Genomic DNA, 72,089 nt, shown 5'->3' with positions numbered 1-72,089 from the left:
GGCATAAAATGACTACGGCAATTACACTCCGCGGCCAGCCGGTTCAATGCTACTGCTGCCGGAGGAGTCTGTGCGCTTCTGTCAGCGCAGGCGGGGTTTCCGAAGGCGGCTCCAGTTCACGAGTCTTGGGACCGTCGAACGGGCTGCCGGAGGGGCCAAAACACCTGCGCGCACAGTTCAAAATGAGACCGCATCACAGTTCCACAACAACGCGGCAACTTCAGGGGTAGAGACGGCCCACCTCACTTCGGCGGCACCGGTAAGCGCTCCAGTCAGTATGGCACTTCTCCCAAGGGCGAAGGGGGGTTCCAGGGGCTCCGCGATCCTCCCTCCGAGCTCACTCACGGGGGGTTCCCGCCCACACACCAGCTCCCAAGTCACTCGGGCAGGGCAGAGACAGTAATCTCGCCCAAATGAAGGCCAGCCTTTCCCCGCCCCAGCGCAGCACCTCACCTTCTATCCACAAACAGCGCGTCGACGGCGGTGGGTTCGGAGACGTCCAAACGCCCGCCAGGAGGCACTTAAGTTGAAGGTGGCACTTTTAAGAGTTGCAGTTGCGATCTAACCACTGGGGGGCGGGGAGGCTCTAACTATGGCCAAAGTCTCTGAGGGGCAATTGGGCACTCGCTGACCAGGTGCTGAAGGCTAGAGGTAACTGCTCACGCTTCTGACTGGAACGCCAGTCAGGGTCCACGCCAGCAACCTCTGCTGCTCTTCTGCCTGCGCTATCAGCTGCCTCAGGGGGTTAACAGGGCAGGTGTCAATCTGGGGTCAAGTCCTCTTCTTCTGGTGTTCTTTGATCATTCTCTCTTATGGCCGCCAGGGACTGGGCCTTTTATAGCCCGTGCCCTAGGATGCCAGCACGAGCCAGAAGGTTCTAGAACCTTCCTTGGCTATATCAATGACATGGCCCTTTCAAGGTATCTTTTTGGTCATTAGGAGCCACCGTACTGGGCTTCCTAAGGCAGCCATTTTGTGTACTTGTAACTCCTGAGGGGATTCCTGTCAGGTTTGCAGGTTACACAAAGTGCGCCAAAACCTTCAAAGGGTCAGAGGTCAGAGGGGCTCCAATGGGAGTCACTCTCATAGGGGACAATGGTGTCCACCATTTTAGGGTTGACAACCCCAGTTGGTTATGCCACTGGTTCCGTCAGGCGCCTTGTACATAGGTGCCAGGAACTTGGTGAGCAACTGGGCATCAAAGAGCATCTAGCCCCATGGGACAACACACAAAAAGGTCCTGGTAGACAAAGAAAAAGCGACACATTTTAGGAGGCACGGGGGAACAAAATAAATCATAGTGTGAGGGGACTCTCAGAAGCAGACAGGTCTAACAGTTAGTCACCCTTGTTTTCTTAAAAACAAGATTTTTATTTCAGCCTGTGTAGCAGATATCATGCGGAAGTGTTTTTAAGGTAGAATTAATTGCAAATTATAATGTCACTTATGTGAATTAGTCGGGTAGTTCCTACAAATCTATAAGGATCTCCACGTTTTAGACAACATAAACTAAGGGATTGGTGTCCAGACTGATTCCAGACACCCCCAAAGGATATGTTAGTATGTAGACCAGCTAGCTCACAGTGCCACTATAAGCCCCACAACCTTACCAAGGAGAGAATAGTTTCTGGCAACTATCGAACAGAGAACCCTGACCCCTCAGGGATCATGGAAACAGTACAATACTTTTTGCTTGGTCACTTGTGCTAACTTTATCTCAGAGAGATACACAGACTAAATGGTGGGGGTGTTTTCAATAAGTATTTATTGAACCAGAGTCATTCTAGCATAAAATACATGTGCTGCAACAACCACGAGACAGAAACAGATATAGACGATTACAAGCACCAATAGAGTAAATAAAAAGTAGAATTCTACCATGGTGATAAAATAGTGAATATATGCAGACATATAACTACATAAAGTTAATAGTGCGTACTCCTACGATGCAAACCCTAACTAGATGTACCTAAGTGTACCTAGCATGTATGTTGGAATATAGCCAAGAACCTCCTAGGAAAGAGCAAACCCCAATACCTGATGTGAGAAGTCAAAGGACCCCATCTTGGTCTCGAGTGGACAACCCACAAGTAATGTCAGACGACTGCTAACTGGAGTGTCTGCATGCAGGGACTTCAGCGTCTCGTGTCAGCATGTCAGCATAGAATCTTTTTCTCCTCTGGCTTGCCCAGCAAAGATGTGGTACTTATATACATGAAAGGTACCATCAGGGGTTCTACCTAGATGTGCCATGGTATTGTGGGCATGTAAGCCAAGGATGACGATAGTGGTCACCCTTATACAGAGTTATTATGCACAAGATTGTAATCCTGCTGTGATACTAAGAATCCTCATGCATAATAAATTAGGCTAGTTTTTTGAGAAAACTACACAACATTTATGCAGCACCTAACTAGGTAAAAGGTCAGGGCCAGAACTGTTATGTAGAGCAAGGTAGGACAAATGTCGGTAAAAGCTTGTGCGACTACCTAGGACTATATTGGAGTACGTTGGGTATTATAGCAAATTAAGAAGTGTTACAAAATATTTTGGTCTTTGATATAATAAAGGAGTATTTTTCTATGTGTATGTAATTTTAGAGCACATATGCACTTTTGTACTCTGAACCACAACGGCGATCCCCTATGTGATCAAGGCTTAATCTGACAGCTGAAATGCTTATTGGCAGTAGCTCTGTAATAAACTGATTTTCTGCAAACAAGTGGTGTGGTGACCTTTCTGTTATATAATAAAGGAAACCAGAATATATAAACCTAAAATTACAACCAGATATAAGGAGCTAAGAGTGACAGCAAGGGCACATGAACAACTAATGACCTTGAACTCAATTCCCAGGACAGGCTGAGTCAACAAACACATTTTGCACACTTTGAATTGTGTGAATCTACTTCTGCTAGTGCTTAGTATGTAAGCACATTGCCTTTGAAATGTTACTTGCTATTCACTTTTACTTACATATATTTCTTTTTTACCAACTACTATTTCAGCTTCCACGGAAAGAAACTTTGACTTGGCAAAGTGGAAATGCACGCTTGTTTCAGTAAGGATGAATTGCTAATGAATATCACACATGACGCTTGTCTCTTTGTTTTCCAAAGCCACTCATTCAGCGTGAATATATGCAGATATTAAATTCACCCCATCATAGTGCTGTTCTGCCATGAGGTTGCAATATTCTCACCATATCCCTATTATTTCTATGGATTATGATCGTTACTATGATGTTGATTATGATTGGGCACAGAGGGGCAGCTGTACTCGGTACATAACATTTCCCTAATATGCAATATTTACCAGAAGCATTAAAAACCTTATTGGCCCAAGTTGACATTCATAAAACTGGAAATTGCATGCTTACGACACCTAGTCCTACATGTATCAGAGTTTATCTGCATGTTTTACCCAGGTAAATTACAGGCTCCACAGTGATCATTGCATTACTCATAAATCTGACTGTTGTTGCACAGGGCTAAAAATGTAGCCCCTTACTGGTAATTGTTTCCTCCGACTCTTTTTTATCCCTCAGGATAGTCACACTAGCACAACGTTCTTCTTTCCCTGGATTGTCACACTATCACTCTTCCCACTGCATTCCACATTATCAGTAAATTCATATTCTGCAATCAGATAGGCACATGATCAATGCTCCCTATCTTCATTTGAATTGTCACTCTGTCACTGTATGTTTTGCCAGGCCATCACACTCCACTGAGCTTCTATTGTGCTCCTGCGATGAAATTTTATGTTCCTTGTGTTCAGTCTTCACCCTTGTTAACACTAAATTTACATTCTGCTCCCTTGCTGGATACCCAAAATGTTTTTGCATTCTGCTTCTAAGTATGTGATATTGTTGCATAGTCCCAATGTGTTTTCTGTCTGCATGGCTGCACTGTTGCTCTTTTCACAATAATTTGTGGGCAGCATTGTTTTGTTGCATGTGTTTCTGTGTAAATAACGGCCACTGTCAAGGCCTCCTGTTTCTTCTGAGCACTGATATCACACCACACTATTTAAGCATTGCTGTATGTGTTCTCTGGTTCTTATGTCCAAATATAATTTCATTACAGAGGTTGTTAGCTGAAGTTTGTTTACCCTTATCTTCTCAAAATCACTGCAGACGTCAGCCGTGGATACTGCATTTACGTTTCTATTACTTCATTAAAGTCTCTCACTGTTTTTCTTGCAGTTCCTGGGGACTATCCTAAAACAAGCCCCATACAGAGAATGGCATGTCTCTTTTATGGAAGAACTCACCGAACAGATTGACAGTTTTGCCCATCATGTGAATGAGGAGGTTAGTGCTCTCAAGGGTCAGTATTGAACCATTGGAGAAGTCAATTTAACACAAAGTCGGAGAAGGGTAGAACTGTGTATTCCATTAGTAAAGGTAATTTTTATAATATGGGTACACAGCATTGGGCTTAGCTTGTTGGGAAAATCAAGTATGGTTCTCCCACTCCCTGGAAGGACTGACCTACTAAGAAGCAGATGGAGATGAACTCCTTGAGGTAATCCTCTCCACTTGAATCAATAAAAGCCACAACATTTCAGGGCTATACTCATTTCCCTAATGGATCTCCTTTAGCCAATAGGTAGTCTTCATGTTAGAGCCAATCCCCATTCAGGGGATGTGAGGCCATATTCATGCAAAAAGCCGTGGAGGTATTGTTCCTATCAAAAAGCAAAGAAGAAAGGAAGGTGGGCAAAGAAGGGGGAATCTTAAGGATTATTTCTTGGTGCCCTCACACATCACTGTGGATGTAATGCTTCATAGTGGGCTTGCTTCTCATAGGTCCAGCGCTATAATGCCCTACGGGCCCCAAGAAGAGTCACTTTAGGGGAGATCTTTTTATTTTTGATGTCTGATGAGAAGAACTTGTGTAAGGACATTTTGTATGTGAGGGGTGATGTACATGTGGGTACACAGTCAAAATATCGAGTTGAAAATTTCGACCTACCAAAATATCGTGTTTAAAATTTCGAAGGTACAGAATATCGATGTCAAGAATATCGTAGGACAGAATATCGACCCTGAGGTAAGTAATATCGAATTCATTTATATCGATGTAAGTAATATCGAAGTTAGTAATATCGATAGCATATATATCGATGTAACTAATTTCGATGTTATTAACCACTTGGCTGCTAAGGGGTGTGTGCGAGGTCCATTGACTTTCCATTGAAATCAATGGAAAGTCCATGACGAGTTACCCTTGTCATTAGCGCTGAAGGGGTTAATATCGATATTTGTATTTTTTTTTTATTTTTATTATGTATGTGTTATATGTTTTTGTAAAGTATTTAAATACATTTTTATTATATGTGTATTATTTTTATATATTAATACATTTATTTTTAAGTAAATTATATGTTTTAGTACCAGAGCGGGTTGTGGGTTTATAGGGGAATAGGTTGGGAAGTAATTTAATTGTAATTATTAATTGGCTAATAATTATTTTAATTGATACATTCATTATTTAATTGGTAATTAATGTTAATTTTTATTAAATGTTATGTTTTAGTACCAGAGCGGGTTGTGGGTTTATAGGGGAATAGGGTGGGAAGTAATTTAATTGTAATTAATTAATTTTTTATTTAATTATTAATTGGCAATTAATTATTTTAATTGATACATTAATTATTTAATTGGTAATTAATGTTAATTATTATTAAATGTTATGTTTTAGTACCAGAGTGGGTTGTGGGTTTATAGGGGAATAGGGTGGGAAGTAATTTAATTGTAATTATTAATTGGCAATTAATTATTGTATTTGATAAATTAATTATTTAATTGGTAATTAATGTTAAATTTTCTTAAATGTTATGTTTTAGTACCAGAGCGGGTTGTGGGTTTATAGGGGAATAGGGTGGGAAGTAATTTAATTGTAAACAATTAATTTTTTATGTAATTATTAATTGGCAATTAATTATTTTAATTGATAAAATATTTATTTAATTGGTAATTAATGTTAATTATTATTAAATGTTATGTTTTAGTACCAGAGTGGGTTGTGGGTTTATAGGGGAATAGGGTGGGAAGTAATTTAATTGTAATTAATTACATTTTTTAAGGTGTAATATATTATGTAAATATTTATTAATTGGCATTCCCTACTGTTGCACCCTTTGGAGTTGGAATAGTAATTTTTCTCCCTACGCTATCCAACGCTTTCCCTACTGTTGCACTCTCTGGAGTGGGAATAGTAATTTTTCCCCCAACGCTATCCAAAGTTGTCCGTACTGTTGCAACCTCTGGAGTTGGAATAGTAATTTTCCCTACTGTTCCACTCCCTGGAGTTGGAATAGTAATGTTTACCTTTACGCTATCCAACACTTTCCCTAATGTTGCACTCATTGGAGTGGGAATAGTAATTTTTCTCCCTACGCTATCCAACACTTTCCCTACTGTTGCACTCTCTGGAGTGGGAATAGTAATTTTTACCCATACGCTATCCAACGCTTTCCCTACTGTTCCACTCACTGGAGTGGGAATAGTAATTTTTACCCACCTGTTATCCAACGTTTTCCCTACTGTTGCACTCTCTGGAGTTGGAATAGTAATTTTTACCCACCCGCTATCCAACATTTTCCCTACTGTTGCACTCTCTGGAGTGGGAATAGTAATTTCTACTCTTACGCTATCCAACACTTTCCCTAATGTTGCACTCATTGGAGTGGGAATTAACCCTGGGCGAAGAACTACGCTCCGTTCGCGGAACTTGCGGAGTTTCGGCAACTCCGCGTTCCGCGGAGAACGCGTAGCTGTCGATTACTCCGCGATCCGGTGCGTAGCGTAGTTCTCGCACGCTGAATAACATTATCGCGTGCGCGGCAATGGCTTACCTTGGTTCTGCGTTCGCTTTTTCCCGGTCGCGTGTGCCACCATGTATGTAAACCCTCCCGCACAATCCCGTGCGACTGTGCGAACGCGATAACATCATTTGGATGCGCGATAGCGTCATAAGGACGCGCGAGGATGCTTGTTGGTAAGATCGAGTTGCCGAACACGCAGAAACTGAGTGTGAAATCCAAGATGGCTGCGCCCGTCGCGACCGCGTGGGTAGGTTCGCGCGATATTTAGCACGATCACGCACTTTTGTAGTGCGAACGAGAAGATGAGTTCCCGAACAGGTCTTGCACAACCCGAACACGTTACTTGTGACCCGGAACAGGAAATAAGGGAACGCAAGCGGGCGGGACAAACCTCTTGGGTAACTTAGCGCGCTAGCCATCCCGAGCATGCAGGCAGCGCCCCGAACACGCGCACCGCGCTCCCGAAGACGAAAAACGGCACGCGAACGGGTCTAGCAAGCAACTACGCATGTCCGCGGAGCTACGCGTAGGTCGCGGAGTGCAAGTGCGTCTTCGCGTAGCTCCGCGGAGTGCGGCTCCGCGAACTACGCCCAGGGTTAGTGGGAATATTCATTTTTACATACCCGCTATCCAATGCTTTCCCTATTGTTCCACTTACTGGAGTTGGAATAGTAATTTTTACCCACCCGCTATCCAATTCTTTCCCTACTGTTGCACTCTCTGGAGTGGGAATAGTAATTTTTACTCTTACGCTATCCAACGCTTTCCCTACTGTTCCACTCACTGGAGTGGGAATAGTAATTTTTAACCACCCGTTATCCAACGTTTTCCCTACTGTTGCACTCTCTGGAGTGGGAATAGTAATTTTTACTCTTACGCTATCCAACGTTTTCCCTAATGTTGCACTCATTGGAGTGGGAATAGTCATTTTTACATACCCGCTATCCAACGCTTTCCCTACTGTTCCACTCACTGGAGTTGGAATAGTAATTTTTACCCACCCGCTATCCAAAGTTTTCCCTACTGTTGCACTCTCTGGAGTGGGAATAGTAATTTTTACTTTTACGCTATCCAACGCTTTCCCTAATGTTGCACTCTCTGGAGTGGGAATAGTAATTTTTCCCCCTACCCTATCCAACGTTTTCCCAACTGTTGCACCCTCTGGAGTTGGAATAGTAATTTGCCAATCTACGCTATCCAACGCTTTCCATACTGTTGCACTCTTTGGAGTTGGAATATTAAATATTATTTTTACGCTATCCAACGCTTTTCTTACTGTTGCACCCTTTGGAGTTGGCATAGTAATTTTTACCCATACGCTATCCAACGCTTTCCCTACTGTTCTACTCACTGGAATGGGAATAGTAATTTTTACCCACCCGTTATCCAACATTTTCCCTACTGTTGCACTTTCTGGAGTGGGAATAGTAATTTTTACTCTTACGCTATCCAACGCTTTCCCTAATGTTGCACTCATTGGAGTGGGAATAGTCATTTTTACATACCCGCTATCCAACACTTTCCCTATTGTTCCACTCACTGGAGTTGGAATAGTAATTTTTACCCACCCGCTATCCAACGTTTTCCCTACTGTTGCACTCTCTGGAGTGGGAATAGTAATTTTTACTCTTACGCTATCCAACGCTTTCCCTAATGTTGCACTCATTGGAGTGGGAATAGTCATTTTTACATATCCGCTATCCAATGCTTTCCCTACTGTTCCACTCACTGGAGTTGGAATAGTAATTTTTACCCACTTGCTATCCAATGCTTTCCCTACTGTTGCACTCTCTGGAGTGGGAATAGTAATTTTTACTCTTACGCGATCCAACGCTTTCCCTACTGTTGCACTCACTGGAGTTGGAATAGTAATTTTTACCCTTACGCTATCCAACGCTTTATCTACTGTTGCACCCTCTGGAGTTTGAATAGTAATTTTTACCCTTATGCTATTCAATATTATTTATATTTATTGATGTATTTAAGATGTTACATAATGTTGTATTTAATTAATTTTAAAAATATTGAAAGTATATTTAATTGTTGTTATTTATTAAATATAATTATTTATTATTATTTATGTTATTATTTTATGAGTGTTGATGTATTTTTAAATTGTAGTATTTGTTAATATTTTATAATTATTTGAAAAATTACGTATATATTATAATTAATTAAGTATATATTATATATTTTATTATTAATTGTAATTAAATGTTTAATAGTAAATATGTATTATTTATTCATTTTAAACATAATAACACATTTTAACATAAGTTTAAAATATATATAAGTACTATTTACTTAATTTTATCTTTTTTTAAAAAAATGATATTTTTAATTACGATATTTTTGCCATCGATATTTTTGTTTCGATATTTTTGTACTTACCATGTTGTAGATAGGGTGTCGATATACTTGCCTTCGATATTCCAGCGTCGATATTTTGTCTGTCGATATTTTCAGCCTCGATATTCTGTCAGAGATTCGTAAATGTGTACAGTGAAGTAAAGGGAGACTAAAACTATCTAAGAGATACCGAACTGAACTGTAAAGTGATGGTTCCCTTGGTAGGATTAAAAAAATATAATTTGATTGGGGCTAAGACAGGGGTGTGATGTACCCAAGTAGACTAAATCTGTGAGTGTGGTGTTTCGATGGCCTAAAAAGGTTCCACAAAGATTCGTCAAGACCAAAAATACGGGGGATAGTCTGACCCCACACCTAAGACATGATATGCTGCTATGGTATTCCTTTAGAAGAAAATACCTGGTTCAAAATCTTTAGAATTGATCATCTAACCTAGAAAATAAATGAAAAAATGAAGAAAACACTCAGTAAACAAATGTTTTGTATGTTTGGTTCAATGTGTCACCAGAATCAATTTTCCAACTCACTGTATCATAGTGTCTCTAAAGGTAGACATGTGCATGCTATTTTTGGCGCTGACCAATCACCACAACGTGAAAGAAGTCAAAAACACACAAGTACATATAATATAACAGAATAAGCAAGTGAACATACACGGAACAGACAAAATAAACCAATCTGTGTTCGTGTTACTCAGCGTATCATAAGTGATTGGTTGTCCTCCATTGTGAGTGACGGGTCTTACCCTTTGGATCAATTAATTATGCCCTATAGGTCAAAAGCAGAGGGTAGTGCTCAGCTGCTGACAGTGGAAAGAGCTATGATGGTCAGTAAAAAGAAACAGTAAATCAAGTGGACCCAAATGACTTAGTGTTAAAAGAAAAAGAAAACGTTTTCAAGAGAAGCAACCATACTCACATGGTTTCTGCACGGAGAGCACAAGAGACCTACCCTCCTCTGCTTGCCTGGCTCGAGACTGAGCAGAGGAGAAGACCTGTCATTGAAGGTACGGGCAATTGGAGCGATTGTCCTCAGGTGTGGTGTGGGCAGCAGCTGGAAGGAGTGATGACCTAGTGGACAATGAGGAGAGGAGAGGAGGGGAGGGGCGAGTTTGAGCCAAAAGGAGTGAGCTTCTCACGTGCTGATGTAACAGAGGTATCATGCCTCAGTGGCGCCTATCTCAGAGTGTGCAGTGGTTAAAAGCTGGGCATCCCAAAGTCAACCATGGTTTTTGTAAGGTGGCCTCTAAGTAGTAAACTAAGACAGTTGAATGTTTTGTTAATCAAGGGTAATGGTCAGAGAAAAGTATAGTAAACCTAAGTACTCTTGCATATACAGTGATGGAGAGCAAATCAGGTGCACATAACTCCTAGCGATCCCTCATGGTGGAATCTAGGCATATTGCGATCTGTGTTCATGTTGGAAATCTAGGCCACCTCATGTAATAAGTAACACGAGGCGGCCAAGTGGTCTATTCCCAATGGATTAGGATGCTTGGAGAGCACTATTGGGAATTGTCAAATAAGGAGAAGAGGAAAGAGAAGAGGTAGGCTGGAGCCAATAGGAGCAAGCCCCTCATGTGCTTGTGTAGCAAAAGTATCATCCCTCTGTGGTGGACATCTTGGAGTATGTAGCGGTCAAATGCAGGCCGACCAAAGTTGTCAATGGTATTAGTAAGGCGGCTTCTGATGGATACAACTGCCAGTGGATTCCTCACCTTGTGAATATCCCCCTGCGTCAGCAACGTTCGGAAAATTCTTTGTAGCTCGCCGGCGTGGACGACGTTACAGGAACGCACGACATCGCGCGCAGCTCCGCTGACGTCACAGACTCCATAATATGCCTATGCCGGCGTGATGACATCAGTTCCCTTTTTGCCACGTCGTCGACGCTAACGGTTTCGGAGAACCTCTGTAGCTGTTAGTAACTTTGTTACTGTTTTTCTCTGTTTGGTGTCTTCTTGCTTCTTTGTTTCTCGCTGAAGATGTCGTCTAAGAAGACCGGGTTCAAGCCATGTGGGGAGTGCGGCAAGATAATGTCGATTACGGACCCGCGCGAGGATTGTATCTGGTGCCTGAGTTCGGACCACGATGTCAAAGGCTGTTCTTTGTGTAAGAAGTTGAACCCGAAGGCTCTTTGAGAGAGGGAAGCAAAACTTCTGGTGGTGAAGTTGAAAGGTAGAAAGGAGAAGAAGACTTCGAGATCGCGTTCGAGTAGGGCGAGGTCGAAGTTGAGGTCGAGGTCGAGGTCCCGCACGGCGTCGCCTTCGAGGTCGTCATCTGGTCATGCTTCGAGGTCAACGAAGAAGACGCATAAGAAGCGAAGGCATGGATCTCGACATCACTCCGGTAAGGACTCGGAGTCGAGACCGAAGTCGCCTAAGAGGAGGCATAGAAAAGATGAGGTGTCTCCTTCACCTGGTGTTCCAGAAGGTGAGGCTTCGCCCTTGAAGTTGCCAGTGCGTTCTCCGGCTCCGGTATCGGATCCCTCTCCACGCCGTCCCCGGCTCGAGAGGAAGAAGAGGCTCCATTACCTGAGGGCTCGATGACTCCAGTCCATCCGCCTGTGGAAGAGGAGGCGAATCTGGAACCTCCGAGAGAGCATCCTGTGGGTCCTTACCCGCCCTTCCCAGCTCCAGGTCAAGACCCTACATCGTTTTTAAACGTAATGTATGGAGTCTACTCGAGAGCTTTGTACCCCTCTGGTGCACCTTCGGGTCCCATGGGTCCATTGGCATATAATTTAGTAGTTCCCCACTCCTATGCTCCAGCTCCTTTTATGCCATTTATGCCGGCGCCGGCTCCGCCTTGGCATTTCTCGGCGCCTCTGAGGTCATCGACTCCGATTCCATCATCGCCGGCTCCGACTCGACCTCGTGAGCAGCGACCTGGGCTTCCAGATCCGATCTCGACGCCGGCACCGGATCCATCGGAGTCAGTCACGGATCCGATGGCGCGACTCTTGAAGGAGAGATCGAGGCGAGAAGCTCAGCGCCTTATAGAGGAGCAAAGATTTAGAGAGGCTGAGGCTGAGGTGGAAGAAGGTGAGCTTCAGGAGGACTATTTTGATGATTTGAGGGATGCTAGTGGTTTGGAGCTTTCCCCTGAATGGGAGCTGTCCTCTGTATCTGATGCCCCTTCAAAGGACGTTGCACCATACCATGTGGTCATCAAAAAAGCTGCGGATCTTTTAAATTTGACTTTGCCTATAGCTGAATACAAGTCTAATCTTTTGACTTAGGTCCTCCATTCCCCATCTTCAGTTGTGGAACCATTGCTTCCTTTTAATGAGGCTTTGACGGAGCCTATATTGGAGGTTTGGAACAGGCCTCTTACAGCTCCTGCAGTGGCTAAGGGTGTTGCAAGGAGGTATAGGGTAGCACCTGGTGATCCTGAGTTTCTATCCTCACATCCGTTGCCTGGAAGTCTGGTTATACAGGCAGCCTGTTTGAAGAAAACTGTTGGTGCTTTCCCTCAAGTGCCTGGCATAAGGAGTCCAAGAAACAGGATCAGACTGCGAAGAAGATTTTCTCTTTGGCAAGTATGGCTCTAAAATCGACCAATGCCACATGTCTCTTGGGGAGATATATACATGCCCTGATGGACTCTGTACGGCAGTTGGCTCCTAAAATTCCTGAGGACAGCAGGAAGGATTTTAATGAGGTGTCGGCCGATACACAGGCGGCTGCACGTCAAGTGATTCAAAGTGGTCTTGACACTGCTGATTCAGTTGCTCGCATTATGGGAACTTCTGTTGCCTCTAGAAGGGCTGCCTGGCTGAAGTCATCTGACTTTTCTGCGGACGTTCAGGCAGCCTTGTTGGATTTCCCATTTGATGGTGCTGGACTATTTGGCAAAAAATCTGATGCAGCTTTGGAAAGATTTAAGGACAGTAGGGCTACTGCCAGATCTTTGGGGCTGCAGTCCAGAGGCTCTGCGACTAAGAGGTATAGAGGTTTTGGACGTTCGTCCTTTCGTCCCTACCGTCAAACTCAACAGCAGCAGCAAAAGCAAAATCCACTATATAAATCCTACAGGGGCAAACAAAGAGCTTGTCCTCGAGGACGTCAAGCCTCCTCCTCCTCTTCCCAACCCCCTTCACCATCAGCAAAGCAGCCCTAGATCCACCATTCCGGATCATGCGGGTCCTGTAGGGGGTCGGCTTACCCATTTTCTACGGGATTGGGAATCGGTTACATCAGATCTTTGGGGTCTCAATCTTGAAGAGAATGGGTATGCTCTTCCCTTTCTGGAATTTCCTCCAGATTACCCTCCTTGCCAAGGATTTTGCTCAGAAGACCGCCTACTTCTCCTGCAGGAGGAAGTCCTGTCACTGTTACGAAAGGGTGCGATAGAGGTGGTTCCGGAGCAGGAAAGGGGTCAGGGATGCTACTCCCAGTATTTCCTGATTCCCAAGAAGGGTGGCAGACTTCGTCCAATCTTGGATCTTAGGATCTTGAACCTTTACCTGAAACAGGAGAAGTTCAAGATGCTCACCCTTGCTCAGGTTCTTCAGGCGCTGCTGGAAGAGGACTGAATGGTGTCGATCGACTTGCAGGATGCTTATTTCCATATTCCTATCCTGAAGTCGCACAGAAAGTATCTCCGTTTCACGGTGGGATCGCAACATTACCAGTTTGCGCTCCTTCCGTTTGGTCTTACTACTGCACCTCGAGTTTTCACCAAGGTGATGGCTGTGGTGGCAGCACATCTCAGAAGGTCGGGGATACCTGTATTCCCGTATCTGGGCGATTGGTTGATCAAAGCAGAATCTTCAGAGACAGTGCTCCATCATCTGCAAGTCACAACTCAGTTGTTGTACAGGTTGGGTTTTTCAATAAATGTACCCAAATCTCACCTGGTGCCCTCCCAGCGCAACCTGTTCATAGGTGCGGTACTGGACACAACTGTATGTCGAGCATTCCCTCCACCTCAAAGGATTCTCGACATACAGGGAATGATTCCTTTATTTCACAATGGAGCGGTCGTTCCAGTCCTGAAGGTCCTTCGCCTGCTCGGTCTGATGCCTTCCTGCATTCTGTTGGTCAACAATGCACGCTGGCACATGAGGGCACTCCAGTGGTGTCTCCGCAGGCAGTGGTATCAACACAACAGGGATCTCAGGGAGTCTGTGAGGATTTCCAGAGAAGCAGCAGCGGATGTATCTTGGTGGAGCGTGGAAGGCAATCTGTCTCAAGCAAAGCCTTTCCATCTACCTCCATCGGTTGCCACGGTGATAACGGATGCATCCACTCTAGGGTGGGGTGCTCATCTGAGGGATCTGGAAATCAAGAGGAAAGGTTGCTTCACATCAACCTTCTAGAGTTGCGGGCGATACGTCTAGCACTCAAGGCCTTTCCCCCTTCCCTTCGCGGGTGGTCGGTTCAAGTCCTGATGGACAACACCACCGCGATGTGGTATGTCAACAAACAGGGAGGAGTGGGGTCGCAGTGTCTCTGCAGGGAGGCTCTGCGTCTCTGGTCCTGGGTTCTGGACCATCAGATTTGTCTGATGGCAAATCATCTGGCCGGAGTTCTGAACGTGCATGCAGACAGTCTCAGTCGGCAGTTCTTGGCCGACCACGAGTGGAGGCTTCATCCAGAGGTAGTTTGTCACGTCTTTCGGACGTGGGGAACTCCTCGGGTGGACCTGTTCGCCCCTCACGAGAATGCTCACTGCCCGTCATTCTGCAGTCTTCAGTATCCGATGCTGGGAGCTTTGGGGGACGCATTTCAGTTGAGTTGGGGCTCACAACTCCTTTACGCGTTTCCTCCCATACCATTGATTCCTCGGGTTCTGAGAAAGATTCGCCAACACCGGGCCCAAGTCATATTGATCGCCCCGGATTGGCCAAGAAGGGTGTGGTATACAGATCTTCTCCACCTCTCCTCGTGCCCGCCGCTCTGTCTCCCTCTCAGGGCAGATCTCCTCTCTCAGATGGAGGGGCAGGTTCTACACCCCCACCTCCAGACCTTACACCTTCATGCCTGGAGATTGAAAGGGGCAACCTGAATTCCTTTTCTCTCCCACATGATGTGGTGGATGTCATTCGATAGGCCAGACGTGACTCCACGAAGTCTATCTATTCTTATAGGTGGTCTCGGTTTGTTTCCTGGTGTGGGGAGAAACCCATCGATCCTTTGAGGGCTCGTTTATCAGCTATACTTCAATTTGCTCTTTCTTTAGCGCAGCAAGGGCTTGCTGTTCCTACAGTCAAAGGTTATCTTTCGGCTTTGTCGGCATTTCTCTGCCTGCCGGATCAGCCGTCCTTATTTGAGTCTCCTGTTGTTTTAAGATTTCTAAAGGGCCTTAGAATACATTTCCTCCTACTCCCTTTATTGTACCTCAATGGGACTTGAATCTGGTGCTTACTGGGTTCTCCTTTCGAACCTTTGCACAAGTGTCCCTTGAGACTCTTGTCTTTTAAGACGGTCTTCCTGGTTGCTATTACCTCGGCAAGGAGGGTAAGTGAGCTTCAAGCTCTTAGTTCGAAGCCCCCATTCTTGACCATTCATGCTGAACGAATGGTTCTTAGGACCAGGGCTGCTTTTCTGCCTAAGGTGGTAACTCCCTTCCATCTAGGACAGTCTATTACCCTTCCTACCTTCCATCCTCCCCCTCACTGGAGTTCTGGACTTTTTGGTTCCGTCCAGAGGTGTCAGGGACAACACCCGAAGACCCCGGAGTTCAACCTGTCTTGGTGCACAAACAAACAGAAACACGGGCTTCTCGATGGTGGCGTCAAAGACCAAAGGTTTATTACTGCAGGGACACAGAAGTCACAGAAACTACACATGGGCAGTATCTAGGAGCCTGTTCAATTTGTACAAAGAGGGTTGTTCCTTATATACTAAATATTCTGCTCGGGGCAAATTCTTTACATGTTACCACAGTTCTAAACATTCGTGTCTTAAACAATAAATATTTGGCGTTGCACAGGAATCGTCAACAGTATCTGATGTCAAAACATTACGAATGAGGGGTTCCCACTAGTCCATCATAATCCCATGTCAATTCTTCATTCAAGACCCGGACCGCCTCATCGTAAATTTCGTTACCTCCCCCTAATAAAGGCCCAGAAGGAAAAGAGCAGAGCCAGGTGTGGAAGATAGAAAGACAGGATAAGAAATGTTTGTGGGTCGTAAATGGGCACGGTTACCAGCTTCGGCCGCCTAATCATGATCAGGCCAACGAACACAAGAACCAGTATAGCAGGACTGGCCTCAGGCTGGGGAGGCAGTTCTTGCCGAGTCATGCTGCTACAGCGTTGCTGGCCTAAGGTGCACGTGTCACTCGCAAGGTGAATCGCCGGTTAAGGCCTACGTGTCCTTAAATAAAAAGAGGTCATTGCGTGTCCATTGACTATGTGAGGGCAAGGAATACAAAATGGCTTCCGTGTTCTAAGATGGATGCCATGGGTAAATCACAAATGTGTTGGTAACAGGAGTGCTCTTGCTCGTAGCATAGCGAAAACACCAGGATATACTAAATGGATCATTTGCGGTTCACTGATACCGAAATTATGTATTTACGACAATGTTTACAAACACGAGTAAAATCGTCACGGAACCTCAGACCCTCCTTTTGCCCTTACATAGGCAATTACTCAGTCTATATCAAAGTCAGAGTCTAATTCTATGCTCATTAGGTCAGTGACATGTTGTTGTATCATCATCCTGTCTCGTGCCTTTTCTCCTAATGCAGGTGGTTTTCTGAAACAGGTTGCAGCACAGAGACTACACAGAGCGGGACCACATTGGATAATAAGACAGCACGAGAACAGAAATACTAGGATGACACCAATGACCATCAGAACCTTCCATCCCCACGCTGATATCAGAGTCCAAAACCACTCCATGAAGGACCAGTTTCCCTTATCTACGTGTATAGAGTCGGAAATCTTGTGTAGCTTAGAGATTGCTTCATAGACTGTTGGAGCATTATTTGGAATAAAGACACAGCAGCTCGATTGGATCATTCTGCATACCCCACCTCGATCTGCAAGTATTACGTCTAGAACCATACGGTTCTGCAACGTCATGAGACGATCCGCCTGAAGCTCAGCTGTTAAGTTACTAAGGGCACCAGCAGTTTCTGTAATAGTAGATTCAACTACCCGTGTTAGTTGACGTAGATTTCTACTATTGGCCATAGGCCCCCAAAACGGAAGGAAACCTTTGAAAAAGTCTCCAGCTTCTTGACCAGCGGTATCTTCCTTGCTGAAGACACCTCTTGCTACTCTGGTCTTGTGATAATCTGAAGAAGCAGTGTATGTCGGGGGTAACAATCGAGCAATATAACATGAACCTGAAAAGTCAGCAGGCAGCCATGTATATGCTCTGTCCTGACAGATGAAGTAGGTACCCCTAGCAGTCAGAAAGGCAGGGGAGGAGTTAGACGGAAATACGTAAGTCTCAACGCACTCACTCCTCCCTAGCTGAGCTCTCAGATTTCTCCCATTTCCTTGCAAACAGACCTGACCTCGGTGAGGCACGACCCAAACTGAAGTGGAGCTTTTACGCTTGCTTTCTCCCAAACTAAGGCGATACTCTGTAGAGTTCCAACTCAAATACACCCGTAATTCATCTCTAGGATAAGATGGAGTATTATTGACGTCTTTAATCATGTCAATAATTCCCTGGACTAAAGCTTTGTTGGCTGAGTTGTATTTAGTGGACCGTGGTGGACGCGGAGGATAGGTCTCAAGGGCATATGAAAAAATGGTCTGAAAGGCCTGAAATGATCCATTGTAACTAAAAGGCAAGACTAAATAGGGAATGCCTTTATCCATAGTGTGAGGTATCAAGCCACACACCCAGCAGTCTGTAGTATTAACTACCAGTTGGTGTTGATGCAAGAGCTGTACAAATGTATTGTTAATAAATTCTGAGCGTCGAGCTTGTTCGTGTTCAGGAAATGAGTGAAAAGAATGCATAGAAGAAACCGTAGAAGTAGTAGGATCAAGGGGAGGTACTGTAGTTACTGGCATAAAAATCAAATGTACACCAAAGATGATTCCACCCACCAACGTTATCAAAACAATTAAAAATGTAACTGCACATTGCATTAGAAAGCATTTGCTGTGAATTATTCGGTACAGTCTATTTCTGCGAACATAAATTACATTTTCTCGTTGCAGCTCAGGAAGCTCCATCTTCTACGACCGTTCGCGACCACTGATGATGTGTACGTAGATGAAAATGCCTCTATCAGCCCTGGGAGTTCCCAGAACTAACAGAAAGATCGACCTTGTGTCTGACCCCCGCAGATTCAACTAGGCACACAGCCACGACCCTACGGCTACCCAGACGGCAAGGCAATTTTAAAATAAAAAGAAACAATACAAAGTATTAGCAAACTTCCTGGCTGGAGGCAATGTATAGCAAATTCAAATCTGAAAATAGGCAGTTTCCTGCTTTATTTGTCCATATTGCGAGAACGTAAGTTGTATCTCAGTTTTGCAGGAGCTGTCTGATCTGGAAACAATGTATTTTCAGCTGACGTTGCAATGTTCACGTTCGCAGATGGCAAATGTTCTTTTGGTGCAGATGGCAAATGTTCATTGGGTGTGGATGACAAATGTTCAGGGTTCAAAAGAGCAGTTTCAGGAGGAGAGTCAGAATTTGGTAAATCCGTGATCAGTTCTGCATCGCTGAAAGGTATGAACCTGGGGATTTGTTCCGTTTCAGAGGTACCGATTCCTTTCTTTACCCAGTTGTCGTAAGGAAGTGGCAGAGGCACACGTTTAGCATGTGTCGTATGGATCCAGTTTTTCCTTCCGGCCACACGAATAGCAGTTCTCGTTGCTAGCAGGACTTGGAAAGGGCCAATGAATCTGGGCTGAAGATTTTTTGTTCTTGCAAAATTTTTGATGACCACCTGATCACCCGGTTTCAGCTGATGGCCTGGACTCTCCGGTGGCTTTGGCAATGCATCGAAAACCTGTTGGTGAATAAGACTCAATTTAGCAGTCAAGTCGAAAAGGTAATCAATTAACATTGGGTATTCCAGCTGCTTAAATTCTTTCGGTCTAGGTACCCCCCAAACATTTGCAGGACGGCCAAAAACTATTTCATAAGGACTAAGCCCTACTCTAGAATGTACGGTTGCTCTTGTTGATAGCAAAGCCAAAGGCAATGCGTCTGGCCAGGACAAACCCGTGGATGCTTGTATCTTAGCAAGTTTCAGTTTGAGGGTGCCATTGTAACCCTCGACTAAACCCGCGGACTGGGGATGATTCGCACTATGAAACTTCTGTCTAATCCCTAGGCCGGCACACACACTCTGCATAACTTTCCCTACGAACTCACTTCCGTTATCTGACCATACAATCCGTGGCATTCCGTATCTGGGGAAGTATTCTTTAAGAAGAATTTTGGCAGTGGATAAGGCAGTATTGTCCTTTAGCGGGTATGCTTCGATCCATCTGGAGAAAGCACAAACTACCACTAGGACGTATTTCAGGTTATTACAACGATCCATGTGAATGAAGTCTAGCTGGATCACTTCGAAGGGGCAGGAAGGAGGAGCGAAGTGACCTGCAGGTGTGGGGATTCCCTTGCCAGGATTATGCATCAAGCATACCATACAATTTCTCACCACTCTCTCTGCACACTTACTAATCCCATCATTCTTCCAGACCGGAGCCAACATCTTACAAATCCCTTTTGAACTGATGTGCGCTGTTCCATGTGCCATCGTCACTACTGCAAGCACATACGCATCAGGCAACATCCAACACTGTTGTTCTGACAAGTCAATCCAACACCCACTCGAGTCCAATTTACCCGTGCTCTCTCTCCATGCAAGTTTTTCCTCCTCAGTCGCCTCTTTCTGAATTTCCTTCACGCTTTCCACTGTGTCCTCACACATTCCAGACTCAGAAATCCATCTTGCAGACGTTGCAACATACATTCTACTCATCATATTTCTAGCTGTCTGTTTTGCAGTCTCATCAGCAAAAGCATTCCCACGACCAACATCATCCGTGATTGCTTTATGAGCACTGCATTTCACAATCGCAACTTCAGTCGGTAAGGTTAGAGATTCCAACAAGTCATTAACTAGCTGACCATGTTGAATCTTAGTCCCATGGGACGTAATGAAACCTCTCTCTTTCCACAAACGGCCAAAACTATGGGCCACGCCGAACGCGTACTGACTATCTGTGAACACATTCACTCTCTTTCCCTTAGCTAAAACGCACGCTCTTGTTAGCGCGATCAATTCTGCAGCCTGGGCAGAATTCTGACTCACTCTTGCAGTCTCCACAATCGTACTCAAGGTCGTTACTGCATAAGCAGCAGTCACATCACCATTCTCCAATTTGAAGCAAGACCCATCAACATACAACGTGCCATCTGGATCTGACAATGGAGTGTTTTTTAGATCAATACGTCCTTTTGTTTCTTCCTCAGTTTTGAAATAACAGTCGTGTGGTTCGGAATCACTCGACTCTTGGCTAGTCGGCAACAATGTTGCTGGATTCAATACATTGCATCTTTTGATCTGAATATGACTAGCTAACAGTGTCAGTTCATAACCTGATAATCTAGCACTGGTAAGGTGTTGCGTCTTGGTTCGGTTCATGAGTGTATCCACAGCATGAGGAACCATAACCACTAGCATATTGTTCATTACTAAACCAGCAGATTGTCGAATGGAAGCTGCAGCTGCGGCTGTAGCTCTCAAGCAACTAGGCAACGCTCTAGCTACTGGATCTAATGTTGATGAAAAATACGCACAAGGGCGTTGTTTATCACCAAATTTTTGCGTCAAAACACTCAATGCACAACCTTCTCTCTCGTGGACATAGAGCGTGAATGGCTTACTGTAGTCGGGTGTACCCAATACAGGTGCTGAACACAGTGCATTTCGTAATTCAGAAAAACTCTGCTGACATTCTGCAGACCATGGTACCGGACTCGGAACACCTTTCCCAGTCAAAGCTACCAATGGTTTTGCTAAAAGAGAAAAATTTGGGATCCATTGCCTACAATATGAGGTAATACCTAAAAAGGCACGTACTTCTCTCTGCGTGCTAGGAACATTCATCTGTGTAATTGCTTTTATTCTCTCTGGGGTCAACTTCCTTCCCTCCTTTGACAAGAGATGACCTAGGTAGGTCACTTCTTGGCAGCAGTATTGCATTTTTGAAGGTGACACCTTGTGATTCAAATCTGACAAGTGATGCAATAAGGAAATCGTAGCTGTTTTGCAAGTTTCCTTGTCATCAGCAGCCACCAGAAGATCATCGACATATTGTACTAAAGCAGAACCAAGAGGAAGTACGAAGGAATCTAACTGGCTTTTTAATGCTTGACTGTAAATGGATGGGCTTTCACAATAGCCTTGTGGAGCGCGTTTAAACCTAAAGCTTCGTCCTCCTAGAGAGAAACCGAAGATATCTCTGCTTTCCTCGGCTATCGGAATGCTGAAAAAGGCATTTTTCAAGTCGACAACCGAAAACCATGCTGCTGTAGCAGGAATCAACGTTAACAATGCAGTAATGTCTGGAACCACAGGAAACTGTGGAATCACAATTTTATTAACCTCTCTAAGATCAATTACGAACCTATATACTGGAGGCTTTGTAGGGTCAGTTCGTTTCAAAATAGGCAGTACAGGACTATTACAGACATTACCTCTAGTTTCTTCTATAACGTCTTTCTTGATCAGGTCTTGTACTATCAGTAGGAGCGCACGCTCACCTTCACTAGAGATTCTGTATTGTGGAATTCGTGGAAGTTTGACATTTGCTTTCAAAGTTACTACATAGGGTGGAATTTCCAATAGACCTACATCATTAGGACCAGTCGCCCAAAGAGTATCAGGGAGTGAACGCAGCTCTGGTGGGAGCGCATCCATCGACAAGTACATCGGAGAGATTATTCTTTTACCCAACGTAAGCTGTACTCCTGCTGGAGAACAGTACAATGTCGCGTACAGGCGTTTTAACAAGTCTAAACCAAGCAGATTTTCGTTACAACCTGTCGTCAAAATCAGGGGTGCTTTCAATTGACAGGGTCCAACAGAAATAGACAAAGGACCAGAAACAGGGTTGTGAACAGGGGCGCCCGAAAAACCTACTGAAACGTTTGTTGAGCCAGACAAAGGTGCGCCAGGGAGTTTCGCATGTATGATAGAACTTTTTGCTGCACCAGTATCCAACAGAAACGGTTCGACTATACCTGATGTTGCTACTGCGACATAAGGCCCACTCTGATCTACTGGAACTGATACTACTCCCTCTCTTTGTCTATGGCTGTCCTAGTATTCACTTTGCTGAACTTCCTCACTAGTTTCATAATAGTCTTCAACATGATACTGTGGAGACCTATTCTGTTGGGCAGATTGTCCATTTCGCTGGTCGAAATAATTAGAAGGGCGATCACTCGTCTGCGGAGGCATAGCACCTCGTCCTCGACCTCTAGAGTTTTGCATAGAACTACCACGACCTCTCTGAGCTGCCGCAGTATTATTTTGCGTTCGAACTGGACACTCACTTTTGTAATGACCTTCCATTTTGCAATAAGCACATTGATTCCATTGGTATTGTGGTCTTTGAAAATTATATTCCGTTCTTTGATATGACCCTTGCTGCATATTAGTCTGATTCGTGCGAGGCGGATAAGCTTGCTGTAAAAGTACTTTAGTTTTTAAATCTTTCGTCTTTTTATCTGATTTTTCCTTCTCTTCTTTATCCCTATTTTCATAGTACTGGGCAGTCGCAAGTATTTGCGCAGTCGTAGAGACAGCCCACGCACTTTCAGAATTCTTTAATTTACCACTGAGTTCTGGCAACAGATTGTGCACAAATTTATCAACAAATAATCCCTGACCTCCTTCTGTGCTCATATCCTGACCACTATGATCCACGAAAGTCTCTTTGAATCTTGTGAAAAAGTCTGAGACGCTTTCGTCTTTCTTTTGTTTGCACGCGGACAATTTGTCCCAGTTAACGCGCAATGCTGGCATCAAGGTTTTCATTAAATCGATTATTCTACCAGGCAAATTAGCAATTAGGGGTTCTGGTTTGGAACCACCTATTTGTTGACCATCCGCTGCAATTATAGCTGCCCAGTCACCACCTAGGGCAACTGGATGATTCTCTTTACGAATTTTAGCCCAAATTGGTTGCGGTACTACATTACCAAATAGCAGATCTATGTCAGCAAGATTCAATACACAAGCGTCAACTGTTTGAGCCAACTCTTTGTAGTACCCTGCAGGATTTTTACGTGGATCTGGCAAGGCCTGTTTTACTGCTAACACTTCAGCTCGCTTCCATGGAATATGTATCCAGACTCTCTGGAATTGGGCCGGAGCGGCTGCAATACCAAGGTTTGCATTAGCTTGCACAGCTTCACGCCAAATTGGCGGAACCTCTCTCATTGGGTATTGACGATTTTGTTTCCTACTGCGTTTCTCTAACTCTCTTGGTGAACGAAGGGATGAGTCGGTCCTATAACTTAGAACCAGTTCCATCGCTTCTTTTATATTTTGTCCAACTATCATACCTGCAGCAAACTCTTTCTGAACATTAATTAATTCTTCTAGATTTGATTCAGGGTCATCTTCTTCCAATTCCTCACGTAGAAGGAAACATATTTCATCGAACACATATCGTTGTGTCGGTTCATTCCATTGCATAAATGTATCTAATACATTTTGTACATTATATCTTCCAACTTTCGAAACCCATCTAAGAGCAGTGGAATCTAGTATTCCTCTTTCTTCAGTACTGGGAAGCTGGCTACGTCTCTGCACAGAGTCAGAGGTAGGAGTCTTAATCAGAGTTTTATAGAAGGGAGATAGAATATTAGAGACAGAATCGGTGATTCTCCGACGAACAGAAAGTGGAGTCATAATATTAGCAGAAGCAGTAAATAGAGTAGTAGTTGGAACAGATAGATCAGGAATAGTAGGAGTAGCAGGCAAAATAGCTTGTGAATTAGCAGGTGTGAGCGACACAGGCATAGGTAAAGAAGCCGGCAACCCTAGAAGAGGGGTTGTCGAAGGAACATTAATATTGACCACAGGAGGTACAGGAACTGGATTCGGGGGAGCGGGAACAGGGACACCAGGTTGTCCAGCAACCGGTAATTGAACATTCGGTATAGGTGGAGCCGTAGCACCCTGTGCATACGGTGGGGGTGATCGTAACAAGTAAGACAACAGGGGATCCTTTTCAGGGTCCTCTACTATCTTAGCCGTACTCGATGGCAAAGCAGGATAGCACTTGTCTATCGCTAAATTACGCTCTCTATCGGCCACCTCCATCGCTTTCTCAGACTCGTTGAGTTGCAGCTGCCTAGCAGACTGTTCTAAAGTCAACTCTTGCTCTTTCTGTTCTTTCTTCAACTTTTTAATTTCTCTCTGTTTAGATTCTTTTCGCCAATAACGAAAAGAATCAAACATTGCCGGCCGGGCTTTCTTCTTAAACAACCTTCTTTCTAGATTATCGAGAACTTCAGGTTCAAAACTACCATGTAGTGGCCAACTAAGGACACCATCTTTCTCTGTGTAGTGGATCCATACCTCGTTATAAGAGATAGGGCCCACACCAAATTTGCAATATAGATCATAAAGGGGAGTTCCAATCGGAGGAACCAAACACGAGTCCTCCAACTGGGAATCACTGTTGCAACTAAAACAAGACAACATACAATTTTTCCGACTTACCATTTTATAATCCGGAACAAAACAAACAAGACACAAACAGAAAAGATGCGCACTCGAACCAAGAACTTAGGCCTACCAGAACTGACAAATGTATCGATACCTGAACTGAACAGAATGATTATCGTAACCAGAATAACCAGTGATAATCTTACAGAACTGAACTGAACTGAGAACTAAAAGGATTATCCAAACAGGAGCAACCCTCACAAAATACTTAACTGAGGCACTGAAGACGTCACCAAGGAGAAACCCGTCACGTTTCGCCGTACTGAGGACTGCACCTCGGGTCCAAGACAGGGCGACGGTCAAGGCAACGGACCACTGCAGCCGTCTGAACGGGAAACCTCGCGGAAGAGAACGTCGGGGCCACTTTTGCGATATGCCGGGATCGATGAAGTGGGGCGCCTCCCTCTGAAATCTTCACACGAAGCTCCTCGAACTCTTCAGGCTTCTGGACCGGTACCGAATGACGTCGCCCCACGTTGGGCGCCAATTGGAGTTCTGGACTTTTTGGTTCCGTCCAGAGGTGTCAGGGACAACACTCGAAGACCCCGGAGTTCAACCTGTCTTGGTGCACAAACAAACAGAAACACGGGCTTCTCGATGGTGGCGTCAAAGACCAAAGGTTTATTACTGCAGGGACACAGAAGTCACAGAAACTACACATGGGCAGTATCTAGGAGCCTGTTCAATTTGTACAAAGAGGGTTGTTCCTTATATACTAAATATTCTGCTCGGGGCAAATTCTTTACATGTTACCACAGTTCTAAACATTCGTGTCTTAAACAATAAATATTTGGCGTTGCACAGGAATCGTCAACAGTATCTGATGTCAAAACATTACGAATGAGGGGTTCCCACTAGTCCATCATAATCCCATGTCAATTCTTCATTCAAGACCCGGACCGCCTCATCGTAAATTTCGTTACCTCCCCCTAATAAAGGCCCAGAAGGAAAAGAGCAGAGCCAGGTGTGGAAGATAGAAAGACAGGATAAGAAATGTTTGTGGGTCGTAAATGGGCACGGTTACCAGCTTCGGCCGCCTAATCATGATCAGGCCAACGAACACAAGAACCAGTATAGCAGGACTGGCCTCAGGCTGGGGAGGCAGTTCTTGCCGAGTCATGCTGCTACAGCGTTGCTGGCCTATCGTGCACGTGTCACTCGCAAGGTGAATCGCCGGTTAAGGCCTACGTGTCCTTAAATAAAAAGAGGTCATTGCGTGTCCATTGACTATGTGAGGGCAAGGAATACAAAATGGCTTCCGTGTTCTAAGATGGATGCCATGGGTAAATCACAAATGTGTTGGTAACAGGAGTGCTCTTGCTCGTAGCATAGCGAAAACACCAGGATATACTAAATGGATCATTTGCGGTTCACTGATACCGAAATTATGTATTTACGACAATGTTTACAAACACGAGTAAAATCGTCACGGAACCTCATCACCCTTCCAAGGAGGAGGAACAGCTTCACCGTCTGGACCCTAAGAGGGCGGTGAGCTTTTATCTTGATAAGACAAAGGACTATCGAGTGGATGACCAGTTGTTTGTTGGATTTGCTGGCAGTAGAAAAGGAAGAGCTGTGCACAAGCGCACACTTTCGAGATGGATTATTCTATGCATCAAGATCTGCTACGCCCTGGCTGGTAAGGAACCTCCAGAGGGTATAAGAGCTCATTCTACTAGAGCAAAGTCATCAACATCTGCTTTGTCTAGGGATGTTCCTATAGAGGACATTTGTAGAGAGGCAACTTGGGCCTCCCTCCACACTTTCGCAAAGCATTACTGCTTGGATACCGAAGTGAGGAGGGATGGCCACTTTGCGCCTTCTGTCCTTCAGGACTTTCTGGTATAGAGGAGTAGACACCCTCCTCCAGGAGTGGGGACTGCTGTGGGAATCTATTCACAAGGTGAGGAATCCACTGGCAGATGTATCCATCAGAAGAACAAATTACTTACCTTTGGTAACGCTTTTTCTAGTGGATACAGTATCTGCCTGTGGATTCCTCACATGCCCACCCGCCTCCCCGTTGTCCACTCTTCTATACCTGAATTTCTGGTAATGTTTTTTTAATGTATACATGTTATCCTCAAAGGAAGTGTGTTCTTGTACATGATTTACTATGTTATATTCACACTACGTGTGTTAACTTGACTAGATTGTACTGTGTATACTGTGTATATATCTATTGTTGTTGGTCCGTCCGTGTGCCTCGAAGGCACGGAAAAAAGGGCGGAACTGATGTCATCACGCCGGCGTAGGCCTATTATGGAGCCGGTGACGTCAGCGCAGCCGCGCGCGATGTCGTGCGTTCCTGTGACGTCGTCCATGCCGGCGAGCTACAAAGAACTTTCCGAACGTTGCTGACTCAGGGGGATATTCACAAGGTGAGGAATCCACAGGCAGATACTGTATCCACCAGAAAAAGCGTTACCGAAGACTTTACATGCTCATGGATTTGTGAAGGCACCAAGAAAAAATCCTTAGGATTCCCCTTTCTTTGTCCGCCTTTCTTTCTACTTTGCTTTCTGAAAGGAGCAGTATTTCCACTGGTTTCTGCATTAGCACTTTCAGAGCCTTGGTACTGGACCTTCATTGGCTCACATTACCCCTCACTTCCTTGTTTTGAGTCATATTAAGGCCATATACAAATCTCTACAATGTCCAGAAAATATAACTATACTATACATAAGATAACAAACATTTCACTCAACTTATTAAGTGCTATTTGAAAGTGGGAGACAAATATGTGTGTAGAGTGAATCAAAGATGAATACTCCAATATAAGTAAGACTTTCATAGAGTGAGCAGGAGATGCTGTTTATTCTTAACTCAGACTGTCTTTAATTCACTCCCATATTAGGGTTTTATTTTCCAGTGCCTTGGTAAGTGCATGGCCAGCTGTGATGATACTGCACTGATTTTACCCTTCCTTCGAAGCATGTTCGAATCTACTAGGTTCATCGCAACGCCTTACCATGCAGTAAGTATCAAGTGCATTTCTTACAATTTATCATAGATTTATTTCCCTGTACGACCACAACAAAAACAAGTTGAGAAGGTAGTCATATGGGCTGTGGAGCATCTGGATGTACATTGTGTAGGTTTGTAACTTCATTCATAGAGCTTGATGGTAAATTATTGATGACCGGTGAAACATTCCTCACTCAGTACTTCCTCTCACCCAAAAGTGTGATTTTGTACTCCGTGCATAGCCAAATTATAGTAGAGTGAAACCCCTCTACAGAGTAGATGAGGACTAAGTTAGCAGAAACTAAATGTAGAGCTCCTTTTTTCAGGTGACTAATAATGCATTTCATCAAGGATAGTTAGGAGCCTCTTTAGATGATCTCTCTTGATAGAAGCCAGTGTTTGAACAAGATAAATCAAGTTTAATCAATGTTGCAGATAAAGTGGTGAAAGACATAAAGCTATGTGAAGGCTTTGAAATGACTCTCTCAGAAAGGCCTTCAAAATAGACAACAGTAGACATGAGGAAAAAAGGATAAGCACCGCTTCTAAAGAAATCGCACTCCTTTGTTGTAAAGAAGGCTTGTGTATTGAACTGTCCTTGCAGTTCCTTTATGTGAAACACCAGAGAGAACAATGTGACAGAAAACAAATAGTGACGAAACTCTCATCTTATTGTCCAAAGATGCTTTTTAAGTAGCATGGTAAAGGCCCTCCAGCATAGCTGTATAAAGGTATCCTTAAATCATGCTTTCAGGCCACTGAATATATTTGCTCTTCGGTTGTATGTTCTTACAACGCATTCCGTTGCAACGCATGCCTTTACCACGCATGCGTTACAACGGAATGGTTTTTCAACGCATAACCCTTTCCTCTAATTCTTGCGTGGTGACGTTGTACGTCGTTAAGAGGAAGCGAAAGTTTCTTTCCGTTTCCTCTTAAATGACGCCGATTTCCTGCACTTTCTTACGTGGTTTCAGGTGAGGTTTTTGTTTGGGGGGAGACCCCCCCAAGCCCCCCTTTTTTATTTTGAAACTTTACCACATATGCCTTTACTACTTACCTCTTAGTAAAGGTATGCGTGGTAAAGGCTTTCGTGTTAACCACCATGCGTTGTAATGCATGCGTGGTTAATGCATTTGTGGAAACGGCCGCGTTTTAGTGGCCGTTTCCCTTGCTTTACTAGTTGACAATCATTCACCAATACCAGCTGTAAACACTGAATGTGAAATCAAGAACCAGCTTTATCCTTTCTTTCAAATATGAAATCTCTTGTACTAAATGCCTGTGTTTGGTTAATGTCTATTGTCTCCCTGAGGCTGTGAGTTGTCTTTCCTTATTTGCAGGGCATAGTAATTGGTTTCCAAACATGTGCCAAGGTTCATCCTTTCGCATGCCGGCAGGTACTTGAAGCGTACAAGGGTTATCTTTCTGATATTGAGCTGGTAAGAACCATGCATCTCTTTCTGTCTCATATTTCAAACTTTCCTCAGCAGCGGCGGTTCACATTTATTAAATGTATTTTACAATTAGATAAAGGTTTACGAGAAAGAAAAGCTAAAATATGTCTAAAGACGTAGGCAGTCTACAATTCCGAAAACAAAACTGTATCAAATAAATGGCCAGTGCAGCTTCCATTCCTCATGTGTATATAACATTTGTTGAAGAAATTTAGAAATTTGTTTAGAAAATTTATTTTGAAGGGGCTTATGATACCAAATGCAACACTTTCTTAAATTTACCATAAAAACAAGTCATTCAACCTTTACTTTCTTCTTTGATTTACTCATGACTTCAGAAGTAATAGAGCACCAACGGAAATGCCACCCTCCAAGACAACTTACATTTAGGAATGTGGGTGTTCAATACAAGACCAGGTCTAAGACCAGGCCCTGGACTCAAGGGGGGAGTGGTACTCGATATCAAACAACAGGCCTGGGTAAAGGCTGGGCTCTGTATCTACAGAATACAGTTACATTGAGGAAAGGTATGCGGCTGAGTCCATATTCTATAGCACACAGCTTACTGTGCTCTAAACTCCTACTGAAATGGTGACTGGCCCAGGCCAGGAGGCAACCGGCACCAGCACTGGTGTGTTGTGTTAAAGGACTACCTCTCCTGTCTGAGGATGGGCCTTCATGAGGGCAACGTGAACAACCCACCCTGACACATGGGTAAGGCAGTGTGATTGCGTTGTAGGGGCAGAGAACCACACATATCCCCTATGCCTAGGACAAGGCCAGGGAGGATCATTGTATTTGGGGGCTGGGTGACACTGAGGCCAGGGTTGATTTAGGCAGCCAGGTAAGGCAATATTCACTGGATCATTGGTTTTGCAGGGCATTTTCTTCGTGGCGTTCCTGCCGCCTTTGAGGTTGTGTGTGTGTGTGTGTGTGTGTGTGTGTGTGTGTGTGTGAATAAGAGTTAGGGTAAGGGTAATGGTACACATTAAAGTTAGGTGTAGAGTTAATGTAAGCATAAAGGATAGATATTGACTTCAGGTTGCGTATATTGTGCCTGTTACGGAACAGTTCTTGATTAATGTTAGTCTTAGGGATAACTTTATGGCTAGAGATGAAGTATGGGCATGATACAGGGTTAGGGTAAAGAATTTTGTTCAGCATACTTTGCTGGAACAAACTAGGTTCAGGTCTGTGAAAAGTGGTGGGTATATTATCCTCCTAGTGTTAGGGGGTTTGGGTTTCGGTTATAGTACATAATAGTAATGGGCAAGTGATAGAGATAGCATTATGGTTAGACATAGGATTTTGGATTTGTGTACCTTACAACAAGAATAAAATCCTACAAAATCATTTTCAGATACTTATACAGCATTAAAATTTCAAATATCAGTTTCCCACTTTTCTTTTTGTATTTTTTTCCTCTATATTTAATTTCTAAATTTTAACCTAAATACCACTGGCAGGGGACAAGTTTCTTTTGAGCAGACAGGTGCACGAGGTAGTGCTGCCCAAAAGTTCTTTGACACCATAATTCAACTTTGAGTGAATAATTTATGTTGCCTGTGCCACCACAGTTGTATAGCACAGAAAAAGAATTGTGTTTAAACTTTATCATAACCAACAGCCATTACACATCCCTCACTTATTTCACAGTACATTGCGTACCAGGGCAAGTGGAAGCTGCACTCCAATAAATGCGCCAATAGCTATGACAAAATATGTGTTTGTTAATGCATGAAACCTATGAGCTGCACCCTTTAAATATAATAAAAATAAGCTGTATAAGTTTATAAATGATATTAAGTGTGATGGATCGATATCTGAAATTTAGGTTTTCGTTTGAAGTTTGGCAGTGCCCAGAAGCTGCATGAAGTCGTCACTAGATGGATGAAATTACTTTTTCCGACTGGTTAAAGATCCGCTTTCTGGCAAAGCTCTTAACCTACAAAAGTGGTTACTTCATAGGTCTTTGCTCTAGACAGCGCGCGTGCGCTGCTCTAACCAGCCTGCCCATAGGCTTCCCTTTAGCTGCCCCAATCGTCACTCCATTCGTCCGTGGCATGAATACATTATGCCTCTTCCTGTACTGAACCCCCCTGAAAGCACCAGCCAATTACTTATCTGTTAACACAGTGGCCATTTTAGGTACTCATTTTGGGAATACTTTTTCCATTGGTTAGAACTACTGTGCACGGTGGTTACAGGCGCACTCTCTCGTTGATCTTGGAAATACTTGTTTTTTTATTGTTATCTTGTGCCTTTATCTCAACACATTATTGGCTCAGGTTGGTTTTCCGTTTTTCGTGTTTCCGTTGTTCAGCAGGTGCCCCTTTATGGCAGCTGCTTCATTGATCTAAGGGGTATCGCAAATAAATTGGAATTTCAACAGCACAATGCCTGTCGTCTAAAAAGCTGTTTTTCTGTAGTGAGAGCATAATTCTGACAATGCCCAATGCTGTGTTGGCTAAAACACCGCTTCTAAGTTGTGAAAATCAAATAGGAGCGCTCAGTCAGATCACATTGGAAGCAAGCCTGCCTATAGGACCTGGCAGTAAGATCATAGATGGGACCAAGCAAGATGTGAAAACATGGGGTACACGCTGCATAGGGCTGCAGTCTTCTCTGCAGGTTTCGTTCTCACCCAGCAGAAACATTCAGTTTACTCGTATACTTTCTTTCTGCTCTCCTCCTTCTGACTCTGCGCACATGTTCATGTTTAACAGCCTGAACACCGGAATAATAATAATGTATGTTTTCATTTATAGCTCATGTAACTGCATTTTTGTAGTTTCATAGCATTGCCGCACGTCTTGCAGATAATGTTTTTAACAACCCAGGCACAAATAGATATCACATAGGCCGAGGGCTTTAAGTGGGCTGGGTCTTGCTGGTGCACCAGCTGTTCTAAAAAGCAAGTGCCGGGACGTGTCCTTATTGGGGTCTCCATTTTTGCCCGCACCCTCCAGGCAGAAACCTCTGTTTTGTCTGATTCCTCTTTTTTTGCTGGAATGTCTGCTCTGATCCCGCTGCTTAGGGGAAGTTCCTTGCTACAGGGAAGCATGGGTCTTTTACCATTGCAACAGAAGAGCAAACCGCTGCACTCCAATAGGTAAATCAATTGTCAAATGGTGAAACCCGGTGAAAATAATTTTTAGGTGCTCAGGATAACACCTTCCGGTTCCATGAGGTGTGGCACAAACAATGAAGAAGAAGTCTTACCAAAGAGTAAGAAGCTGTCCTGAGCACTCTTTAAAGCACGGTCGTGCGTAGTATAAAGTTAATTGTTAGGAAACTGATGAGTTTTTAGAAAAAGGTTTATTCCTTATTGTAAATCCAAATGCAGGTTCATGGTAACAAAAAGCTTATTTTCATATTTCATAAATCCATTTTAAAGCAGATCCATTGTAAATTCATGGGATGAAATTAACACATGGTAAGATGGAAAAACCCCAATGCATTTCGTTCTACATTAGAACTTCTTCAGGGGGATATAGTTTCTAAAAAGAAAAGAAGAAAAAAGACTTTGTCGATCGCTGTAATGTACAGGAACTTGAAAAACACGCAAAAGTGCGCCCAGTGAAAAACGAAGAGTTAGGAGGGCCACCACCCGTCACGTGATCAACACACCATGTGAAGACGCCAGGTTAAACCCGTGGAATAGGTAAATAAACTGGATAAATACGAGAGTAGACATCAAAAGTGACAAATGAGGGTTGTAGACCACAGTGTATGAAATGTTTACAAGTGAAACGACAATCATTAATAATGTGCAGAAAATAGTCAAAAAGAACCAGGCGAACGCGAAGTTGACAAGAAGAAAAGCCCAAGAATAACACCCGGTGATATTGGTAACTCGCCACCATGAAATAACAAAACGCGTGAAGAAACTTACCCATTACCAAAGACGAACGCGCGTGTATAGAAGAACACGTCGGTAGTGCGGGACACAACCCGGAAGACGCCAGTGAAGGACTAGCATCCGTAATCAAGAACCCCAGGTGAGTAATAAAAATAGAAGTAGGACCAGAAACAGCTCAAGCGAGAAAACTGTGACACGAGATAACTTAAAGTAATAATAGAAAACGGACCAGAGATACAGGAACAAACCCCCATGGGTGAAAAAATAGACAGAAAAGAAATACCCTAAACAAAAGGAACGTAGGCACTCACTCAAAACGCCAAAGGAAAATATGTGTGAAAAGAATAAAGAATACAAAGAAATGCATAATCAGTATCTAAATAACCACTATGGGTCATATACACAGTAAAAACGAAATCATCAATAAACAAAATACTGGGCACAGTAAAAACAATATAAACAACACACAGGTCAAAGAGAGATCTCATAACAAGCGAAAAGATTAAAGATGGCAACTAAGTTCAATTTTATCATTTAGCCCCTTCGGTTGAAGGGCTTGTAAAAAGTAAATCCAGTGTAGCTCACGTTGCAGCATGTGCTTGGTGTTGTCTCTGTGTGGAATTTTTTCGACCATTTCCAAAATTAAATAGCGGATTTGGCTGGGATTATGCGAGTGTGACACAAAGTGAGCAGCCAGACTTGATTTCAAATTCTTAGTCCTGATGTTGCTGCGATGCTCATTCAGTCTGATTTTGATTTTTCTTTCAGTTTTTCCCACATATGGGAGGCCACACGGGCATTTAAGCATATAGATGACATTAGCCGAGTCACAGGTGGCAGAGACTTTAAGATGAATTGGTGTTCCTTTAGAAGGGTGACATAGTATATTGCCTGGTATAATGCTATTGCAATGGCCACAGTTGTGGCAAGGAATAGTGCCTTTGTATGTCACTACGTTTTGCAACGGAGGATGTTTCAGTAGTGATTGTACATTTTTTGACCGTTGATAAGCAAAAATAGGAGGTTTCTCAAAAATGTTATTGAAATCTTTCTCTAAATTAAGCATGGGCCAGTGTTTGCGAATCACTTCTTTGATCTTTTTGGATTGCGTAGAAAATTTAGATACAAAAACTGTACGATTCTCATCATCAAGGGTAGTTTGTTTTGGTTTCAACAAGTCATCCCTGTTAACTTTATACTACGCACGACCGTGCTTTAAAGAGTGCTCAGGACAGCTTCTTACTCTTTGGTAAGACTTCTTCTTCATCTTTTACCATTGCAACATACTCTGCAGAACAGCAATATAATGCAGAGTACATTATTACAGTGTTCACTACAAATGACATTAACTGTCATTGTCCTCTACTAGGGAAGGTTTCTGCCCTTCATGTGCTTGTATACTTCTGCAATTAAGGCAACGATTATGCTTACATGCTGTTGTTGCACAAAAGGACATATGACTTGCCAGGCCAGACCAAGGTCACGTTATGCTTTTTTCTTTCTTTTTTTTCTGGCAGTTTATATAGTGTAAGCTTGGCCCTAGGGCACTAAAGGGCTTTACATGTAAACCATATATTTTTACGTGACAACTGTTCTGCAGGAAGAAATGCTTTGAGTGTGTAATCGAGGTATTGAAGCATATATTTTGTTAAACACCAAGGTTGTTCAAAATAAGTTGTGCAGGAAAAAAAGTTATGAGAGAAAGGCAAGGACTTTACTTGAATATCCTGCGTTAAACTCAGCAAAAACAGAAGATGGCCTATTTAAACTAACCTTTTCAAATCCTCCCTTTGATAACCAGCCCCCATTGAGAGAGAAAAGACTTAAAAGGAAGCAAATTATTTGAAAAGGGCATGGAAATGTTCACCCTCAGATATAGCGAATGGAAATACACACCATTGACAAAGCTGACAACCTGGGCTTGTTGTATCAGCCATGTAACTTGCTGTATTATATATCTGGGTGCAATGACAGCAGCTCCAAAATACTAGTGGGGAGGCACACTATACAGAAGCACATATTTTTTGCTTACATGTTTTAAGCCACATCCGTAATCTTCTTGCCACGCCCCTTTGAGGGACTCACCAGTTTTTTCATACCACTTGAAGCCCTGCATAGGCCTTTCATCGTAGGCCAGGGTTTATTTAATGAAGCATGCTACAAACAGTAACTTGCTACATTTTTTTTTTCTTTCTGAGCATGATGAGCTGCCAACTGTGGTCGACTTTTATGTTTATGGTAATTCAGCATTAGTCGTATCATGTTGGAAATTTGTAAAACACGCCCTGGCAGCCGGGGCTGCCGCAAATTGCTGGACTCTTTGTTTCAAATTTTTTTAGGCTAGTCTTGTTCATTATTCTATGATTCTTACTCCTTTGGCCTTGCACCCCTCACACTGCAGTGGAATTGAAAATGTGAGCATTTAATTGTCCCTTTCCACCGCCCACCTGGGCTCTGCAGGTAGGGCCTTTTCCTGCAAAGTGTGGCCCGCACTGAAGTGGCCTCCCACTCCGTGCACTGCCTGGTCAATAAAACATGAGCATTGCGTATTTTTCTCAGAAAGTAAATGTAGGTCAAACGGTTAGTATGTGTATGGAAATGAGTGGCAAACTGTAAGGTACTACACAATAAACATTTTGGTAACTGTCAAAGTCATTTTACACTCATTATCTGATCCAATGAATCCTGTTACATATGTTTCTGGTATTATATTGATTATACCATAATTGCATGTACATGTGATTTTTCTAGGATTACCTTCGTGGGCATTCTTCCAAGGGCAGGATGACATATTGAACATTTAGTGACACCCATATTTTCTGCATCTACAAATCAGTCAACTGCCCCCACACCGTGGTCAAAACACACACAGCCATTTTGTTTGTCGGGAATGCTGCTACCACCAATTCATAAACTACAATGTCTGCTTGCTCATTCAATCTTGCTCTCTGTCTCACTCTGAGAACACGGAAGAGAACACATATGCCCTTGTACAGGCAAAGCATTGCCACGCTATTTGGTATCTCTCTGATGGTAAACCACGCAGCTGGATAAAGTCATGTTTTTTAGGCCTCAGCTCTAGACGGAGCATATGGGCTGTCTCAAACCGAGACATGCTGCATCTACTGGATGGGCTTTAGCCTGCCCATGGGCTTCCCATTTGCTGCTACCATCATCACTCTTCAGTTATATCCACATATTCCAGAGCACACGATGCCACATATTTCCTCTACACAGCTTCACACCATGCCATACAATTCCACAACAAACAATTCCAATCTAACACATCACTCACTCCCTTGCACTATCATCAACCCTGTCATCACTTCCCTACACACCCACTGCCTCTCTCATCTCTCCTTCAGACTCCCAGTACCCCCTCTCATCTTACAATACCGCTGATCTCTCCCTCCCTCACGCTCCCTGTCTTCTCTCTATACTGCCTGCTCACATCCGCTACCTTCCTGTACCTCCTCACGCTCTTCACTGGTCCACCTCTCGCCTCCCCCCCTATTATTGGTGCCCCTTCCACTTGTACCTCTATCTCTCTCTCTCTTACTCTCTCTCACTGCTCTCTCTCACTCTCTCATGCACTCTTCCTGCCTCTCTCATACGGTTCACTTGAGTTCTCAAGCACAGTTTCCATACCATGCCTTTTCACAAATTTCTGTCCCTCAAACCCACACTCTCCTCTTATTCTTTAACTGTTTTGCTTTCCTGCATAAATATGTGCCCCCACTTTATGCATCTATGGCCTCCTCTCCCCTTCTTTCTCACATACACTTTCTGCTCCTCTATCTCAAATTTCTGTCCCTCAAACCCACACTCTCCTCTTATTCTTCAGGTGTTTTCCGCATACACATGTGCTCCCGTTTATGCATCTGTGGCCTGCTCTCCCCTTCTTTCTCACATACTCTTTCTGCTCTTCTATCTAAAATTCAATCACCATTTCCTGCACAAACTACCTATCCCTCTCTATCATCCATTTCTATCTATTTTGTGCAGCTCTCACCCCTATCTATTCACAATGCACCGCAATTCCACTACACAAATACACCACACACTTCCACTCCACACAATTTCAAAACTAACAACTTGAATACAACCAACATAATTCCACTGGACACCACATACATCCACTACACTCCAAACCAAAAAACATAAGTAAAAGACATTGTCATTTACGTCTATAGCTCTAACCCGTGCAAATTCGAGACCTATTGTAAAATCATGCAAGCTAATATATGTGAAGGTCTCTGCTCATTGGCTGGGGGTATGACAATGGTGATTAAGATGATCAGTGGCTAACAAAAGCAAGACAATGAAAGGCTCAGATTAGATGAATAGTTTAGAGAAATGCAACAGCACCAAAAAGCGGGAAGAAAGGTGTCTGAGAATATGTCAGTCACAACAGCAGTCCCAGCTCTAGCTAGTTACTCTAACACTTTACACTGGTATTGCATGTATGTATGCATAGATATTTCTATAATCTGAACTTCAGAAATATTGGAGTGTTGATAGATGGGCCAGCCCATCAAATAATGAACTCCATTTGGGCAGGGCAGTGGAAGCATGTACTCCACTGACCTGGTAGCCATACAGCTCACCGTATTGAGGGATTTCTGACAGCCTGAAAATCCCATGATAGGTTGTAGGACTTCAGTCAATAATATTAAAAGTTGGGGAAAAGTCCAGCTGGCACAACTGCAGGGTCAGCTTTGACATCGAAGTGAACAGATTGGTTGAGTTTCATTGCTGCAATTTCACACTGGTTCAAGAGCAGTTATTGCGCAAGAGGAAATTCTTGTTGAGTTTTCCTGTAGCTGGATAGTAATTTCTTTATTTTTTGAAAATTCTTTTTATTGAGTTTTCAACACATTTAAGATCACACTACTGTATCACTGCATAGCACTCCATCCCATGCCCCCCTTGCACAACATCCCATTTAGTTCTGGAATACCATGAAGGAAATGTCAGTTAAGTCTGCTGTTACCAATCCGGTTCACTATAGATGGATATGTGCCATGGACAACTGTGCACTTTCCACCAAGAACCTCCTATGGGTGGCCAGCTCCGGGTGTTTTGGGCTGTACTTTCCACTGTCCCCAGATTCTATCATACTTTTGTGGTTACCCTCTGGATCTGTACACTGCTTCCGCAGCTAAAGAGCAGTTATACCATCCCTTTTGGCTACTTTGAGATTGTGGGGGGCCTGCATCTCCAATGGCCCGCTTTGTGACGTTTAGCAAAAACACAACTGGTCCCAATCATCAGTTTTTGTCCCCTTACCCATCCCATCCCAGAAATACTTCCATGATAGCCAACGTGGGATTGTGTTCTATCAGAAATCGGCATACCCTTTGTAGGTTAGGGTATTGCAGGATCTAATACACCTGAATCATCCATACCACATGCATGAAGGAGCTTCTGGTCTGTCCATAAAGGAAAATATTCAGGGCAGCTGTCCCTCCCCATACTTCATAGCCTCTCAGGGGTTTAATATATTCTTTAACCTGGTCTATTCTCAGGTGAGGCAATATTACCCATTTTCGGCTGCCATTGTTTACCTTAATCCATTTGTCATCATCCAAGGGCTTCAGGTCTGACTCATATCTTTCCTGCAATTTGTTTAGCCGGTCTGGGACATTTAGCACCAGAATTCTGTATAAGCAAGATCTGCCTTTCCTACCAATAGTTAACATCATGAGTCAGATTTCTAATGGACTGTACTCTTGTGAGCGCTGTTATGTGGCCTGTGTGCCTAACCAGTGCATGTCCGCACAGTAGGTAAATAAACAACTGGGATCTCTGTAAATCCTCTTTAGCTTCAAGTTGGTCATAGAACATCATATGGTATGTCTGCCAGATGTCTCCCTATTTACAGATCCCAAATTTATCTCAGGGCCCAGCAGCCCTACCGTTTCCGTTGGGCATGTACCCATGCACAACAGCTTCTTCCTAGTAGGCAACCTCCAGTTAATCAATGGAATGGCTGGAACGGCTAAAATGGCTGGAATAGTGGGCAGGAGAAACTCCCCATACAGCCAAAACTCTGGTGCTTACCCGGTAAAGGGAGTCTGCTTAAGTTTCGTGGCTGGGTCCCCCGGTCCCCAAAGATCCAGTCATTAACCGCCAGCAGCTGAGCTGAGCTGCCCAGTATTATAGTCTGATGTCTACTGCCCCTAGTCCGCCATCACAAAGGATTGAATGCACTCCTTATGAGAGATTCATGGCACCGGTCCTCCCTACTTGTAGCTATTGATGTTGAACTGTAGGGTTGTAAACCAAAGGGTAAGGATTTTCTGGAGGTATTGTGGCAAAACATACAACAGCTGTGGCAATGCCACCATTTTGAAGAGGGCTATACAACCTCATCATGGAAGGAAGCAACAGTGGTCTCAATCTTTAAAGAAAGGTGCAAAACGTGACCTGGCATGCCAAAGGCCCATTTAGTTGATAGATGCCCCAGATAAGGTTTTGGGCAGAGTCCTCCTTGCACGCTTGAAAGATTGGGCAACAGAAAATTGGATTCTGTCCAATACTCAATATGGTTTTAGGAGAGGGCGGGGTACAACTGAACAATATCTTAATTCATCTTTAATCATTAATAAGCACAGAAGGTCCTTGAAGAGTTCTGTCCATCTGGCCTTCATGGACCTATCTGGTGCTTTTGACACTGTCAACCGAGATAAATTATGGGCTATGTTGGAAGGTATGGGTGTGGAAAAAGCGTTAGTAACCCTACTCCCCAGTCGTCACTCCGGTACAACAGTCATAGTAAGATATGGCAGTAAAGCGGAAAAAACACATACTTAGATGCCTGTCAGGTTTTAGCACATTACACAGAAAAGGTAAGTAACTTCTCATACTTGGGCAATCTTTTTAGCAAACTGTTGAGATGGGAACCTCTTTTAACCATAAGGGCACAGCAGACAAGTAGGGTGATGGATGCACTATTCCGTTTTGCTTCTAAATTGGGGACAACTTTTTGTCTTTATTGCATTGTCCCTAGGGAGCTGGGGATCTTGTCCTTTTTCCTGTTTGAAAATTAATAAAAGATTTAAACCATACATTGGGGCACAAGCCTGTGAAGGAACTAATTACCCTTTATAGCCAAATGTCTCTCTATTGCCAGGTATGGAGCTGGGGTTTGGGGCTACGCTAAAAACCAACAGTTTGTAGGAATCGAAAATAAATTCATGAAAAGATTACTGATGCTCCCAAAAAGTGTTCCTACCTCTTTTGCCATACAGAACTTAACTAGAATTTATGGAAGACCGTATAGGCAGTGCCCCTTTTCTTCTATAGGCCTTGATAGGGACCTCTGAGGATTTAATAGTTTCATGTGATGTTATTAAAGATTTCCAAAAATCAGACAATGTTTTAAAGGTTCCATGGTTTTAATATTTAGAGAGGATTTACCATGAGATTGGTCTGGAATACTTTATTGAAAACCCTGAAGGAATTCCTCTAAATGTCAAAGGAGTTTTCAAGGAGGCATACTGCTCCAGGGGCAATAGGCTTATTAGTTACCAACATGACAATATTGGAGTCCCCTGTTTGCTTCCTGCCCCTGCACAATGTTATCTATTTATTTCTAATAAGTTCCAGTTCTGATTTTATCTAACCAGGTTCTGTTTATGCACTGTGCACTTTGTTGCCGGCATTTCCTCGCCAAGGAGGGTGATCAAACAAGGTTATGCTCTGCCCATGTGATAACGTCTCAGTTTAAAGAACTATGGACTTTGTATTATTTTGCACATTGTATAAATCAGAGAGAACTAGATTTCTGCTCCCATTACTAAGAAATACTCACTCTTGCTCGTATTGATGGTTTTAACTTCTTACCGTCTTTGGCTACGGCTGAAATCTGTATTGCAGTAGCTAATTACATAAGAGACTCCATTACGATCAGATAGCCTTAGGAGTACAATCTGTACAGAGATTTTACCTTTTTATGATGAATTGTGTATGTATTGTATTTTAATCATATTAATTTGTAAATCTTTTCATGGTTCTCTGAGTTGAAATAAAGTTATTCTTGACTTGACTGGCTCTATACTCCATTATGATCGGGGGGAGATCTATCTCACCATATTTCCCTTAATTTTGCGTGTCAACGGGGTCATATTCCTGTCCCAGGTTTCCTATGGGTCTCATGTGTTAGAAATTGGGTTTCTGGTTGACAAAAGAATGCAGCCTGTCCAAGCAGAAGCGGTAATCCTAGTCAGGGTAAGCTAGATCCACACTAAAAGATAACCTGTGTTCACCCTGTGGTAGCTTGGCACAGAGCAATGAGGCTTATATAAAGAGGCAATGTGTAAAGTGTTTGTGCAACACACAAACACACAGCAACAGAAAAAATACCCCACAAAAAGACTCCATACACGTTTAGAAATACTAACAAAACAAGACCAAAATGACAAAAATCCAATGTATAGAAGTTGAGATATTAAATGTTAAAGGAATACATGCAGTGAAACGCTTAGAAGCAAGTAGCATTAAAAAAGTTACTTTACATCGTGCTGGACCGGGTCAAAGTCAACGTTCAGGCTGACCGCGTGGAAGGGCAGGCCAGCTACAGGTCCCATGCAGGACCTAGTGATCAAATTACCTTTCCTGGTCACAAACAGTGAGATGAGTCGATCTGTTCCACGTAGTGATGGCGATGTGTCAGTTCGGAAGATGGGTGCTTTAGTCGAGAGGTGTTGAGTGATGTGCCTCACCAGACTCTGCCACACAGTCGAGGGGATGCCTCGATCTCACCAAGCTGCAGTGGCGGAGATGCGCTGTCCGATGCATTAATCTCTAGAGGCAAAGTGCTGGTTCAAATGTGATGTGGCAATGAAACTCCAGCAACAGTGTTGATCGCTGGTTCTATTACACACAGACAGGAGATGCGCCAAATTCCATGTTGCAAGTATCTGGGCCACTTCCAGTAAGCTTCAAACAACGAAAGAGTGTAAATCAATAAATGTATAGAAGCACAAAAGGAGAGAAGATGAGTATGCAAGTCTTATTAGATTTGTATAGGAAGCCCTCACTCACCACCCTGGTTGGTGACATGCTTCATTATCGGGCCCACCGGGAGAAGCTGAATGCCTCCCCGGTGTGCTACAACGCCAGGATTACTGCGGAGCTGGTTAGTTGTGAAGATTATGTAAATGTGAAAAGGGTTTAAAAATGTCCAGATTGTGTCTCACATAAAAACTTTATTCTGTGGCCAATCTGACATATTAAAAGCAATGTGTTTAGGAAACTACCAAGTTAATTGTTTGGCTGTTTCCACTTAAAGTGGGGTCAACATGTTTCTGCCCTTGATGTGTGATTTACTGGGCATTCGTCAGGACCATGGGGAGTGTACCTCGGCGGTATGGGCACGCTAAGGCCCACCCTGACCAGAGGACGTGAAAGTTAAAAATCAGTGTAAAAAAAGGTGCAAAATGAACAAACCAACAAGTTGTGGGAAAATTACCTCATAATCAGAGGAACCTGTATAGTTTGAAAAATAAAAGATCCACGCCCCCATAGGTCTCGGGAGGGGGGTGGAGGCGAAAATGGCACACCGCCTGCAACGCCTGGCACCCGTTCAATACCTGCGTGTAGCCTCTAACCGGACCACTTCCAGTAAGTTCAGGCACAGGAGCAGGGGTAAGGACTTTGATATCCCTGATTCTCAAGCAACAGGAGGCAAGCCACAAGCACCTGGAGATCACTTGGCGGTAAGGCAGAGTCAAGCTCTCCTTCAGCAGAGTCCGAGAACAGCAGACAGCAGGGCAACGCAAGATAGAAGCAGGCCTTTCAAGCTTGCAGTCTAAAAATGAGTCATTTGAGCACCACAACAGTCCTTCTGATAGATTCAGTTCAAGATCTAGAAGTGTCTGATTTTCGGGGTGGGGGTCAAAGACCCAGTACTTATACCCAAAAGTGCCTTTGATGTGAGGGTGTGACTTCAAAGCAGCCCTCTGAAGTGCATAGATTCTCCTTTCAACTCAGTCCTGTCCATCAGGGATAATCTGTCCTTTTAGTGAGGACAGGAGACTGCCTATTCAAGTGACGTGTTGGACCCTCCCTTCCACCCCGCCCAAGCAAGGCCATCAGAATGCAGACATATTTAGATGGGTACTCAGATCCATCTATCCTTTATGTGTTGTGGCGGTCTTGCTTGAATGCACAAAGTGTAGCTGTCACCCACCCCAGACCTATATTAGAGACGGGCTGTCACGCACAAAAAGCAGTAAGTGCAATGTCTACTTTCTAATAGTGCTGTAAATAAATAGAGCCTAAAAAGAGCCCGTTTGACTAGGGCCTGTGCAATGTGTCTTGCATGAGACGTAGTATTGTGACCTAACTCAACCCTAAAGTACCCAACTTTTCCCCCAACAACCCTCTAATCAACACTTCTAAAGAGAAAGCATCTGTCGCCCCAAAAACAAGCAACCTGAATAGGAACAACATACAATACAACATAGTACTCTATCAAAATAAAGAAATCACCATAGTCTTGTGTAGCAGGGAGTGATTTGCCCCAAGACAGCCCCTCTTTACAGATGCAATGTGTCTCTTCTTTGTCAGCGAATGAGAATAAACTTGTAGCTCTACATGGAAGAAAGGAAGGAAAGGGACCAAACTCTATACCACTGAATAACATCTCATCATCCACTGGTAGTGTCCCCTCCCCCATGATCACCAGAGCTCTCTGAGGAGGATGCTCTATGTCTGTCCTCCAGTTGTGACCACAGTTGGCCTTCTATCAGTCTGCTGAGTTTCCTCCTAGAGTGGGATGGTTGACCCCCTTCGGCCTCCCAAATTGTCATTGGCTCCTTAGTTGATATGGGCAGTTATTTCCTCTCCGCCGCTCAGTCCCAGAGCTCTTCCGGACTCTTAAACAAAATGGTTCTCCACTGATACATTACTTTCAGTTTGGCAGGGTACATCAGCATATATTAAATGTCCTTAGCCCTAACTTTTCACTTAACCTCTAAGAAAGATGTAAGAAGGGGCTGCACTTTACCTGCATAATCGGGGGAGAGCGTAACCATAGAGTTGGTGCAATGGACGTTGTTGTGCCTGCCGCAGGATATAGTCTGTCCATAAGGTACAGTATACTGATGGTAATGCCTCTAGGCGGTCTCCCTGGCTGTGGCCTTAGGGCCAGTGCCCTGTGCGCCCTTTCCAGAATGAAGTATGAGGATAGCTCACAATCCATGATGCAGGTTCTGAAGTATTCTGTGGGGAATTTCTCTCATGTTGCCCACCCCCTCTTTTCTACTCTGGGCCACCAAATCAGCTGGGCTGTTACAAGCCCATGGGGGTGCTTAAAATGAAAGGTGGTCCCTACCACTCCCCTCCCATGTGGCTGTATCCTCTCCCTTGCGAGTCAAGAGTCAATGCAGAGGTAGAGGTAAGTCGCTGCAGTGAGATTGCAGCTCCAGGTTGTGTCTGTTGGCGGCATGTCCATCTCCCGGCAGGTCGTTGTTTGCATAATAAGTTTCTCTCATCCCCGACTCCCTGCATGGGCTTAGGTTGGCCAAAGGGGACAAGTGTAGCGGGCACCACATGGATGTTTGCATCCAAGAAAAGGTTGCCCCATAGTTGGCTCAACCAGGCTTCAGTTTCAGTCCTAGCCACGTGTGGTGACCAGTCCATCTCCTCCACTCTAAGGTGCCTGTTACATTGTTACAGGCCACCACCTGGAAGTGAAAGCAGCAATGTGCCACACCTCAGCCACGCGCCTGTCTTCTCTCCCTCTCACGCTCCAGGAGTCGATGCAGAGAGGGTTTGCCACTGTGGGTTTACAGCTCCAGGTGGTGTTTGCCTCTGGCAGGCCCATCTACAGGTAGGCCGTATGAACACCCAGGCCGTCGATTTCAGAAATTGGCTCTCTCATCCAGGGCTCCCTGGATAGGTTTGGGTGGGCCAAAGGGGGTGATTATAGGGCCACTGCACTGGTGCCTGCAACTGAAAATAGGTCATCTAAGGTTCGGATTCAGCAAGGTTCTAGGAGCTGGCATGTAGCTCGCTCAAAATGCGGCTACCATCTTCGGCTGCTTGGCCACGTCCTCCAATAATTTCTTTCTTGATTTCTTTACAATGTAGTGGAGGTGAGTGATCTGTCAATGGTAGGCGAGCCCTTTGGGAGCCAGGATAGTTTTTATCAGATAAGGTAGAAACTGTATTGTTTAGAAACAGCCATACAAGATTTCTTAGGTAAAGAGCAGAGTGAGCACTTATGGTAGCAGCACACGTATACACTGCCAAATCACTATTATTCACTGTTACTGCATCTTTGATCCATTACTCACATAAGCAATATTTCACTCACACATATGTTCTGCTTTTAGGTGATGAGTACAAGGTGCTAAGGATGTGAAATGCCAAAATAGGAGTGAACATAGTATGCTGTTTCTTGTACATATGTTTTTTATTTGCTTGAGGTGTGCAGCCTTTCATGACTTTCATCTTCAAGACTCATGACAGTCTACATTTGTTTACAATGGTCTTGGTAATGCTGATCTTTTTTATTATATTTTCAGGATCCAGATAATCTGCTTGAAGAACTACCACCACCAGAATACAGGGATGACTTCCACATCCCCAACTTTTTACCGGAGAAACATGTGAGTTTTCTTTAAAATACACTACCATCATGTTCATGTGCCTTCTCTCTCAAATTCTGTTTCTTCCATACCATCTTCACAAACAAAGTACATCCACGTGATATCACATGAATAACTTCCCAAGGAAACTATCCTCCATTCTCAGAAACACAAGGAATTCTTTACGTTATTAACAAGGAGTGAATGGTGAAGCAACTCAATCCGTCTCTCATCACTGGTACCCTTAGAGAGCTAGAGCTGATTTCTTAACTTCAAAGCTGGTTTTAGTGCACAGTGTAAATGTACAGAGGTGGAATTTATCTCCTGAAGGAAAAAGAGATTATTTAAAACAATTACCCTTCTGACTACTATACTAACCTCTTCTGTGAAACAAAATACACTGGGGTTGATCCAATTTGTGGGCGAGCAAGGATCCATGGGCTAAAAATTCCCTTTCACAATAGGAGCAAATGTAGCTTTTTCTATCCTCACTTCTAGACTAGACAAAGAATTTGGCTGGCCTTGGCTTTACTCAATGGAGAAAAAAGCTCCTATTCCTTGGGGTCAACCATTTACTGGCAATGCCCACAATTTGAGTTTTTTGAGAAAAATAAGTCAACTGTTATACATGTTGTCATGTCTAAATAGCCTTCTTGTTTCCATTCTCTCTATCTACCAGCTTGAGGACATGATCAAAATGATGAAAAGCACTCTCAGGTTGTGCGAGTTCATACTTTCTAAGTAGGGTGAGGTAAGATTTTGATGCTTTTTTCCTGTCAATGTGAGTGAGAGTGTGAGTACTGTCAGACTAAAAGGATCACACAACAAACCATCACTTATCGATGGGGGTCACTGGAATGTAATGTAAATGTAGGGTGGAGTTGTAGAGAGCTGCTTGTCACCCGTGAGGGTCTCCAGGCACTTCTTCCATACAATAATGGGTTTACTATACTTGCCAAACAATACACCCTATGCTACATAGTTTACAGTTTTTTTACAAATAAATGTTTTGCTAGTTTAGAAGAATCAACTATTACACATGGTGTTGCTCTGTGGCAAATGTTAACTACTCACCTGAATTTATCACCCATGTGTTATACTGGTACTAGAGAGGCAAAACATTTTGCGAGAACAGCATTAATATTTGATAAAACAGCAAAATAGTATTGTCACAGAATGTACTACATTATGCTGCATAATTTGCACTGTGTTCCATAATTTGGCCTTCCTATGTGTCTCATGAATAACAATATTGTGGGACACTAATATCATTGATAAAAAAATCAAGAGACAAAATATCAAAAGGTAAGTATGTAAAGATTTTCTGTACCTAATTCAACATATGTGTACCAAAATACATATACATATATCTTTATTTATTTGGAGAAAAGAATGGCAAATGTATATGTCCCTTTGTGCGTTTACCCTTTAATATTTTGTCCCTCGATATTTTGTCCACAGTATTACTGTGTCACGATATTCTTGTACTAGACGTTCAAGAGTACAATCGGCCCTTCTTAGTCTCATAATTCCAGAGCCACTTATAATAAAAGGACTTTGATTACTGTTTTAAATTACATTACAGTTATGAGGGTTGAAAAGGAACGAAATACATAGGTTTTCAAGAGCCTAGGGAAATATGTAACCAACAATGGAACTAGCGAGACTGAGCGATCACATCCCATTGGTGCTGGAGGAGGAGAGATTTCGGGGAAGGGTTGTCCAAAGAACTCATCATCATAAAAGAAACACCTCTATTTTGGGGAAAATTGGGTGTAAAACCTTTTAGAAGAGAACTACTTTACCAATTCAGAGATTCATCATGTGAGAATAGAGCCACCAAGAGCTTAGCTGTAATTCCTCTATGGATGCTTTGTGATTGCACAGAAGAGCAAAATAATTCTGCAAATGTGGTACAGATGCAAAGGGGGGCCCATGAGTAAGCATCGTTATCTGCCCCCTTGAGCCCGCCCAACACTGTCATGGAAACATGGACCGACTGACCTCTAGTTGGCAGTCACGACCGCCTAATTATGATGCAACCACACATGGTGCGGTCACATACTTACATTTCCCTATGGGAGCATGTGTTGTGGCTATAAATCAGCTGTAGCACAAGCTCCCATAGAGAAATGGGAGGCTGTGTTCCTCCCTGCACCACGTGGCAGGCACCTCAAGGTGCCCCCTTGGACCCCAACCTGAGGCCGCAACAGAAGGAGCCCTGCTAGAGGCCCCCAAACACGCTTTCCAAAAGGGTTTCCATGTCGGAAGCCGACATGGAAAGTCTGCCCCGGAAACCGTGCATCATAATTAGGTCTCACGGTTTTATGGTATTTATTATTTGAACATTTCCGTCTGTATTTGTCCATATTTCTTTTGTGGCCAGCTTATTGGTATTTATCCATATTTAATTTGTGTTGTTTAAATAGATGAGGTGATAACTCGTGTATTTCTGCATTTATTTAACAGATAAATGTGGACTCATACTTAAATGCCTGTCAGGTTTTAGCACATTACACAGTAAAAAAATATAAAGATAATAAACTCACATTAAAGAAATAGTGTAACAACACACATACATGTTGAGATATGCAGTAATTTAAGGACATATCATTGAGTTTTGTAGCTCCCCTTGCTGTCATTATGTACAGCTACTGGCCTGAAAGTGATTAATCTCAGCATGATGAATCACTCAAAAGAAGCGAAATTATCTGTATTTTTCCACTTTCAAAAATAAATACAGACAGGGGAGACAGTGTTTTCTGTCTGTGTTTATCTGTAAAAATCAGACAAAGCGGAAATCAGGGAACCCTAATCATAATATGGACGGTATAAAAATGCATCCATATGAATTAAGGGCCAGACTCCGCCGGCCGACGGGCTCCTTGAGCCTGTTGGAAGCCAGCTGGAATGACTGGCCAGTTTCATTTCCGACAACTGAAATTGTATTTATGGGGTCAATAGTGAAACCAACCATCTCGGTCGGAAAGCTTCCGTTTCGACCGAGATCGTAATCGACCCCTAGGACTGACATTTATCAGGCCTGTTTCACATTGGTAAAAATAATCTGTATGATTCCAAAACAACAGGGTGTGACACTGGAGAAGACAAGAGGCACCTGCTGGAGTACAATATTGTATGGCAGCACATTTTTATAAACTGCCTTACCTCTTGTCATGTTTGAAGAGTCACAATCTCTTCAGTGCTGACTCCCCCGTCACCTTGGTGAACGTTATTCAAATTCTTTGCAAGCCAAAGTTGAACACAGAGCAAAATATATTTTATGAGCTCCTGGTGCCTCCATTGCTTGCTGGACTGTGAGGATGGGCAATTGCCTACTTGACCTATCTGACCTTGTACTTTTTCAACTTTCAGGTTTCAACCTACTTACCATTTCTTTGGCCTTTGATTCGACCACTGCGACTGATACCACTGACAAAATGTATTGAAGATCCCTAACCATCTGCCTTTCTCATAAACATTCATTGCTGAAACACAATATCCCACCAGAGGACATCCAGAGAACCATTAGAAATCATTGAACAGTAAAGCTACACCAGCCATAGAGAAACATGAAGATTTGACTTTTGTGATTTGGCGAAGGACGACAACCCGCATCTCAGGAGTATGGCTGAGGATCACTTTGAATGATACCGAAGCACTACTTCCCCCTGGTCTGGTGCTCCTACATGAAATCATTCACCAATATCATCCATGATATGTTAGTTCATAATAACGAGCAATACTAAGCAGTTGTTCAATAGTCACTGTACAGCCATGGTGAATTTTAAATTGCTTACTATTTGTAATGTAAATCTTACTGTTTAACATGTTTGTATTGCAAATGGTCTTGTGCAAACTCTCGGAATGTGAACATTGTACATTATTTTATGTAATTTAATTTAATTTAAATGTTTTAAAAATTAAATCACTCTTGTCTTTAATGATGACTCTCATATATTCTTGGTTACATGACTGGCATAATCCTTCAAGACAGAGTTTCAAAACTAAGTAGGTGTGGGACATGTTGCATCACAATGCGTCACTCTTGAAAAATCACTCTCAGCAATGTTTTTCTATGCAGAATTTAGGATTTGGATGGAACATGCTTCTTCAATCACATTCAAAAGTTTGAAACACAGAGACCCACTGGTCTTTGTCTATTAGTTCGCTTGGCTCAGATCTGTGCAAGGGAAGTAATATGAAAAAAACAATTCTGTTCATTAGACTAATTTGTAGGCCTGGGCGGTAAACTCTGCTACCCTTGAGGAGTTTGTGGACTTTTTCTAACTCTGCACTCCCCATGGACCTCAGAGCTTCTAAAAACTCAGCATAGAGGTGTGCAGCAGATTCTTTCCTCTCTCATGGCTCGCCAATATTGAGTTAGCAAGAGCGAGCTAGGAAAATCCAATGCTAGACTATCCCTCGGTGAGATTTCTCATTGCGAGGGGTCGCGGTAGATCATTACTGCTCATGTTGAGAAACATGCCACTTGCATTGAGGAAGCTGCCACTCGAGTAGAACATCTCAAGTGGCAGAAGGATGCACCCTTTTGAGCTAAAAATCAGCAGTGCAACTTACCTCACTCCATCGCTTGCGGAACTCCATGGAGAGTTTTTTGGTCACTCCACAAACTCTGGCCAGGCCTCCTACTTTGTCCCTTGTTTACGAAAACGCTTATGCCAGCCATTAAGAATCTAGGAAACCGCATTTACACAAACCACTATAAAAATAAATTCCATGTTGATCACATTTAGGAATCTTCTTTGGCTATTCTCAACGAACATCGTAATTTGGGGTGTTCAACGGACAAAAAGAATCTTACTGTTTAAACATACATCTTTCTTAAAGAAATAAATAAAGGACAAAGCTAAAAAAAGTGGATCTGTGCACAAGCCCCTAACTTGCATGAGAACTTTACCCCAAATTATTTTTTCTACTCCTGACTCATTCTAAGAAGGAAGATATATACCTCAGGGTCACATGACTTCTCTGTCACAGGTCAGAGACGAGATCATTAGAAAACAAACCCCTGCCACTGTGTGTCTCAAAATGTGTGTCTCAAAATGTGCTTGTTGTTTAGCAAAAGTGGGAGGGATGGGATCAGATAAGCAGGATGAGGGTTTGGTGCTTTTTATGGCAGGCTTAATACTGCAATCTCTGGAGGGATTTCTTTCCTCATGATGCCCCTCATTACTTCGTCTTTACTTGATACATGAAAACTCATGTCATATGGTATAGTGCCTCACTAAAGGCCTTTACTAACTGACTCTTGGGGTACAAGTCTTGAAGGCCTAAGGAGATTTGATTGTGTGAAAATTTTCATAACAATATGATTGTGCTACTTTTATTCACTTAATCTCCCTGTGCCTTAAAAAATGAATGTGTCCCTCTGTAATGCAACTGGTGTTCATGTGAGGAGCTCTGATACCTTTGGGTCAAGTGTGCCCTATATACAACTGAAAAGAAAGTGCTTCACCCAACAACAGGGTGCCAGGCTCACTCACCAAACAATGGGGTTTCATGCCGTTCTAATAGGAAACAGCCATAACCAGGCGAAAGTACAATATAACCCTTTCTCTCCTAAGGAGAGGGAGAAAGGCTTTCTAGAGAACTGGGAGCAGTACTTGTTCAAAGGACATCCCATCTGATGAGGTAGAGGCCATTCTTGGGTGGTAAAAAGGAGTGCAGGTGGTTTTACATAGCTTTACTGATCTGACAACAATGGTAGGCTTGAATTCACTAACAAAATATAATATTTAGTATTTTTCTTCTTTCATCCCAAATTTATTGTGACATTGTTAGTACTGGTCTTGTTGAGATGACTGTTGTAATACTTAGATAATACTAGAGGATAGGATTTAATGAAAACCCATTATATTAATTATCTATTGCCTGTATAATGAATTGAGTAGACACAATTGGGGTAGGCACATCATAGTTCCTCCAACATCTCTGTTAGGTGTGCTCACAAATGGGCTTTCTTCTAATGTGTATGGTCCTCGGGGACGGGTATGAGATGACTGTGTGCTTTCCCTTACCTGCAGTAACGCACACATATTCCTACAGCTCTGGGAACTAGCAAAACCTAGCCAGGTGTGCCTTTAGAAAGGAGTGATATGAACCAGTGGTACCCTATATTGGCCAGTTCACTGGTTGCTACAAATTTCAAATTTGAGTGACATACTAATGTGTTTGGAAGACCCATGTGTACTTATAAATCTTCCATAGAATCAAGTCCCCTTATCCCTTAGGGCTTTTTAAGTGTAACATATACAAAAGAAACCTGAGATAAGAACCAGTACCTGAATGTTACTAAATTGTGGCTGATGAAGTAAATATTCCACAGAAAATGCATCCTGTGGTTACTATCTACTTGACAGGGAATAGATATCCTGCTGACAGAAGAAGAGGTCTCATTCATTATAGGGACATCTCCACTCTTTAAATCTATCATTAATGAGTAGCTGTAGCTGTAGCTGACAGTAAAACCCGATGAAAAAAAATCACTTGCTATTACACCTGCCCAAAATCATCCTTACTAATGCAAAGAGCTTCTCCTAGCATATTCAGAGCTCACAAAGTAATACCAGGGAGGGTTACCACATATCATGGAGCCAGGGTGGGTGAGTCTATTAATGCTAGCAGTCAGCAATGACCAGCTTTAGTGGAATACACCTCTCACCTAGCAAGAGACCAATAGTAATTAGTGGTCAGCAGGAACATTCTACAAGAGGTTATAAATGTTTACTGACAGCTGAGACAATATGTATTCATGAACTAAGACTGCAGCAGGCCTACTTCACTTGTTACTCCTACCCCGATTAATTCATTGACTATAATGGTTACAGGGTACAATGAGATTTTCAGGTGTCACAAATTCAATTACAAAGAGTACCTGGGGCATCGGCATGCACCAGTTTACAGCTGCACTGCATACAGACAATCAATCGTCTCAGTAAAAAATTCAGTAATCTTATGAGTAATCCTTTTCATCTAATTTTATCTGTGTTCAATTTAAAGTTCAAACAGAGAGAATGTGATTTAAAATCTTTCAATGCTCCAAGAATGCCCGTCTGGCCTTTGTCCAACAGCTCCGTGTATCACATTTCAATTTGAGTAACCAGATTTAAAGTCCACCCAATGCATTTTGGGCTACAGACCCTTTGTCAGGGGTAACTGGAAATTTAGAACAACCCATCAGGAACCATGTATAAATTGTTAGACTCTTCAAAATAAATGTAAAATGTTATGCATATTGTACTCAAACATATATTTTCTCAAAATATGTGTGCCTATTATCAATTAATTAAAATTGAAAATTAGTGAAAAATTACCCATGCTGTTCATATATGTATATGTGCCTTTACACCGCAAAATGAATAAAGCACCAAAAAGTGAATGAAACAAATGTGAATAAACCCTGTGTTAAAATCAAACACTATTTATAAAAAACCTAACCCAAACACCCAGCTCAAGAGTTCTATGAACGTTGTTTTTAGTCATCTCTGACTCAGCCTTACAACCTTCAGTGGAGCCGCTTGTTAAATAGTACATGCCTGTAACGCATTGAAAGAATAACCTTTGGGCCACAACCGCAGAACGGACCACAGTCAACTCTCAAGCTGTGTGAAAAAGGCTGCTTTATTGAAAACAGGTGCATCTAACAAAAAAAAAACCTTGGCCTTTGCCTCCCAAAACTAAACCTCTATATACATGCTTCATCTACGTATCCCCCTCGACCACCCCTAAGGTTTCCACTCCCTTCTCCTGTCTTTGCAACTATTTAGCAACCCCAACTCAGTCAATCACGGTTGTCCCTTTAAACCCTGTAACCTCTTCTCTACCTGTCAAAAGATCTACCTAACTCAGTATCTCCTATCCTACTCGTATTACCTGCTCCTGGAGTAACTTGTTCCCAACTATAAAGTGAACTGTAAAATTGAACAGAACTAGCTTCCAGACGCCATGAACCAGCTTCAAGTGACAACCAATTACAATGCATTTTCACTCCCCCGATGCACCTGTACCCAACAAATTCGGCCATCCATCCCATAATAACCAAAATAACCCCCCCATCTTACCTTCTAAAGGGTCGGTAGGAGGGGATCGGAAACTGTCCCTAACTGCCGGCTGCCATGTCACCTTACAAAATGGTAACACAGCCTCCAAAAATGTCCAGCTAAAACACCCAAGCACATAACCCAAGTGCAGCCCATAGAGAGACCAATTTGTCGCAGGCTGCACCAATGGCCCAAAAACCCTGGGAGTGCGAGCCTCCCCAAAGCCCCATTGGGCCACATGCCCAGAATGGACCACAATCAAATCTCAAGATGTGTGAAAAAGGACACTTTATTGAAAACAGGGGCATCTTACAAAAAACATAACCTTGTCCTATGCCTCACAAGACTAAACCCCGCTATAAATCTTTCATCTACATATCCTCCACCCCCACCCCTAAAGTTTCCCCGCCCTTCTCCTTTCTTTGCAACTATTTAACAACCCCAACTCAGTCAATAACTGGTGACCCTTTAAATCCTGTAACATCTTCTCTACCTGTCTAAAAATCTACCTAACTAAGTATCTCCTATCCTACCCTTATTATCTGCTCCTGGAGTAACCTGTTCCCAACCATAAAGTGAACAGGAAAACTGTACAGAACCAGCTACCAGGCGCCACTCAGACACAGTCCCTATAACGTTCCTGCCAACCCCTCCCCCCCCCATCACCTAGGCTATTTTTGGGTATCTTCGTATGTATAGTGCTTTGTCTAAAACTTCCTTTATTTGTATATCAGGTAAATCTCCATCCCGTAGTGAGACAAATGAACGCCATCAACCCTGAAAAAGTACACTGCAGCATATCTTAGTTCTGGTTGTTCCACTCTACCGAAACCTGACTCACCACAAAAGACCCTCATGTCCCTGTTTATCTTCCTCCTGGCTTTATCAATGGCGGCACCCTCCATTGTCTTCCAGGGATGAATTCAGTCCAAACGACAAAGCATCCCGACCACTGCTGCCTAATCTCCCTCAAGTCCCTTTTCATTTGCTTTAGTAGGGCCAAACCCTTGCAAACCACTAAATCATTCTCCCCGAAATTAATTATTAGAACATTCGGGCATCAATGTATTCAAACTGGGATTGAGCTTGTGCCAGCGGAAACCCCCTTTCCCATGCCAACTTATTTTAAACAAGGCAGGTTCCAATCCTAAGTGAACACCTTTCCCTTTTTGAAGCTAGTGTCTCTCTGCTAACTTGACGAATGAATGCCCGATTATGCAAATGGCTATCGCCTCCGACTCTGGCCCTGCTACTGCACCTGAAAAGACACATGTCCATGTTTGTAATACGTACCCCCATCGAACGGGACATATCAAAGCCTCTTCATTGGCCCCTAGTAATACTGTCTTCTACACATCCCTTTGGTCCGTCTTCGAGTGTGTGAGGAGGATCATGACCGCTTCACTCCATGTACTTCCCTCAATGAAGGCCTGCAATCCATTTCCTCCTCAACAACTCTGATACTCTGAATGCTCTGAAATACAGCCATTACATTAAGGCAGCAAATAAATCTGCTTCCTGTAAGCTAATGCATATCCTGGGTAGCTCCTCTATCATCCTGCCTAATAATGCTTTTGACACCGGCATCCTGGCCCGCTGTCCTTTCCCTGCTTGCCTGGCCCAACCTTCCAGCATACACTTTCCTAATTCACCTGCCGAAGGGGCATATCCCCACCACAACTTGTCCATGAGTGCTATCCCCGCTAGCTTGGCAGCAACAGTGAACTTCACCAAACCACTATCAGAGACATAATGAACTGTATGACATCCTCCTCTCTGGCCCAAGTCCCTGTCCTCCTCCTTGCCCCTCCTGTTATAAAGGCCTGCCAGATCCTGGCCATATGCCCATCTCGTAGAAACTTCTAATGACCCTACCACCAGTTGCAGCATCCTTTGTCTCCTTTGGACCACATCCCCGCAGGCACCAGCGTCTTCTGAAACTCCCTCTCCGTGGCCAGTCCATGGAACCTCCCCCACTGCGAACGAGACAAAGCATCGGCAATGTCATTGTCCACTCCCGGGTTGTGCTTCGGCCGCAACTGTATATCACACTTCAGACAACTTAGAATGAATACTCTCATCAACTTCAGGACCTGCTCATCTCTTGCTGACTGCTTGTTGACCACCTGCACCACTGCCATGTTAACCACCCCGAAAATGACCTTTCTATGCGCTAGGCTCTGCATCCACACTGTGACCGCTATGACTAATGGAAACATCTCCAAGAAAGCAATACTCCTGCCCCCATTCTTCCATTGTTGCGGGCGTACCTCTGGACACCACCTGCCCTGCCAGTACATCCCAAACTGGCATGCTCGGACAGCGTTGGAAAATATCTGCACGTCCCAGTTGCACTCTTCTGGTGCGGACATGGGAATCTCATTGAATTCTTCTAAGAACTTGCCTCACATGTGTAAATCCTCTTTCGTCCCTGCGGACAGTCACATGTGATTGTGTTGCAACATGAGTCCCGCTAATGACCTGCTCAATCTCCTGCAAAATGCCCTTGCTGACCTAACTACCGTGCATGTAAAGTTCAGATGCCCTAGCAGCACCTGTACCATCCTCACCATCCCTTTTGTCTTGGCCAACATGTCATCAATAAACAATCTCACATGCATTTTCTTATCCGCCGGCAACCTCGCTTCCATGGCCACCGAATCCAACTCAATACCTAGGCCGACAGTCCAACGAACCAGGCCATCCCAACAGGAAGAAGTCATCAAGGTAGTGTGTCACCGTCTCTTTGCCCGTTTTCCAAGGGAAGACCCATTGCAAGAAGGAACTAAACTTCTTGAACAAGACACATGATATTGAACAGCACATGAGAAACTCCTTATCCACAAAGATGTTCCCATCCACTTGGATGCCCAGCAGCTGAAAATCCTTTGGGTATACTGGCATCAGATGGAAGGCAGCCTTAATGTCACATTTTGCCTTCTAGGCACCCCTGCCAACGTGTTCCACTAGGTCCCTCGATGTGTCCCCTGATGAATAGGAAACTAATGCCAGGTCCTCGATATGAAATCATTCACTAACCCTCCCTGTGGCCATGACAATTTCTGAATCAACCAATACTAACCTGGTTCTTTCTTTGGCACCACTACCACCGGAGAAATAATCAAATCCATTATCGGGCTAACAGTAAATGAGCCCTCCATGCGCCCTGCTTCAACTTCCTTTTTTAATTTTCCCCAAACCACTGATGTATGAGCCACCACTGACTTCAGATTATCTGCCTATCTTGCTGTCCGAGGGGCCTCATACCCCAATTTAAAACCTTCCCTGAAACCCTTACTCAGTAACTATGCATCCTGCTCCCGTGGGTAGAATGTCAGCCAGGCATCCACGCAGTCATTCTTAATGGATGTATGAGCATTTGCCCATGTAACCCTGCGCCCCTCTTCCTCCCCTGCCTCTCATCCCCCTGTTGTCCCTGCTGTCCACTATAAGCATTCTGTTGTTGGAAACCTTGCCCCCCTTGCTGTCCCCTTCCTGCATATCCTGCCCGAAGCATTGCACCAATGGGTGCCTTCCTGCGCATTTTGAGCATTTTTGACGAAATCTATAATATACCCGCGTACAGGTTCCTTTATTGTAATCCCAACATACCCCCGGACCGCCCCACCTCCTTCGGTGTGTATCCTACCCCTCCCCTGGTGGGGCGATTTTGAAAAGGGCGGTAAACTAAATGTAGCCCACTGGCCGTATACGTTGTCTTCCCAAAGCTGACTGCCCCCATCATCTGGTGATACAATACCTTCCCAATTTGCCTCGGGATCCCAAACTAGTCTGGCTCGGAACTCTTTGTAGTAGTGTGACCATGCATAACCCCGTATGTCAACTGTGCCCACCTAACCACGTCCATGTATTTAAACAAGGACACACACCTGTCTGGGTATTTCTCGCAATATACACTAGCGAAAATCAGAAAAGCTGCTGTCCAGTTTTCTATGGTCCTCTTTCGATCTCTCTTTGGGCCGCAATTCCATATGCAGGAGCTTCAACATATCCACATATTCTCCCTTCCAAATATTGTCTTTTGTGGCTAACATGATGTATGCTCCCAAACGTTTTGTTGGTTTCATTGGTTTAGTTGATTTTAGGCAATCAGACCTCTTTGCTCTCTTTGGCCCCCATCGCTTGGCTTTTTCCTCCATCTGTTTTGCCATCTCCTGTGTCATCCATCTCTGTCACTGCTGTCTGAGCTTTCCCGTCTACCTTCCTTATGTTTCCACTAGACCCTGTCTCCCCCTCTGTCTTCCCCCCCTTCTGTACCTACCCCTGTGTCCTGCACACATTGTCCTTTGCGCAGATTGATCTCCCCGTCCTCCCCTCATGCATCAGTTTCAGTGGACACCTTCCATCTTGGACTAACTGCCCAGCCTTTTCCCCACTTTCTTAACAGGCTTCAACGTTGTCATCCTCACTGGATCCCGCTGCCTAACCAGTCCTGCAGAGGGTTGAGTTGCATGAGGCTTGGCCAGGACAACCGCTTCCTGCTCTGTGTCCTGCAACATACTAGGCACAAAATTACTTCTCCCCTCCTTTCTTCATCTACTATCTCCCCCTCCTCTATGCTATCTTCTTCATAATCCAATGGTATTTCTTCCCATAGCCCCCATCTTGCTCTATTTGCTCCCCCAAATGTGCCTCTGCACACTGTCGCATACGCTGAATAAATTCCTCCAAATTGTGCTCCACGTGTGGCGGGAGCTTTCGCTGCCGTTCTGCCACCTCTTGCTGTCCCTGCATTGACCCTGTCACCGCGGAGCTAGAGGCCGCATCGGCCCAACCGGGCTGTCACCCCAACGTGACCATATGAAACCTCCACTTATCACTGAGTCCGTAGTCCCTGGCTGTGGTCCGGCTGGCCTTCCAAGACCCTGCCATCGCTTCCACTTGGTACTGCGGAGCAGCATCTGGCTCACCCGAGGTGTGTGCCTCTCGCACCCGTTGATCCTACATTGAAATGGCAAGGTCCGGCGGACAGGGTTTAGTATCCCTATCCGTCCCTGTCTCCCATTGGGCCGGGCACAACTGCTAATACCCCCTGGACCTGTACTGCTCTTCAGGTAACTGTCAGTGTCCCCTCACACCCCTGCCCCCCAAACCGTCTGCCTAAAACCTCCTCTACTCGTTCCCGCAGAGTACCCCTCCTGTTTGCCTGGGGCCCCTACTTTTGACCCATACGCTCATACAACCTTACCAGAAACTCTTGATTTCACTCTGCCTCACTACCATAAAACTAAACGGTAGATCTCAACGTTTGGAAACTGTGATCGAAAACTGTCCCTAACTGCTGGCTGCAGTGTCAGCTTACAAAATGGTAACACAGCCCCTAATATGTCTGGCCTAAAACCCAAGCCCGAAGCCCAAATGCAGCCCAAAGAGAGCAAAATTGGGCCCGGGCTGCACCCATGGCAAAAACAAAACTAAGGGTGTGAGCCTCCCTACTGGACAGCCACCCCCCCAAAGCCCCATTGTGAACACCGCACGTGCAACCTTTTCAAACCTGCCGTGCAACTATCCTAACGTGTGAGAACCATGTGACTTAAGTAATCATTCTTAAACTAACTTAGAAAAAACAGATCTGCTAATGAAAACAAAATGAAAATAAATCATGCTGTTTACACCAACAAAGAAGTAATGCAAATCAAGCAATAAACCAAAACAAGTTTGTGATAAACACATCAAGGAATAAACCGAAACAATTTTGTGAATAACACATTTTTGTTTTTCAATAAAACACAATGTTTGTTATCTTAATATGGCTGCTTGGTTATCTCAAATAGCCTCTGAGAGGGTGCGTTTTCCTTTAAAACATATGGTGTGCAAACATTGTTCATAGGTGAAAGGTGAGAGGTGGATCCTCTAGGTTCTTTTTGTGAAGAAGGAGATGATCCATCTGAGCGCGTCCCCTTAGATGCCGATATGTTAGATCCTTTTGATCAGAGTGTGGTGGGATACGGTGTAGAAGGCTGCTGAGAGGTCGAGGAGGATCAAAGCTGCTGTTTCTCCATAGTTGAGGAGGGTTCGTATGTCATCAGTGCTTGCAATTGTGCTGTGATTGCTGCGGAAGCCAGATTGGGAGGAGTCGAGTAGTAGGTGTGTCAAGAGTGGATTGTTGATAATCCTTTCCAGTACCTTCACTGAGAATGGGATGGGAGAGATTGTCCAGAGGTTTTTGAGTTTGCTGGGGTCAGTGGAGGGTTTTTTGAGTAGTGGTCTGACATCTGCGTGTTTCCAGGTGTCGGGAAATGTTGCGGAAGTGATAGAGGTATTGAGTAAGATGGTGAGTTCCTGGCTAAACCTTTGGTTTATGAGGTGGAAGGTTTGGTGCAGGCATGGGACTGTAGGAGCTCCTGAGTGGATGGATTTCATGGTGGAGGTGGTGTCATGGGTTGAGAGGATATTCCAGATGGTCAGAGTGTGTTTTGTGTCAGTTACGGTGGTGTTGTATTTGTCAAGGAAGTACGTAGGTGTGGGTTGGGGTTTGCAGTTCCTGTATAAGGTTGCGATCTTGTCAATGAAGAAGTGGTCGAGGTTGTTGCACAGCTCCTGTGATGGTGTGATGTTGTTTTTGCTGGCAGACAGGTAAGAGAATTCCTTAATAATGTTGAAAGATTCCTTGGTGTTGTTGATGCGGGTTTCCATGTGTGCGGCAAGAGCTGTCTCCTTTGTTGCCCCCAGCAGGTGGTGGTAGAGGTTGAGGGAGGGCTTGAAGGCTGCCCTGTCCGAGGTGTCCTTGAACCATCTTCTCTCCAACTGTTTGCTGTCTCATTTCACTGTCCTGATTTCTTGGATGTACCATCTGGCCTTTTTGGAGGATTTTCTCTGGATGTTGCTCTTGAGAGGGATGATTCTGTCTGTGGAATTTGTGATCCATGCATTAAAGTTTTTCAGTCACTGTGCGAGGTTGGTGTCGGTAGTAAGCTTGGAGGAGTTGAGGGCATTTGCCCAGCGGGTCTCAGAGATTTTGTTCTACCTCCAGTGGGTGGTGTTGGTCATCTTGGGGGTGATGGTGCGGGGGCTGGAGATGCTGAAGTGGATGATGGAGTGAGCGGTCCATGTGAATTCTATGACATGGCTGTATTTGATACGGTTGCTGAAGGTGAAAATTGGGTCCAGTGTGTGTCCAGCAGGTGTGTAGGATGGTGGACAATCTGGGTCAACCTGAGGCTGCTCATATTTCGGGGGGTGCAGTGTTTTTGTCATTGGAGTCGTGGAAATTTAGGTCGCCGAAGAAGAGGGGTTCATTGTAGTCGGGGATGGTGCTGCAGAAACTGAAGGCAGGGCCATGGGTCAGAATGTGAGGGTACCTCTGATAGTTGTCTTGTCATCCATGTGGAGCATGAAATTGAGATGTTCCATGGGAGTGGTGGTGTTGTCGGTGGTGCTAGTACACTGTATGGTTTTGTTGTGGATAATGGATGCCCACAGTGTGAGGGTGGCGATGAGGTCCCATAATTCAAAAGAATGCTTGCATAGTAAGCGTGGGTTGAGAATGGCACATGCGAGTTGGTGTTTTGTACAGGTGGTGTCTGTGATGTGTTCGGGGTAGGGCTGGTTGGTGTGCTGGTCCTTGTGCCTTGGCTGGTAAAGTAGCAGTGGGTGCACATGAAAAGTCCCAGTTCTAACATAGAAATCTAAACAGTTCATACAATTGAGAGCAAACAAATAATACAAAGTTGTGAAAGCAATAATCGCTGTGTGCTGAGACTCATGGAACTAATCTATGCCGCTCCTCTGAGAAAGGTATAACATAGTTCTAAAATGAAAGTTAGGGCATTAGCCCTATTGAATAAGTGGTGGGTACAATTCTTATTTGTACTCTTTTAAGTCCATCTATTCGTTCTCAAGTAACTGTGGTAAGGTGGATCGTGGATAGTACCCAATGAAATTCTCCCTGGGTGACATTAAATTTCTATCTTTGTTGTTCCTCAGGCAGACCAAGGCTGTGAGTGCCAGTAGAATATGAGACCTTATTGAATGTTGTGTTACCTACCAACCCAACAAGTGAGATTGCAGTTGCTCTGCCTCAGCCCAGTTGATGTTGCCTCAGACCAAGCCTTCTGCATGTGGTGCACCTGCCCCTTCCTGACGAAGACAGGCAGCACCACCATCAACGATGAGGAGTTTGCACTCTGCTCTCTGGTTGTGCTCCATTGAATTTTCACTGGGGCAATCTTTCTCGGACCCAAACACAACCCAGTCACCCAAACAACCAGCCCACCATATGTCGCAGCAGTGACCAGGAGATAGAGACTCAGGCCACCACTGATTCTGGAGAGTGGTCTGACCTAGTGCTAAGCTGCCTAGGGCACTTTCAGATAAGGCTGTCAAATGTAATCACGATTTTCTCAGTCCAATTAATCACAGGCTCTATGTCTTCATGGGAGGGATACCACAAAATACATTTGTGGTATCCCTGGGCATGTCTCAGCTACAGGAGATACTTTCCTGGATACAAAGCAGTAATGCTGGGGTCTCGAAACCTCTCCACACAGCCTGAGGTGCAGATACTTCTCTGTTTAGCAGCACACAGCTCCAAGTTGTTCCACTCCCAGTTCCTCACAGTTCACTCCTTATAGGTATGATCTTCTTCAGGCAAGAGTACCTCTACCACTCTTCCTCAGCAGTCAGCCTGCTGCATTCTTCAAGGCAGACTCCAGCATCTCTTTTCTTGACAGATCACAGAGCACCAATTTCCATATTTCCACACATGACAAAGGGTAGCTGGCATTCAGCAGCCCCAACCTTCAAGTAAAAAATAATTTTTGGGGCACGGAAAAGATGTGCATACCCATGCGGCCTGGGTTTCAAGAAAGTGGTCCGATCAAGCGTAAGACTTATGAGCTATCGAGTAATGTGTATAGTCTCTATCACTGGGGTGGTGGCTCCGCCATACATCCCTGATCCCACAATCCTCCTACCACTCCCTACCACTCCCTGACATAGATCCTGCCCCCCCCAGTCCTCGGGTTAGAGCGGTCCATCCTTGCATCCATTACCAAATTTAAATTGCCACCCACCACAACCAAGGAGTCGGACGTGTGGAGAACCTCGGCCAGGGCCTCAGTCAGGAACTTCTCCTGATGTTCGTTTGGGGAATAGATTGAGGCTATTGTGAGGTTATAGGTGCTGATTTGTAGCCTCATCGCAAAGAGATGCCCCTTAATCTCTGCCACTGAGCCTTCTATGGAACCTCTAAAGCGTTTGAAAAACAGGATGGCCACCCCACCCTTCTGACTCTTCCCTGAAGACCAGAACTGCAAGGGTAACCCCCTGGATTGCATACGGTGTCTATCTTTGTGAAGCAGGTGGGTTTCTTGAAGTAAAAATATATCCTCCTCCGAATGCTCGAGTAAGGAGAGCACTGCCCTCCGCTTGGTAGGATTGATAAGGCCTCCGACATTATAGCTGACTACCTTAACTTCCATCAGGTTGTAAAGAACCATGGAGATATATGTCTTATGCTATGGAGCCGAGAAAGGGGGACAGACCATGGAAGGGACCACACAGACAGATGTGACTGGATGGACCCTCCCAAAAGGGCCACAAGGAAAAAGCTCACCGGAGAGAGGACCCCCATCCAATAAAAATATAAACAAACCAGAAAACAATAAACCACCAGCAAAGGCTCACTGACGTTGCGCTCACTGACACCAGATATGATTGGTCTCCATTTGATTTGGTTAGAACAGTGCTTTGGGATCAGCTGAGGAAAGTGTATTCTGATAGGCCAGACATTAGATCTCTCATGGCTCAATCAATGTAGCAAAATGAGGATCCCGCGCAGTTCCTTGATAGGATGAAAGAAAAATGGACAAACAAGAGGTGACATAAAAATCAGCAGCTAAATTAGTGCAGCAAAAGTTGGCAGAGAAAGGAGCAATAGAAGGAGCTTAAGTGGCAGTCACGACTCGGGTGACTGCAATATCTGTGGAATTGGTCCCAGTGACTACTCGACAACAGTACCCTCAACAACAGGATAATGTAAGGATAAAGGGAAGTATTAGAGGAGGACAAGGAGGAATAGGAAGAGGTACGCTACGCCATCAAAGGATGGATCAAGTAGGTCATTATTGTCAGAGGTATGGACATTTCATTAGAGACTTCAGAACTAAGAGATGGGATGAGCAAAATGGAAGAGCAGGAGTTTACAATCAGCCAGGAACCACAATAGTACAGCCACAGCCAAATCTGCAAATCATATATGTGCCTCAGACGCCATCACAAAATATGCAGCCACCAGTAATGCCTCAAGCACAACAGGTGCCGCCTTAGCAAAACTACCAAACACTCCCAATGGTGACTCCACCTCAACGTGAACAAGGAGGTGTCATTAGGAGAGGAGGGAATCCTTTCCAGATTAATTCTGTGTGAGGAAATACACAAGGAAGGTAACCACAGAGTATTTATATGTGTCCATTATTGTCAGTGACATAAAGGCCAGATGGGGAACCCACTGTGACAGTAGCTCCCAATGACAAAAGGTATGTATTACTCATAGATACAGGAGCAACAAGATCCTGTATTAGAGAGGGAGACCCTCTGATTTCCAACAGCTCATTGGACACTCAAGAATTCTCTGGGGAAGTATTGAGGGTTCCTTTACTAAACCAGTTGAGGTGGAAGTAGGAGGGAGGTACATCAATGGCTGTTTACTGTTGTCGCCAGCTGTCCATGCCAATTTGTTAGGGAGAAATCTTAAGGCCAAGTTAAATATGACTATTCATTTTGAATCTGATGGTAGCATGAATTGTTCTACCCCTGGTGTGCTACCTTCCAGGATCATAAAACAGTAGTGTCCTACTGGTACGTGAGCAATGACAAATGCAACATTTAATTAGCACTTAAGGCGAACACCTACCACTCTTGAAAATTGCTAGGGGAGAATGTACATTGATTCTACACCTCCCGCATCACATGGAGCACTTGCACCATTGTGAGGTTGCCCTATATTTCATCGCACTTCTCTCTGTCCTGATGAAGACCGGTATGCTAGGATCTAAGTCACCTTGTGCAACAGTCGGGTCTAAACGTTGACTTTTTTAGACTAACAAGCCGGGACTGATTATTGAACAAGGATAAATAAGAGACCGTACTAAATCCTGTAGACAGGCTACCTTTGTGTTAATCCTTTCTTCACCTTCTCCATATCACTGCACACTTGAGCACCATCTGAAACACATCTTTTCTTTTTGGAGCAACCGTTACACAATACATTTCATGTATTCCTTTGCTGAATTATAACTAATGAATCTTGACACAAAAACGGAATCCCATTGTTTGACTCTTCATTAAGTGCATTTCATTTATGTTGTTGCCTTTTGTGTTTGAATTTGTTTTGTGCTCACCTAAAGCTCAAATTAAATGTTGTATTTGTCATTGCTCATGTACCAGTAGGACCATACTGTTTTACATACCACATGTTACCCAGGTCCTATGAGTTTTGTATGGGTTAGCCCAGTACCTTTCAGGATCATGGCATTAACAGTAGATTCCTCTACCAAAGGTCAGATCAGAGCATGACCTGCAGATATGGATGCATTTACTATGGCAGTATATACAATCCTAGCAGAGACACAAGAGTTACCTAAAGAATTTCTATTTTGGCAACACTGGCAAGACTCTTAGATGCCTAATGCTGAATTAATACTGCAAATAGAGGCTTTAGAGGTGATACCAACTTATGGTGCTCTAACAGCCAGTGACCATAATCATGTCTTATGGGTATGTGTTATCTTCATTGAAGCAGGAAAAATGGATGACCAACTGTTTTGTGTTGATTCCATGAAAACAGATGTCGTCTTTCAAAATGACATACCATTGAGGACAGTATTAGAAGTAAGGATGCCCACACCAGGTAGAGTTTTTGGTTCTGTTAGGGAAGCAGATCTGACCCATGTACCAGACACCTTGTGGACTAATAGTCCAGATGATGTAGTCTTATTCGTACTGCTTCACCATTCAGAATTACATTAAAGGAATGTGCTACCTTACCTAGCGTGAGGAAGTATACTTTTTCTAAGGAGGCAAATGGGGGGCATGGCCAAGATGGCATTGTGAGCATACGTCCTTTGTAACCATTCCGCTCCGGCCCTGGATTTTTGTACCTACATCGCTGAACCCCGGGGTCCTGGGGGTGCCCATCTGCTACAGCTGCGACACTGGATATTCTCCGCCGCATTGGACGGCCCGGAGCGGTTTTTGGAGGCCGTTGCGGGGGCTCGGACGAAGCACCAGCGCTAATGAGCCAGTTTGCCTGGACCTGAGTGAGCAGGGCTGGCTGCACCCTCCGCTGTGGCTCGGTGGGATGCGAATGGCATGGTACTAGGGAGCTGAGGCCCAGCTGACTGTGTGTGAAGCCTCCACGACGTCCAGGCCTGCTCGCTGGCCCCCATCCATATCTCACGCGGCGGCCCGCGGAGGGTGGGTCGTCGTCGGAACAAACACCTGCATCTGCATCTAAATACTTAGGAAGAACTACAACTCAGCTTTAGGCAATAGTAAGTAGGCTCTCAGGGTAAAGACTTGGGCAAATTTAACCCAGGCAATCGAGGCCAATGATGCCACTCTGTTTTGGAATACTGTGAATGCCCGATTGCTGAAAGGTGAAACAGTTCCAGAGCTCACTCTGCATGTCCCCCCCACCATACATGGGTTGAGCATTATTCAGACATTTTTGGCTCTCTAGCGAGTGACACAGAGCCGATCGGCAGCTGAGTTGTTAAGAGTCCTCTAGAAACATCCCTGGAGGAAGTTATTTTGGCCTTCGACAACAGTGCAGGGGTAAATTGCCCGGGACAGATGGTTTTCTGGTTGATGCCTTCAAGGCTGTGGGAGAACTCTGGGGCCCTCATTTTCTTGACATAGTTGGAGAGAGTATGATTTACCCTAGCTGCGCTGACTCTATTATAGTGTCCATCTTTAGGAAGGGGGATAGATCAGATCCGAAGTGCTTCCTCGTTATTTCATTACTGGATTCTTCTGCCAAACTAATCAGCAGGGCTCTCCTACAAAAATTGGAGCAGTGGGCCACCGATAACTCTTTCCTGTCAGGAGCCCAGTTTGGTTTTAAGAAAGGGTTGGGGGACCTTAAAACAGTGTGCCAACCTGGACCTTCTTTTTTGGAAATCTACAAAGGTCAAAGCTGGCTCACTATCTTTATTTTTGCTGACCTCAGTAGTGCCTTTGATTTGATAGATTTGGCTCAAGCTGGGAATGTACTCACTCCTTTAAAGTCAAGAAGGGAATAAGGAAGGGTTATGTTCTGGCTTGTTGCTTTTTGCCCTTTATATCAATGGGGTTGATGATGCTCTCAGGGCTCTGCAGGCCAACAAGCCTATTGTCGCCCACCGGTTGGTCCCTGTGGAACTTTCCGCCAGTGGCGCAGTTTTGATGTCAAGAACACCGTCGGCCTGCACAGACTATGGACACCTTTGTCGATTTTATGGAGAGGAGGAAATTGAAGATCATTATTACCAAAACCTGTACGAGAACATATGGTAAAAAGACCTAGAAGAGCAGAAGCATCTATATCACAGATTCCCTGATTACAAGGATCAATACATTCAAATATTTGGGTATATCGCTTGCCAGCAATGGCTCATGGGTCAATCACATACAAAGTGGTAGGCTAAAAATAAGTGGGGTCTGCATGGGTGTCTTTAGATCTTCAAGGAAGCTCAGTAGTCATCCTACTAGAGAAATGATAAATATATATGAAGCCAAAGCACTGGCTGATGGCTTGTATGGAGGAGGCATCTGAGGATATGTTCTGAGTGGCTCTTTACAGACAGAGGAGAATGCCTTCCTCGAGCATCTGCTAAGAATCCCTACCTATGTCTCAACATACATTACCCATAATGAGGTGGGACTTAGCTATCTAGAGGATTTACTCTTACTAAAGCCGATCTTGCTTTGGCGGTCAATTTGAGCTAAGCCTGAAATGACCTTTACTAGATCTATCATCATGGATTGTCATACACTTGACCATATTTTGAACATTCCTTGGCTCTTCTATATTAATGATGTGCTAAAGAAGTTTCATGACTCCCTCATAATTCAATCCCCATCCAGTGTGATGGACCTGCATAAAAGTGATTTTAAAGACCTTTTTTAAGGCTGCAGATCTGGAAATAGGGCACTGGTGGAGGGTAGGAAACCTATGGTCAACCTATACATGTCAATTTCATCCGGGGAAGGCGTTCTCACCAGGCTTCGAAAATCGAATTGTGCACTTTCTAGTCCCCTTTCCAGTAATGACACAACGACATAGCGATATGACCCCCATGCCCATGACCATGTTTTGAACATCCCTTGGCTCTCCTATATTAATGATGTGCTAAAGAAGTTTAATGACTCCCTTTTTTTTTCGAGGCAAGATGGCCGCTGGTGGACTTTAGTGGTTAGTCGCACCTTACTCCTTCTCCCCTCCACAATCTAGAATGGAAGAAAAGTGAATTATTTCCTCGGCGATGAAAGTGGATTCCTGTGGCTATAAGACGGCAAATCCGACGATTAGGTCATCACATTCTGGCAGCAGAGTACTCGTGTGTTACTGAAGAAGGTCTTTCTCCGGGCTCAGAGAAAGATAACGGACCTCATTGCATTGTTTATGAAAGGCACCGGCACGCATAATGAAGGCCAGTGAAACTAAGGTTAAAGAAGCGGCGGGCAAGGAAAGGAATAAAGTCGAGCCTAAAACTTCTCCCGGCTCTGGCGCCTTGAAGGGCAATATCGCTGGTACTGCCAGAAAGGCATTGGGGAAAAACTCTGGAAATGTGTGGGCCGGCAGTGAAGCGGGACCAACCCATGGCGCCCCTCGCAATAATGCTCCCCCTCGTCAGACACAGCAGAAGCTAAAAATAAAGGAAAATAACATGCGGCAGGCTACAATGGCGGAAAGTTTTGCATCTAAACCTTCGGTGATGGCAGAGGACGCTGTCAGCAACACGAGCGGCGTAGAGGGCGCTGAGCTTCAGAACGTCCTCGTGGACGCTGTCTCTGTGGTTTCCGTGGTTACCAAGCAGTCGGAGCAGGCAGGAGTCTTGGCGGTAGCTCAGATGCCGGTGCAGTGGGTCGAGAGCGGATCAGAGGAGCCAGCAATACATGAAGCTGATCGGACAGTGAGTAATTGGGATGATAGCAGCATATTACACGAGCATAGCGCTGGGGGCAGCGGTGCTAAGGGTCCAGCTAGAGTTTTAATAAATACAACAGGCAATGCACGAGGCTCTGACAGGGCTGAGGGGGCAGAGACGGCGGAGACGGCAGAGACGGTGCAAAGTGGTGACGGAGTTCCACGGGTCAATCAGGACAGTCTAGCCCTGGGGGGGTCAGTAGCACAACACCCCGGAGTGGATCAGGACAGGCTCGGCGAGCCTGGGGCTGGTGGCTGTATTAGTGGCGGGGCTGCCTCACCGGACCGGTTCTATTCAGTCAATGAAGATTCTGACTCTGTGGGTTTGGATGAAGAGAGCTCAGGAGAAATCACTGACACAGGAAGAGGCTCAGCAGCTCCTAAAAGTACGCAGAAAAGGAGGCACTTATCCAGGAGGAAACTTAATCCCTCAGGCAGCCCTGCGGACGCTACTAAGAAGCTATTGTGGGACTATTCAGCCAGCTCACAGACTTATTACGAGCAGGATGCTGCCCCCTGCGCAAGTGAGGGCCAGGTCCCCCCCCGAATGTCACCCCAACCTGTGTCTATGGATATGCTGTTTAATACCCTCAAATCCATGCAAAGTGAGGCCAGGGCCCGGAGCCGGAGGGCAAGGCAGGGGACAAGAAAGATACAGAATACCTTGAGAAAGATGAACAAATTGTACGACGAGATCTCGGAGAGGGTTACCCATGTTGAAGAAAGGACAGGGAAGCTTCAGGATGATCTCAACAGCCTCCAGACGTTTAAACAAGATCAACAGAAGATGGCTGAAGATGTTCAATGGAAGCTAGAGGATTACAAAAATCGGCAACGCCGCAACAACATCAGACTTTTGGGGGTGGCGGAGGGGTTGGAAGGGCAGGACCCCAGGCTATTTGTTGTGAATCTACTTAAAGGGGCTTTTCCGGAGTTATCTTCTTGGCACTGGGAGATAGAAATCCAAAGGCGCACCTATTCCCGTTTACAACCAAGAGAGGACAGCCTGGGGTCCAAGAGGGCAGACCTAAAGCCATCCTTATTTTTGTAGGAAACTTCTTGTTGAGGCAACTGATCTTAGATAAGGCAAAGCCGGAGGCCAAGCGCTCTTTTAATAATGTCACTTTCTTCGCTAGGCCGGATTTTTGTCATGCCACTGTCGAACGCAGGTGGCGATTCAGACAGCTTATCGCTCCTCTCCAGGCCCTGGGATCAGAGGCCTATTTGTTGTATCCAGCTAAACTAAAGGTGATCACTAAAGGGCAGGTGAAATTTTTTTTTCGGAAATCAAAGCACAAGAGTACATGGTAGAGACATTGGGGTATAGGAAAGGGGGTGGAAGAGAATGAGGCAGAGGAGGCAAAATTCCCTATGGTACTGGTTTAGTCTAGGGGATCCTTAGTTTGTAATCGACATATCGTAGAAGGAGGTTCACTTCGGTATGTTTTGGTTACTATTCTAGGGGGGAGGAGGAGGCGACTGCTACGTTTCTAAGGTGACCACACATAGGTCATGTGTGACCTATTTGCCCGTAGGCGGGGAGGCGGGAGGGGGGTTTGGAGTGCAGGGGAAGGGGGGGTAGGGGGGTTAGGGGGAAGGGGTGAGACAGGGCACGCACAGCACAGGAAGCACTTACAGCACAGCACGATTTTTCTTTTTTTAAATGAGGATGTGGCCAAAGCAGTAGAACAACCATTTGCCGTTTTTTAAATGTCTTGTAGGATTGCTACAATTAATGTTTGCGGATTAAATTATACACAGCTAAGACTTCGGGTGTCTGCAAAATTAAAAACAATGAAGTTGGATTTTGTTTGCTTACAAGAGACCCATGTGGAGGGGGGAAAGGGATTCTTGCTTGAACAACTGGGGTTTACTTTATTAGCTAATACTAAACAAGGTTTCAAAACAAGAGGGCTAGCTATACTTTGTAAAGGGAGGGACTGCTCAGTGATTAGAAAGGCGGAAGATGCATGGGGTAGGTGGGTAATAGCTGAGGTAATATATAGGGGAGAGAAATTCACGCTGGTTTCGATTTATAAAAGGGGGTGGTGATGGACAGAGCATCTGAGTTAAACAGAACACTCCTACCCAGTCAAAAGATCAGGGCTTGATCCATCACCGTTTTTTAGCTCACTACACCATCCCAGTTCAGAACCTGCCTACATGCAAATTAGTCTGTCCATGGCCCAGTGCATCATGGGAACAGGGCAGACCAAACTACCAAGCCAATTCTTTACTGGAAAGGAAACAAGCTTCCGGGGACCAGTTTCTGGCATTGCACCCGTCTTCGGCCCGGCTTGCTTGAATCCTAATGGTGCAGTGAGCAAGGGACTCACATCTGAGCATACCCTGCCACTCCTATAGTGGCCAAAACGATTCAGAAAAGGGGGTGGTGATGGACAGAGCATCTGAGTTAAACAGAACACTCATACCCAGTCAAAAGATCAGGGCTTGATCCATCACCGTTTTTTAGCTCACTACACCATCCCAGTTCAGAACCTGGCTACATGCAAATTAATCTGTCCCTGGCCCAGTGCATCATGGGAACAGGGCAGACCAAACTACCAAGCCAATTCTTTACTGGAAAGGAAACAAGCTTCCGGGGACCGGTTTCTGGCATTGCAGCCGTCTTCGGCCCGGCTTGCTTGAATCCTAATGGTGCAGTGAGCAAGGGACTCACATCTGAGCATACCCTGCCACTCCTATAGTGGCCAAAACGATTCAAAAAGGGGGTGGTGATGGACAGAGCATCTGAGTTAAACAGAACACTCATACCCAGTCAAAAGATCAGGGCTTGATCCATCACCGTTTTTTAGCTCACTACACCATCCCAGTTCAGAACCTGGCTACATGCAAATTAGTCTGTCCCTGGCCCAGTGCATCATGGGAACAGGGCAGACCAAACTACCAAGCCAATTCTTTACTGGAAAGGAAACAAGCTTCCTGGGACCGGTTTCTGGCATTGCAGCCGTCTTCGGCCCGGCTTGCTTGAATCCTAATGGTGCAGTGAGCAAGGGACTCACATCTGAGCATACCCTGCCACTCCTATAGTGGCCAAAACGATTCAGAAAAGGGGGTGGTGATGGACAGAGCA

At 44.3% G+C, this 72,089-nt stretch overlaps 2 protein-coding genes across 2 annotated transcripts in view; both read left to right on the top strand.

Moving 5' to 3' along the window:
- The window catches only part of LOC144828120 (maestro heat-like repeat-containing protein family member 2A), a 19,828-nt gene extending 15,486 nt beyond the window's left edge, over positions 1-4,342 (top strand). Inside the window, exons 11-12 of the mRNA XM_078686240.1 lie at positions 3,009-3,061; positions 4,208-4,342. Of these exons, the coding sequence (XP_078542366.1) occupies positions 3,009-3,061; positions 4,208-4,342 (188 nt within the window). The remainder of the gene's footprint in view (positions 1-3,008; positions 3,062-4,207) is intronic.
- Positions 4,343-27,647: 23,305 nt separating this feature from the next.
- Positions 27,648-49,725, top strand: LOC144827451 (uncharacterized). The gene is made up of 5 exons (XM_078685757.1): positions 27,648-27,873; positions 29,207-29,305; positions 45,719-45,802; positions 46,461-46,532; positions 49,157-49,725. Exons 1-4 carry the CDS (start codon positions 27,784-27,786, stop codon positions 46,524-46,526), a joined length of 339 nt encoding a protein of 112 aa, XP_078541883.1. The 5' UTR covers positions 27,648-27,783; the 3' UTR covers positions 46,527-46,532; positions 49,157-49,725.
- The last annotated feature ends 22,364 nt before the right edge of the window (positions 49,726-72,089 follow it).

This window comes from Lissotriton helveticus, chromosome 4_1, assembly GCF_964261635.1.
Source record: "Lissotriton helveticus chromosome 4_1, aLisHel1.1, whole genome shotgun sequence".
Taxonomy (NCBI): Eukaryota; Metazoa; Chordata; class Amphibia; order Caudata; family Salamandridae; genus Lissotriton; species Lissotriton helveticus.
Note: the sequence above shows the minus strand (reverse complement) of the source record. Positions and strands in the feature narration are given on the sequence as shown.

Coding starts and splice junctions, on each gene's coding strand:
- LOC144827451 (XM_078685757.1), top strand. CDS start 27,784: ATGGCCAGCTGTGATGATACTGCACTGATTTTACCCTTCCTTCGAAGC. Junction 29,306..45,718: donor ATCTTTCTGATATTGAGCTG/GTAAGAACCATG, acceptor TTATATTTTCAG/GATCCAGATAATCTGCTTGA. Junction 45,803..46,460: donor ACTTTTTACCGGAGAAACAT/GTGAGTTTTCTT, acceptor TCTATCTACCAG/CTTGAGGACATGATCAAAAT.